General features: G+C 36.6%; 6 protein-coding genes across 10 annotated transcripts in view; 3 read left to right on the top strand and 3 right to left on the bottom strand.

The window, feature by feature from the left end:
- LOC106445187 (NAC domain-containing protein 71-like) overlaps window positions 1-710 on the top strand; it is a 1717-nt gene extending 1007 nt beyond the window's left edge. The window contains exon 3 of the mRNA XM_013886702.3: window positions 4-710. Within this exon, the coding sequence (XP_013742156.1) occupies window positions 4-501 (498 nt within the window). The 3' untranslated portion in view covers window positions 502-710. The remainder of the gene's footprint in view (window positions 1-3) is intronic.
- A 24792-nt stretch (window positions 711-25502) lies between these two features.
- LOC106387051 (glycine-rich RNA-binding protein 8-like) lies at window positions 25503-25918 on the bottom strand. Its single transcript, XM_048759643.1, has 2 exons — window positions 25786-25918; window positions 25503-25630 (listed from the first exon to the last, which is right to left on the bottom strand). The coding sequence occupies exons 1-2, from the start codon at window positions 25916-25918 to the stop codon at window positions 25503-25505; spliced, it is 261 nt and encodes an 86-aa protein (XP_048615600.1).
- A 5204-nt stretch (window positions 25919-31122) lies between these two features.
- LOC125589224 lies at window positions 31123-35813 on the bottom strand. 3 transcript variants are annotated; one of them, XM_048761727.1, is made up of 4 exons: window positions 35267-35813; window positions 34343-35171; window positions 33967-34024; window positions 31123-32849 (listed from the first exon to the last, which is right to left on the bottom strand). In XM_048761727.1, exon 4 carries the CDS (start codon window positions 32847-32849, stop codon window positions 31395-31397), a length of 1455 nt encoding a protein of 484 aa, XP_048617684.1. In that variant the 5' UTR covers window positions 33967-34024; window positions 34343-35171; window positions 35267-35813; the 3' UTR covers window positions 31123-31394. The 3 variants fall into 3 exon arrangements, with proteins under 3 accessions (XP_048617684.1, XP_048617685.1, XP_048617683.1); XM_048761728.1 differs by having other exon boundaries at window positions 33967-34098; window positions 34343-34623; window positions 34720-35340; XM_048761726.1 differs by having other exon boundaries at window positions 34343-34623; window positions 34720-35340.
- On the bottom strand, window positions 35044-35470 carry LOC106360461 (glycine-rich cell wall structural protein 1.0-like). Its single transcript, XM_048759642.1, has 2 exons — window positions 35284-35470; window positions 35044-35171 (listed from the first exon to the last, which is right to left on the bottom strand). The coding sequence occupies exons 1-2, from the start codon at window positions 35468-35470 to the stop codon at window positions 35044-35046; spliced, it is 315 nt and encodes a 104-aa protein (XP_048615599.1).
- Window positions 35814-58745: 22932 nt separating the features above from the next.
- Window positions 58746-64155, top strand: LOC106445189 (probable LRR receptor-like serine/threonine-protein kinase At1g56140). 3 transcript variants are annotated; one of them, XM_013886703.3, is made up of 23 exons: window positions 58747-58963; window positions 59168-59354; window positions 59453-59524; window positions 59629-59700; window positions 59759-59830; window positions 59908-59979; window positions 60066-60137; window positions 60224-60295; window positions 60427-60498; window positions 60579-60650; window positions 60760-60831; window positions 60940-61011; window positions 61094-61159; window positions 61240-61305; window positions 61389-61433; window positions 61562-61623; window positions 61730-62106; window positions 62200-62398; window positions 62472-62630; window positions 62719-62837; window positions 62913-63123; window positions 63218-63449; window positions 63551-64155. In XM_013886703.3, the coding sequence occupies exons 1-23, from the start codon at window positions 58768-58770 to the stop codon at window positions 64011-64013; spliced, it is 3102 nt and encodes a 1033-aa protein (XP_013742157.2). In that variant the 5' UTR covers window positions 58747-58767; the 3' UTR covers window positions 64014-64155. The 3 variants fall into 3 exon arrangements, with proteins under 3 accessions (XP_013742158.2, XP_013742157.2, XP_048617681.1); XM_013886704.3 differs by lacking the exon at window positions 63551-64155 and having other exon boundaries at window positions 58746-58963; window positions 62913-63136; XM_048761724.1 differs by lacking the exon at window positions 59629-59700.
- A 437-nt stretch (window positions 64156-64592) lies between these two features.
- LOC106436725 (nucleolar protein 56) lies at window positions 64593-67074 on the top strand. Its single transcript, XM_013877680.3, has 8 exons — window positions 64593-64875; window positions 65051-65265; window positions 65365-65522; window positions 65585-65772; window positions 65861-66113; window positions 66206-66354; window positions 66430-66564; window positions 66640-67074. The coding sequence occupies exons 1-8, from the start codon at window positions 64671-64673 to the stop codon at window positions 66882-66884; spliced, it is 1548 nt and encodes a 515-aa protein (XP_013733134.2). The 5' UTR covers window positions 64593-64670; the 3' UTR covers window positions 66885-67074.
- The last annotated feature ends 5015 nt before the right edge of the window (window positions 67075-72089 follow it).

The raw sequence follows: 72089 nt of genomic DNA, 5'->3' as shown, positions 1-72089 counted from the left end.
CAGGAGTCATATGCATTGTGCCGTGTGTTTAAGAAGCATATACAAATTCCAAAGAGAAAGGACGAAGAGATGATGATGGGTACTAGCGTTGGAAAAGAGAAAAATGAAGAAGAGGAGGAGAACATGTGGAGAAAATGCAATAAGGTAATGATGGAAAGAGAAAGCGACGAAGATGAGAGCTTAAAAATTGCATCTGCGGAGACATCCTCATCAGAGCTCACCCAAGGGATCCTTTTAGACGAAGCAAACAACTCATCCAATTTCCCCCTTCATTTCTCATCTTCTCTTCTCGACGATCATGATCAGTTTTTTGCAAACTACTCTCACCTTCCCTACTATCCTCCTCTCCAACTCCAAGATTTTCCTCAGATCTCTATTAACGAAGCACAGATTATGTCAACGGAGTACTCCAACCAACAAGACTTTCAATGCAGAGACTCAATGAATGGGACACTTGACGAGATCTTCTCTTTCTCTTCTTCCGCCACCTTGCCCCTATAACACTAATACACATAATCTTTATTTTTCATATTCAAACTTATTTTCTCAACGTTCTGATATATCACATATATATATACATCGTTTTTCTTTCTTTCTGGCTTCTCAGTTGGTTTAACTCATGACAAAGCGTTTGTGGCTATTGCGTTTTTTTCTGCCACACAGAAGAAAAAAATTGAAACATTATATTGGATTATTCTGTTTTTACCTTACGAATGTGGATACATATTTAGTAGATGCTGCTTAGATCGTTGATTGGGTTTTGTCGTGTAGAAAGAAAACGGAATTCACACATTTTGTAATCGACACTGTTCATTGTTTTGTCTGTAATCTATATATTTGACGGAAATGGATTCTGTCAGGCCGAGAAGAAGAAGGATATATCATATATGGAGGGATTATATACATTATACATCTTATTATATAAAGTAAACAATTCCCTTCTTCTCATACAGCCACATCGTCAAATAAGTTACCCAAAGCATGACACCTGTAATGTATATCAATCCGTATCGTTTCATTTAATTTAGTTTACGTACACGTTGGGTTTCGTTTTCTATTTGGCCCATTATTTCTGCACACTTGACCAAACCCATCTCGAGTAACGTGTAAGTGTGGTGTTTTGATATTAGGGGCCGTTTTCATCTACTCCGTTCCAGATCGAAGAACAACTTGAGTTTTAATAGCGTTGTTTCATCGTCTTCCAAATAATCTAAAGAGTCACCAGTTAAAAATTCATCCTCTTAAAGTTTCTTAAAATCTATCACCACGATCAACCTTCATCGTTTATTTTCGGTTCGGATTTTCGGTTATTTACGGTTAATTTCGGTTATTTTCGGTTTTTCCCAACAAAAAAAAAAAAACAAAAACCGAACCGAACCGAACCGAAAACCGAATTATTTTTTAAAATCATACCGAACCAAACCGAACTCGAAAACATAACTGAACCGAAAACCGAAAATGTCGGTTCGGTTCGGTTCGGCTGGTTCGGTTCGGGGCAAAGTCGCAGGCCTACCCTAAAACTTCAGCTTTATCTTATACAACACCTACATTGAGGTTATTGGGGTTCTCAACCAAAATTTAAAGTGTATGTATATATAAATATTGATATTTGAATATAATAACTTTTGGGTTGGTTTTTCCATGATTTTGAAAACCCAACATAATATCTGAAAAGATCATGCCCCAAACAGTTGTTGCGTTTGTTCAAAAAAAAAAATGTTGCGTTAAACGAATATGTTTTTTTTTTTGGTAAAAGTTATACGAGTATGTTATAGCTCTCAACCTCAAATTTAACTTTACATTTTCTCGAGAAAGACTTTTGCACACTGACATATTTAAACACAGCCAATTGAGTTTCTCTGCAATGACGAATCGACCAGTATTCTATTACGAGCGAGTGAAAAGATTATAAGCTTCATTTGAAGCAAGCGGACCATGCACATAGCCAAATTCATGGTACTCAGCATTCTTTCAATCTCAAGTCGTCTTCGGAAACAATGCAAAATATAACTTCTGTTACTCAATCTGATGTGAACATTTAATCGTTATGTACGGCACTACGGCCCATCACAGTAACAAACTCTGCCTCTTCATAACTATATTTTATTATCTTACTACTGTAAAACACACAATGCAAATTCAAATTACGAGATACAAATAAATAACATAAACAAGTTGATAATCAACCGAACATCATATAATTTACCATATTAACGCTTATATAAAAATCGGTTTTACATGCAAATACACAATTACAAACGTAAATAGTGTTCAATACAAAATATATAATTACACTTTTGAAACAATTTTTTTAATAACTTACAAAAGAATATGAACTTTAATACTATTTTTAGTTAAAAGTTAATTAGACATTTAAAATAAATTTGTATTATCTATCTTTTACTGCCGGCCGTAGGGCGGGTTTTTCCTAGTATACACTAAATAGAATCGGCCCCTTGTCCTAACACAAAAGAAACTACACATGTATTTTTTTTGTAACACTAAATGTATCCCATATATATTAATCTTGGAGCATTACAACATGTTTTCCTAGCCACGAGAATGGTTCTAAGAATTGTTAGAAAAATAAATTGGTCCATATAAACATATATTATGATTTTTATTAAACTAACTATCAAATTAAATAATAGTGTACAAAAGAATATTTTTTCTTTCCTTAAATAAAAGCTACGGAATTACCTAATATGGTTAACATATATATGACCATTAATGATTATGAATAATACATATTTGATAATAAAATTTCTAACCTCTCTCTTTTTTGTTTAATGTTATACTATTAAAAGAAATTAAACAAGCATATAATAAAAAAAATTAGATTTTTTCTTATATGTTATATTTTGAATTATTAAAAATGACTATAAATTACTAAAATAGTAAAAATCCCACATTAAAATTTTTGTGATCAACGGTTTAACTTTTTTTTTGTCCAAGCAAGATACAAATGATCATATATCATAGGGGTGGGCTTTCGGATAAACGTTCGGGTTCGTATCGGATATTTCAGTATAAAGGTATAGAACCCGTTTGGGTATTTCTACACTTCGAGTCGGGTTCAGGTATTTTATGTTTGGGTTCAGATATTTTGGGTCGGGTTCAGATATTTAAATTTTGAAGAAAAAATAAATAGATTATGCATTGTTTAAGTTTTTTATTTAAAATATATTTTAACTTAACTGTTTTCTTTTAATTTTTAAAAGATTAAACTATTAATAGGTTTGGAGATAAAACTTTAAAAATAGAAAGACACTAATTTAGTTGTTGTTTTGAAATTTTAGATGCAACTTTTGTTAATGCAAGAAACAAAAACTTGATATGTATTTTAAGTGAGTAGTAAATAATTGTTTCCATAATTATATGTATATTATCTAATTTTAAGCAATAAGAATCATTAATATAAATATTTTGAATAAAATGAGAGAAATAAATTAGAAATATAGAGTTAAGTATACTTATGTTTGGTTATCTTCAGATATTCATTCGGGTTCGAATTAAGATATTACACGAACTGGTGAAATAAGTAATTTGTTTTGTTGTTTTAATTAGATGATTTTTAGACCGAGCTGGTGAATAGATACTAGACAAACATTTATATTTTGAGTCTGCATTTATATTCTATAATAGCTTGATATATTAGATTTGAACACTAACTAGTTAATATAGTTTGCCGGTGATTTTTTTCAAAATTTTGATTCTTAGATATGTATATGGAATGAAAATAATTTTTACAGATGTCCATTTTTTTTAAATTAACACTTATGTAATTCACGAATTCATAAAAGAAGTTTAAAAAGGAAACTTAACTCATATCAATGAAACAAAGACGAGAACGAAAGCACAATTCTATAGAGGTAGAAAATGAAATCACTTATGGAGAGTCAATAGTAAACAAATCGAGAGCAGAAAACCTAATCCCCTTTGGTTAGTATACAATCGATGTTGCCTATTTGGTTTTGGTGATTTGTGTCAGCCGCAAAACTTAATTTCTTTTTGTGCATATGAAGTCTTAAAAATAATTAAAATAAGATGTATTACGTTAACTCTTCAACAACGATGATATATTTAAGAGACCAACATTTGTATTCATCATTTTATAATCGATAAAGATTGTAGTGTTGCAAAATATTAAAATCATTTCATAAACAAACATTATCATAAGAACTCACCTGCGCATAAACACGGGTTATCATCTAGTATATTAATAATATATATGACATAATTCATATATAATTGATAGGATAGAGTATGTAGAGTAATATCTAGGATCTCCAACGAGCGAAGAAAAATATTGATCTTTTTTTCTTCTCAAAATCTTTGTTAAGACGTCCACCATTCGATGGTGGTAAAGACATGAGTGGGTTATATTTGTGTTGGGGGTTACTGCTTTAAATAATGTGATGAGAGGATTATAGTAGAAATAATTGTATTCACTCTCATAATCATAAAACGTACAACTAATATAGAAAGATGTTAATATAAACATTAAACCTATTTTTTTAAATTTTAATATTTTGACATTTCAATAAAAAAATATTCACAATTATGTTTGATATCTTTATAATATATTTTAGGGGAAATTACCAAACCTAAAACTTGATTTTAAATGCAAAAAAAATAAAAATAATTACAGCCATATATTAGATCAAACAAAAAATATGTATGCACTTTTATGAATATAACTCTATGAATCTTCTGTGGTTTTATAAGTTTTCTCATGTATTAGATCTAAAAATAATTTATAAATTTTATAAAGTATACTTGTTGAGGAAGGACATATATATATTATTTTTGTGAGGAATGTTAACATCATAAATATGGAAGTTGATTTACAAAAAAAAATCTAAAACTGCAAAACCTTGGCATGAATTAGAGAAAAACAAGATGATGCAAAGAGAGACCAAAAAACAGAGCTGGTCACTTACTTGATTCAAAGAGCCATAAAATTAGTCAATTGCTTCCTAACTTTTTTGGCCGTAATGCTTCCCTCTCAATGAACTTGTGTATATAGCTGATCCATTAATTTTAATAATATTATTTATACACTAGAACTTAACCCGCACAACCGTGCGGGTGATTATTTTCATATTTATACACATATATATATATATTTAGTTTACATGATTAGTGGTATGTAATTTTAATATTTACCATATTATTAACTGTTTAATATAACATTTTCAACATAACAATTTTATACTTCGCATGCAATAATTTAATTTATAGTTTCAAATTTTCAGTGGATTTTTCTTAATAAAATATGAACATCAATTAAAATTTTACCTTATGTGACATTTATGAAAATATCACTCAATTTAACATTAAATTAAATATTTTATTAAAGGTATACTTTTATTTTATGTTTTAATCATACATATATGTTAATCAAATTATTTTTATAATTAAACTCTCTGACTCAATAATCTATACTAAGTCTAATTCATAAAAAAACACACTTCATTTAAATTATTAAACCAAAAATTGTGGTACGTCGTATCTGTTTTTTCGTTTTAAACTTGCATTTTCTTTTCATTATATGTTTTTATTGAGGTTTATTATGTTGTCTATTGGTGATTTAGATTTTTACTTTTCGATTGTACTACCCCAAAACTCTTGGATAATTTAAAATGAATTTAAAATGTTGAAATAGAATATATGAAATAAGCTTGATTATATTTTTATGAATAAAGTAGTTATATATTCCTATTATTGAAATATAAAATTATATCGACTACTATATTTAATAACACAAACTGATTCCACTTTCAAAATAGCATTTGTATACCAATTGTTCATATTGATAGCATATTTTTAATCACGTGGTCCGAAATTCTAAATTAACAAATTTTATCGGTTAAGGATTAAAGATTTAATTGAAAATATTATTTTAAACTAATATCACAAATTTAGAAAAAAAATTTAAATGAGTTTAATATAATTATAAAATTAATGAGATATTTAAAATATTTGTTTTGGTGAAAAGTGAAATATACATTTTTATTAAATAAATATGAAATTAAATATTTTAAAGGTTTGTTTAAGTGAAAATAAAATATACATCTAAATTTTAAATAAATATGAAATTATTAAATATTTTAAAAGGTCTATTTTAATGAAAATTGAAATATATATTAATATTTTGAATAAAATGATATGAAAAGATTTTATTTAGATACCATTTCAGGGAAAATATGGAAATATCTATTTTATTTGTTTGTCATAGAATAATTCAAATATTTATAAAAAAATTTATTTAATTAATTTTATAAAGAATAGTCCAACTACAAAAATTTGACTTCTATTTTAATAGTATAGATTTCTGTCGATGTCCATATCTTGAGATCAATTGCTTGTCAAAAGTAAGGTGTTCCAAAGATCTTAATATGCATATTTTCATTATATCTGGAATATTTTACCAATAATATCATAATTATATTTATCTTATATTTGATTTATAATTTTAATGGCTTATAGTATAGTTAGTTTTTTCTTGTTTTATTAGAGCTATTGATACAGTTAAATATTATTACATGCTAAAGTTAAAGGGTTGAAAATTTAAAATACATGAAAAATACAAAAAGTTGTTTTCACGTTGGTAGATACTGTTGTAAATATATTATTTCATCTTTCTTTACTGATTTGCATTTTTAATACAATTGGATGTTAATCAACCGTTCTTTTAATTTATTTTTCATGATTTATGTCTCTAATGAGAAATATTTTCTTATAACTTTTTATCTAAGTTATCTTAAAGAGATGTTTTGTTTGTTTTGGGTAACTTTCAAACAATAAAATTCATTCATTGTGAAAATTTCACTATTTATTATGACTTCTGTACCTTTTAAGATAAACACTTATAAAACAGTTAAAATCACTTATTGTGATAATTTTTCAAAAGAGTTGGGAAATAGTTACTTAAAAAAAAATTTAAGAAATATTGGAACATCAGTATAAAAAAGTTATAGTTAGTGAGTTTCTAGATCATATAGTGTTTTTCATTAGTGTATCTTAATTATGTTTACTTCGTTCATCAGTTCCTTATTCTAATGTTTTGTGTATTGGTCAGGTTTTAAATCTTGGACCTTTAGAAAATCTCATTGCAAAAGAAATATCTTCGACTAAATTAGAATCAACTTCTAGTGTAAATTAGATTTTATTGAGTGTTTAATTCTATATTCTGTTTCATGTAATAAGTGATAAATTAGTTAAAGGATCATAGAAAATATACTTGTCGTAAAATATAAATTGTATACTTATATAGGACAAAACATTAAATAACATAAAAATAAATTGACAAGTAGTAAATATTATATAAGTTTAAGCTAAGAGAATACGTATGTAATGTTCTGTACTTTTTTTCGTATCACAATTTTTAAAATCTAAATGGCTGTTAATATATGATGTTTATTGACTATTATTTTTTATTTTTTTTATGAGTTGTGACTGTTTCTAAAACATTTAATGCCAGTAAGATTCTTTCAAGCCATAACTACAATTGTTTATTTTAAATCAAAGTTGCTAAATGATAATTTAATTATTACTATATAGAAGATTTTAATCCAAAATTTACACCACATAAAAAAAAAGTAAACAAAAAAATCAATACATGAAATAGCCAATATAAATACTGAACTTAGATAATATATAATAATAATTTAAAAACTGTTTCTAATTTAATAATTTAGATTTAAATAAAAATTAATATTAAAATGTGTTAATATATGTATAAGAATAAATAACTAATAATTACACATTTAAATAAGGACCAAATGGGTGTCAAACACTTTGTATTACAAGGTTGTCGCCAGAGCATATCGGCTCTTCATGCTGAGATGGAAGGACTTCTATGGGTGATCATGTTTAGGTGGGCTAAGTGTGACTACGTTGCATATGGAGACAGATTGTTCTGATTTGGTGGATATGATTGCTAACCCAACTGACTGACCGTCTTTTTCTCTTAACCTAGTATCATTTTGTCTACTACGAGATGAATTTTCTGGTTTTAGCATCTCCCATATTCCCAGAGATAGAAACAGCCGAGCAGACTCCCTTGCCAAGGAGGCAAGGATCAGTGGTACTATCATTTTGCAATAGAGATATATTCTTTAAATATGGTAATAATTTGTTGTAAATATAAAATTGCAACAAAAATGTGACAAATTTTAAATTCTTTCTGTTTGTATGTTGCAAATTCATGTTTGTCGCATATACGTAGCAAAATTAGCAACGAATTGAGTTGTTGCTAAATCTGTCTTATTTTTGCAACAATTGTTTTATAGCAACTTCGTTGTATATTGACAACATACTTTTGCAACAAAAATAGTGGCAAGCCATTGCTACTTAAAATAATAGCAAACAACGTTGCAAATTCGCAATTAATTTTTCCTTGCAATTTAGTAGTATTAATGCGACAAGACATATATAAAAAATTGGTATAATTACAACGTATAGATGCAACTTAAAATTGTTACATAATTTTCTATTTAAAATATACATTGAATGTTGTTGCAAATATTTTGTGACAACAGTTATCTTGTGGTTAACAAATAATATTTTAATACAATTAGTATATTATCAACTGTGTTGCATAAATTATTCTTGTAGTATTTTGTTATAATCATATTAGATGTATTATTTATTTTTACAGTAAATATATTTTAAATAACACAAAAACCTAATGACCAAATTTATTAAATAAACTAAAATATTAAAAAATTCAAACAATGCATTATTAATTTATTGGAGAAACACCAACAATAATTTTAAAGCTACATAAAACTAATAAAAAATTAGGAAGAAAATAATTAAAGCAACCAAATGAATTGTTGACACCCCTAAATAGAATAATTGGACAAAAAATCGCTATCATTTTTTCCAAGCCTTCAAGTTTGCTCAGCCTTTCTTTTATATCTGCATTTTCTTCAAAAGTGACTTGTACCTTTTTTGAAAATCTCATTATTTTCTAAATTGCTTTCAATGTTGGCTGGCATTTTACCATTGATTGAAACTTCACTAAGAAGATCTCCTAGACCGAACACACGACTTTGTGTGAAATCGACCAACTGTAGAATACAAAAGTATGTCAGACAAAAAAATATCTATGATGAAATATAGGAAAACAAAAAGATTTTTAAAACTATTACTTTACCTTCCAATACATTGGATAATCAGATCAAATGATTGTTTTTATTTCATTAGTGATTAGGGAATCACATATGAACCTATAAACAAAAATAAAAATATAACGTAACTAAAATTTTAATGTGCCGTTCTTTTATATATATGTTTCATACCACAATGATCCATTCACTTTGGAATGATCAAGAACACCTAAGACACTCAATGCTTGGGTTGCTCCTTGGTTATGACCCTAGTTTGCCATGTCTTTCATCTGGAAAAAAATACAAGATCAAAATTAACACTTAATAGAAAATTAGGAAAGGATAAATAAAGCACACAAAAACAAAATTTCATTTCTCAAAATAAAATAAAATACTGGAGATGAGTTGCTTTCAAAGAAGGGTCCCTTCAAAAAACTACGTGGAGAACTCAATGAATTGTTGAAGCACTGTATAAGCTGCATCTATAATGAAAACAATAAAATCTAAACTATCTCGACGTTGGATATATCCATATCTTTTTAGTTAATATTCTCTGAACAAACTAAAGTCAATCCTAAATAAAATATAAGGCGGAACAACATTTTTTTTTGCTAAAAAAGGCGGAACAACATTTAGACTAAATAAAAATTATATTCTAGTAGTTGCAAGCCCTCCCGCAATTCCTATAATAAAAAATATTAGTTCAATGGTTTATAAAAGGCATCTAAACGATTGTATTAGGAACACTGACAGTATGATTTACGGGCATGCATATTGAATTTGATTTATTTGGTAGAGTTTGTATATACGAAAGAAGACAAAAATACATTGGCCAAGATCAGGGGCGAAGGCACAACATATTTCTTGTACTATACAGAAACTATTTAACTCTTTCTATAACAAAACGTGCTTAATGAGAGGATAATGATATGATCTTATTACTTAGGGATTTAGCCTAATCTACTTTCCTATTCCTAGTTAGCTTATGCTATTCATGTTGTATATATACTTTACGTTTGGTTGATGAATAAGATAACTACTTCTGCACACTTCATTATATGGTATCAGAGCTAAGATCTACAAAACTTTTCCGCACAATATTCTAAATTGATCACAAAAATGTTGATCATCTTCATTCTACTTCTACTTCTACAAATTTACTTCCACATCCTACTACAATTCTTGTTCGTCAACCAATATGTCGGAGTCTACTACTGATTCTACTGCGACAACACAACGTGATGTCAGTTCTCCATATCATCTATACCCAAACGACAATCCGGGGGCTCTTATTACTTCGGTTCTTCTTACAAACGAGAATTATTCGGAGTGGTCTACGGAACTACGGAATTCTTTACAAGCTAAACAAAAGATCGGATTCATAGATGGGACGATCTCTAAACCAGCCGACGACAGCCCTGACCTACCTAGGTGGCTTGCTGCAAATTCTATGATCGTAGGATGGATTAGAACGTCCATTGATCCTAAGGGTCGGTCTACTGTTACACACGTTCCGGATGCTCATAAGCTGTGGGAAACCCTAAGCTTTCGATTCTCCGTAAAGAACGGTGCTCGTATACACCAGCTCCAAGAAGAGATTACAAACTGCAAGCAGGATGGCAAATCAGTCCTTGACTTCTACGGCAGACTTACAAAGCTTTGGGAAGAACTACAGAACCTCAAAACAACTCGCACATGTACGTGTGCAGCAGGTGCTGATATTGAAAAAGAAAAGGAGGATGCACGTGTTCACAAGTTTCTCTTTGGACTAGACGATTCACGTTTTATGTCTATCCGGTCTCGTATAACTGATGAAGACCCGTTGCCTGATTTCAATATTGTCTACTCTAGAGTTATCCGTGAAGAACAAAACATGGCAACAACTCGATCAAAAGAACAACGATCAGACATACTTGGCTTCTCTTTTAAAACCGATACTGCAAAAGAAGCTCCTCCACCTATAGCTGACTCTACTCCACTGAAGTCGAGAGATCCTAACCGCTCATGTACACACTGTGGTCGCAAAGGCCATGATAATACAAAGTGTTTTCTACTTCATGGTTTTTCTGATAGGTCTAATGAACAACAACGTCAAAACAACAATCAGAGAGGAGGTCGCAGAGGACGTTTCAGTGGTAATAGGGGACGTGGACGTGGTCGCGCCAATGCTGCGTATACTACTCAAAACAAGCAGATTCTAAACAACTCGGACCAGATTGCTTCTTTGATCGCATTGCTCCAAAATCAACAGATCAACCTCTCATCAGAGCGTCTGTCGGGTAAACTTAAATATACTGATGTTGTTATTGATACAGGCACCTCACATCATATGACTGGTGATCTGTCTTTACTCCACGACGTCTCTTACTTTACTTCTTCGGTCACTTTTCCTAATGGCCGAATATCAAGCGCAACAAAACGAGGACGACTACGTCTCAGCAATGACTATTTGTTGCATGATGTTCTTTTTGTGCCAGATTTTAACTGCACACTCATATCAGTTTCTAAACTATTGAAACAAACTGGTTGCATAGCAATATTCACTGATACATTGTGTGTTTTACAGGACCGTTTTTCGAGAACTCTGATTGGAGCAGGTGAAGAACGTGAGGGGGTTTACTATTTTACTGGTGTTAAAGTTGCACGAGTTCATGGAGCTGCAAAAACGAATTCGTCTCCTTCAGATTTGTGGCATCGTCGACTTGGACATCCTTCCTACAAAGTTTTATTTACTCTACCGGTTTTTGATACACTTAAGATAGATTTTTCTAATTCTAGTCAGTGTGACATTTGTTTTGGAGCAAAACAAACTTGATCAGTTTTCCCTGATAGTCTTAATAAAGCTGAAAGTCTTTTTGGTTTGATTCATTGCGATGTTTGGGGACCCTATCGTACACCAGCTTCGTGTGGGGCTGTTTACTTTCTTACTGTGGTTGATGATTATTCCCGTGCTGTATGGACTTACCTAATGCTTGAGAAATCAGAAGTTTCAATCCTGCTTAAAAACTTTTGCGCCATGAGTGAGAAACAGTTTGGTCGAAGTGTCAAAACGATTCGGACAGACAATGGCACTGAGTTTATGGTTCTAAAACCATTCTTTCAAGAGCAAGGGATCGTACATCATACGTTGTGTGTTGATACTCCTCAACAGAATGGGAGAGTAGAAAGGAAACACATGCACATTCTAAATGTAGCTCGAGCATGCTTGTTCCAAGCCCGTTTACCAGTAGATTTTTGGGGCAAAAGTATCCTAGCTGCGGCTCATATAATCAACCGGACACCAACACAATTGCTTCACGGCAAGACTCCATACGAACTCTTACATGGGAAACCATCGGTGTATGATCTTCTACGCGTCTTTGGATTCCTTTCTTATGCGCATTGGCGACCAAGGAGCAAAGATAAGTTTGCTGAACGATCTAGAAAGTGTATTTTCGTGCGATATCCATTTGGAAAGAAAGCTTGGAGGCTTTACGATCTTGAAACCAATGAATTCTTCATCAGTCGCGACGTAACATTCTTTGAGGATCAAATTCCAGGGATTGCAAATACTGGTTATGTTTCACCACCAGTTCTGCAACATAATGATCCGATCGATGACTGGTTAGAACCGACGTCTCCATCAAGGGGGAGCGGTATCGAACCTGCACAACCAGAGGTACATTCAACACCGCCACCTACTACTACGTCTGCTTCAGAACCTATAGCCTCGACTGATATGATTTCGCCTACAGAGCACTCTGTTCCTTCGACTCCATCAACATCACCAACTTCTACACCCAAACTATCAGCTACTCCAAGTACACCTGCAGTTATACCTACATCCCCGACATCGCAACAACAATCTACGCCTGCAGAATCTTCTTCTCCTGGACTCTTGGAAGTTCTCGGACGAGGTCATCGTACTAAAAAGCCGTCTGTATTACTCAAGCAATATACGACTCATGCGGCCTCTGCTACGAACCCCTCTCACGTTTCTTCTCCTGAACATAGTTTCTCTCCAACGGTCACAGGTAAAACACCGTATCCTATTGCTGATTTTTTTATCATTGTCTGTCTTTAATGAAAAGCATCAGGCATTTCTAGCAACTATTACTACGGACTACATACCTAAGTCTTACAAAGAGGCAGTCCTTGATCCTCGCTTCAACGGGGCCATGAAGATGGAGATCGATGCACTAGAAGCTAATCATACATGGGACGTAACGACTCTCCCTCCTGGTAAAAAGGCCGTAAGTAATAAGTGGATTTATACGATCAAATACAAAGCTGACGGCACTGAAGAGCGACCCAAAGCAAGATTGGTCGCTTGTGGTAACCGACAGAAAGAGGGCACAGATTATAAACATACATTCGCTCATGTTGCCAAGATGAAAACATTACGGTTTCTCCTTAAAATTGCAGCTTCAAAACGTAGGGAGATTCACCAAATGGATGTTCATAATGCATTCTCACACGGAGATCTTGAGGAAGAGATTTATATGCAACTACCTCAAGGTTTCAAATCAGATGATCCGTCTAAGGTGTGTCGTCTTCGCAAGTCCCTTTATGGTCTCAAACAATCTCCTAGATGCTGGTTTGCAAAGCTGAGTAAGACTCTCTTGGATTTCGGATTTGTTCAGAGTTATGAAGACTACTCATTGTTCTCTTTTGTTCGGGGCGATATATGCTTACACATCTTTGTGTATGTCGATGATTTTATCATTGCCGGTAATAACATTTCTACTATACAGAGGTTCAAGAACTATTTGCACAAATATTTTAAGATGAAAGATCTAGGTAAACTTAAATACTTTCTCGGTTTGGAAGTCGCAAGAGGTCCTGAGGGGATCTTTGTGTCTCAGAGAAAGTACGCCTTGGATATTATTACTGAGTGTGGTCTTCTTGGTGCAAAGCCATCGCCGGTTCCTACTGAGTTGAATCACAAGCTTGCGGTGTCTACGAGTCCACTTCTCACCGACCCTGGCAAGTATAGAAGACTGGTCGGTAGATTAATCTATCTTACGTTTACAAGACCCGAACTAAGCTATGTTGTTCATCTCCTATCTCAATTTATGCATAAGCCTCGTGACGATCATTGGACTGCTGCACTACGAGTTGTTAGATACTTAAAAGGTTGTCCTGATCAAGGTATTATGTTATCTTCAGACAGTAATCTCCAGCTTACTGCATTTTGTGACTCGGACTGGTCTTCTTGTCCACGTACACGTCGATCTTTGAGTGTGTATCTGGTGTTACTCGGTGACTCGCTAGTCTCATGGCGAACCAAGGAACAACGCACAGTCTCTCGATCATCGGCTGAAGCCGAATACAGGTCCATGGCTGATGCCACTTGTGAGCTCAAATGGCTAAAGCGTCTACTTCACCAGTTTGGTTTCTATCATCCTCAACCAATGCGTCTCTTCTGTGATAGTCAATCGGCAATTCATATAGCCAAGAATCCTGTCTTTCATGAACAAACCAAGCATGTGGAGAATGATTGTCATATGGTTTGTGATGCTGTCCAAGCTAAACTTCTTCGGACTGTTCACATCTCAACAAAGAATCAACCGGCTGATCTTCTGACGAAGCCTATTCCTGCTCCTACATTTCAATTTCTGCTGTCCAAGTTAGGCATTCAAAATATGTCATTGCCAACTTGAGGGGGAGTAATGAGAGGATAATGATATGATCCCATTACTTAGGGATTTAGCCTAATCTACTTTCCTATTCCTAGTTAGCTTATGCTATTCATGTTGTATATATATTTTACGTTTGGTTGATGAATAAGATAACTACTTCTGCATACTTCAATATATGCTCAAGGCATATGAACATGAGTAAGACCCTAACTAAAACACAAAACATAAACAAATTCTAACAACGACACTCCAAAGATACGATGAGCTCAAGAAAACCTAGATTAAAGGAGGAAGAATCTTAAACTCCAACTAGGGATAAACCAAAGAGAGAGAACTAACAAGCCTTGTACATGGATACTCACAAACAAGCCTCAAAGCAAGAACCATTATTCCATCGAGATATATCCTACCAAGACAATTCAACTAGTCTCACACCCTAACAATAGCACTATCCAAAATTAAAGTAAACAAATTCTAACTGAAGAAGATGACAAATCCCTATAACTGGAATTTGTCAATCTATTTCAATAATCTCCAAGACAAGGGCATCGAAGAGATAAATCACATGAGTTTTAATACTAGCCAATCAAGATCAAAAACGATTATGACCTACCCTTTTCACTAGGCGAAATTGATACCATCACAGCAAACCACATCGATGTCATGAAATATATTAGCGGCTACCAACACCACTCTTAGATATACATCATCCATACCTGAAAGCCATTAGATCTGAGAAAACAACAAAACAAGGCTGTAAGCCAAAAGATTGAGAAACATACGAACTATTAAGGAAATAAAATTATAAAAGGGCATTTCCCTAAAAGTAAAATGATAATAACACTACAAGAAATATGAGTATTGGTAGCAGTTCGCGGTAGCACAAATTCACCAACTGTTATTAAAAGTGTCAAAATCGGATCGTAACTCTATTATAGCATTAAAATTGCGTTACGAAAAAATTTCATTAAAGGGAAACACAAAAATCATTACAATAGCTAAAAAATAATTTTAGAGCCAAAACACTTGGCCAATTTTTGGTTTTCAGCCATTCTCACTCCAGGCATCTGTTTATTTTTTTTTTTGATCAAACATCCCCTTTATTTCTGGCACAATCACCTTGAATTAAAAACTGAAAATCTAGAACCTCTTCTTCTCCATTGTTTGCTTACGATCTCTCATCACCCAAGCATAGGATTGGTCAAATGAAAAATTATCCTGTGTGGTTTAGGTCTAGTCCTATGGATGAGGAATTGATAAACTTTTATCTGAAGAACAAAATTATGGGTAATAGTTGGCTCCTTGACGATTCGATCAGCGAGATCAACATCTATAACTACGAACCAGCGTTTCTGCGTGGTAAGTTTCTCAATCTCAATTCACCTTGAAATCAATCGTGTTGTCTGATTTAGGTTTTCTTTTTGTTTGCACCGTTATCGAAGATCGAATCGAATGATCTTGTGTGGTACTTCTTCTCTCCATATGAATCCACGAAGAAGAGGCCAAGGAGGACTACACGTTCTGGGTTTTGGAAAGTTACTGGTGTTGATAGGAAAATCAAGGATAAGGGAACACTGGATCTGCTCTTTCCGAGAGAAAGTTCACCAGTTCGGGTGAGACTCTTCATCTTGCTCCTCCTGTAACCTCTCTCTTCCGCCATCACTCATCACTGTGCAACACAGGTCTCGCCGAACTTTATACCGTCCAATCCTCCTCCCCCTCTCGGTCGTCACTCCTCACTTCCTCGCCTCGCCGTCAGATCTGCCGTCACATCCGTTCGATCATTTAATCCTTTTCCAACTCTTAGAAACACCAAAGTCTTTCTCTTTGCTCTGTTCTTGGCTAAAGTTTGTTTTTTTCCCTGTTCTTGTTTCACCTCTATGCTCTATGTTACAATTTAAAGTCTTTACTTGCCTATAGTTTATGTATTTACTCCGTTTCTTCTCTGTTTTGGTCATGAAGAACACTTGACTAAATTTTTTGTCTTGACTAAAGTATGGTGCTTTGATTGTTGGAACCATGATGAATGCATTTTTGGGGGTTGATACACTTAAGCGATGAAGAGAGTTGTTGTCTGCTCTAATAAATTGATTCTGTTTGATACTCAAGATAATATATTGATATGGTATCAGTTGAACTCCAGAAGCAAAGCCATTGTGACCAAAGGTTTGGCTTTTAAAAACTTTTAGTTGTAGGGGAAGTTCAGAGCTTGAGATGTCTCGTTTTCGAAAATTGATTTGTGGTTCTTGTTGTCTCTGTGCGTTTTCAATCATTATAGGACTTACACTTCAAAATCGATTATGGGTTAAGTCTCTGACTGTTTTTTCATGTCTGTTGCAGATGAGTGAATCCATCTTAAAGACTGCTAGGTATTGATTCAGTAGGAATGGTGTAGAGCCTGTTGGTTCCTATATACACACGATTGTTAGGTTTTCAGAGCTCAGGCTGTGTGTGTGAGAAGAAGCCACTAAGGGCGAAATGAGAGCTTGAACTGAAGAGAGAAAGGTCTGATGAAAAGAGTATGAACTTGGACAGAAACAAGAGATTTAGAGAGATTAAGAGATTTAAGTATAAGAAAGGGAGAGATTAAGGGATTCTTATCCAAGAACACACTTTGTATTATGAAGGAGGAGGGGAAATCCCCCTCTCTCTCTTAAGAGAGTTACAAAACGTTCATGATAGCCTTTATATAGGCTTTACACTTTGTAAAATCATAAACCCTTAATCTAATGGATATAAATGACTTGAGATGAATGGATGGCTAGGATGGAGTTTTCTTGTTTGCAATCTGAGTGAATTGATCTGATTGGAGTAGAGAATGCTGGCTGGTGATTGGTTGATTCAAACTGGTCAAGGCAAGGGCTGGCTCCTGATTGGTTCCCTTAAGGCTCCCATGAACCTTTTTCATAAAGATGGCTAGATACATGGTCAAGGCTGCTTTTCCTTTACAGCTCAAAGACAGCCTGTCATTGACCACACCCTAGCTCTCCCTTATCCACAAACAGTCACAAGATAACTCAGGTTGTCTTCTCTTGCGCCCTAAGTTTGCACAGCTTCATTTCAGGTTGATCCGGAAAAGTACGGTCGATGGTACGGACCGCCCGTCCGTACCTCGCCCTATTTTTGTACCAACTCCCAATCTTCTCAAATGGTTAAGTCTGAACATGATCTTGGTCGCCCTAAGTTTGTACGGTCTGTACGGTCCGTACCGATGCTCGACCCTATTTCTCCACCATCACCCAACTGACTCCAAATGGTGTCTAAGTCCCTCCTGAACTTGACCCTAACCTTGCACACCTCATTTTGGATACTTCTGGACACTCTTGAACACTCCTACAGCCTTGATAGACAATCTCCGGAGGTCTTGCCCTATTCTTGCTCAAGACCCAAACTCAACTCAACTCCTCTTTTGGCTCCATTTCTTTCTTCAAGTCAACACTCCCCCTCAAGCTTGACTCTAGGTGATCCTAAGTCAAGCTTGGAACCTTGAAGAACTCCCTCATTAAAAACCTCACCAAGGAAAACCCTTTGGGACAAAACCTTGATGAGGGAAAAAGAGTAGAGCCTCCAAGGCCTAGGGATTGGCCAGTGAGCCTATGTGCCTTAGTATAACTGAGGTTTAGGCACATAGGCTCTGGATCACGGCCTCTTCACTTCACCACTCTTCTTGGACTTCTTCTTGAACTCGGTTTGTGTCTTCCCTTCTCTCATGGCTTCTCGCCATCTCCATCAGGTAAGATCACGCCCTCTTCATTGAGAATCCAAGTAAGGTACCTGATACATCATTCCACAAGTGTATCAGTTCTCAAGAGATAAACCTATCATGAATGTATATTAAGAGATAAAGATCAGGTTTACTCCCTTGTATAAATAGTGAGGAGTGGCCGCTCTTCACATGCCACTTGAATCCCTCACTTGCTGAGCTTAACAGCTCCTTTTCTTATCATGCAAGCTCATCCATACTCCCCCTCAAGCTTGAGACCGAGTATAAGGAAGTTCCAAGCTTGATGGTGAGCGCATGATAGCTCCATGATAAGCCCTGTGGAAAGCACCTCCATCTCCTTTGGACTTGATGCTTGAACCTCCACTACATCATCATTGCACTGAGGAGACACCTCAGCCCACTCTCCAAGCACCTCACACGCCTTGTTGAGTGACCTTCTTCATCCCTCTACTTCGGCTGAATCACTCAATGATCAGCTTGCAATGACCTTGAATAACACAGGTCATTGAAAAACAGGGTCATCAGGTGGCTCACTTTGCTCCCCTCCTCAAGCTTGGATTGAGTATGGGTCCAAGCTTGAAGTGAGCCTCAATGAGCCTTAAGATCAGGAGCGCAACATCTCATAGAGTGCGCTTCAACCACTGATCAACCCTTCCCTTTATCTCCTATGCCTTCTGGTCACCGGTCTCCTCCAGACTTAGGTGATGACCACTCGCCTTGTGTATCCACACATACACCACAGTGACCATTCCCAATGGGTAAAGTCTTCCTCTTCTGCTCGGATTGGTGATGGACAGAGAGCACATCTTGTGAACCTGAAACATCACTCAAACTCCAGCAAAGATAAGACACAAGCATTGGGATCAATCCTTGACTAATCATCAAGTTTGATCTCCAATGTCACAAGCTATGCAACAGATTGAAACAAGCATTATCAAGTTCACATCTTTGCAAGCAATCTCTCTAAGTACAAGCAAGATCAAATCAGATTCAAGACAAGCTACTTAGGCAATCAACCCTGCCTTAATCCGCAATCATAGACATCCATCTATGTGCTCAATGTTAAGGCAACAACAAGATGACAATATGCTGTGACCTTAATCAGTTTCTAGCTCATGTATGCAACAAGATCAGCCAATGCTTTCTATTATCCTAACACACATCACTTATAACTGAGGCAAAGCAATATTAATCATCAATCAACATCAGACAATGCAAAACCTTAAGTGATTTCAGTTTAATGAAAGCTAATAGGATTTAGACAGTTTCTAACATCCTAGCACAATCATAACCAAACCGGGTAAGCATTTTATTTCTCAACATCAAACAAGACTCTTAAAGCATCCTGGGACTGAACTAGACAATACAATATAGCATTTCATATCAAGAACCCACGGATTGCAACACTACGCAACACTACACACAACCAGTTTCAATCACATGCTCATATCAAGAAGGTTTAGGATTAGCTTACAACCAAGGAACCTGAGCTGGTTCCTTGAGCCTCCTTGGTAATAGGTCACGAATCTGATGGGTAAGAGAGCTGGATCGTCACCCAACACCCTCTCCTTGTGTTCATAACCTTCTCCTTGAAACCACAACTCAAAAGGCTCCACCTTTCTTCACAGCTCCAAGTCACCAACTTCAGGAACAAGGGGAAAGCTTTCTTCTTGAATGGTTTCAGCTTGGACCAGAGTTGAGACACACCTTTAATGGACTGGAGAGAGGAGGCACGACCATGATAAACCTCCTTGGCTTCATACACCTTCTTCTTGAAGAGAGAGAACCAAAAGGACAGATCTTCAATGGCTTGGATTTGAGATGAGACTAGGCTTGTGATGTATATGCGGAAGCTGGAACCAAGTTCTGATGAACCTGGCTCTGATACCATGTTAGGTTTTCAGAGCTCAGGCTGTGTGTGTGAGAAGAAGCCACTAAGGGCGAAATGAGAGCTTGAACTGAAGAGAGAAAGGTCTGATGAAAAGAGTATGAACTTGGACAGAAACAAGAGATTTAGAGAGATTAAGAGATTTAAGTATAAGAAAGGGAGAGATTAAGGGATTCTTATCCAAGAACACACTTTGTATTATGGAGGAGGGGAAATCCCCCTCTCTCTCTTAAGAGAGTTACAAAACGTCCATGATAGCCTTTATATAGGCTTTACACTTTGTAAAATCATAAACCCTTAATCTAATGGATAGAAATGACTTGAGATGAATGGATGGCTAGGATGGAGCTTTCTTGTTTGCAATCTGAGTGAATTGATCTGATTGGAGTACAGAATGCTGGCTGGTGATTGTTTGATTCAAACTGGTCAAGGCAAGGGCTGGCCCCTGATTGGTTCCCTTAAGGCTCCCATGAACCTTTTTCATAAAGATGGCTAGATACATGGTCAAGGCTGCTTTTCCTTTACAGCTCAAAGACAACCTGTCATTGACCACGCCCTAGCTCTCCCTTATCCACAAACAGTCACAAGATAACTCAGGTTTGTCTTCTCTTGCGCCCTAAGTTTGCACAGCTTCATTTCAGGTTGATCCGGAACAAGTACGGTCGATGGTACGGACCGCCCGTCCGTACCTCGCCCTATTTTTGTACCAACTCCCAATCTTCTCAAATGGTTAAGTCTGAACATGATCTTGGTCGCCCTAAGTTTGTACGGTCTGTACGGTCCGTACCGATGCTCGACCCTATTTCTGCACCATCACCCAACTAACTCCAAATGGTGTCTAAGTCCCTCCTGAACTTGACTCTAACCTTGCACACCTCATTTTGGATACTTCTGGACACTCTTGAACACTCCTACAGCCTTGATAGACAATCTCCGGAGGTCTTGCCCTATTCTTGCTCAAGACCCAAACTCAACCCAACTCCTCCTTTGGCTCCATTTCTTTCTTCAAGTCAACAACGATCACACTGAAGTTATGTTAAGGAGAGGTGGCAATGAAGAGTATGCTTGGAATAAGTTTACTGGCTTATTATTTATCAGATCTCTGTATCAAACTACCGTTATAATCATGTCAAATATATATTTGCTGGTTTTAGTCGATTTGGTTTTGATTTTATTACCATTGTTTATGTGTTGCTCTATTCGTAAAACTACACTGCAAAAATGCCATAATTTTTATGAAAATGACTATTGTAACTACTTTTTACACATAAAAAAAAAGAGTTTAAAGTTTAAATTTATGATTTAGGGTTGAGGTTTAGGGTTTAGGTATAGGGTTCAAAATTCTTATCTTTTCACACTGTAACTTCAAATCATAAATTTAAACTCAAAATTTCGTTTTCTCAAAACTTAATCTCAAATCTTAAATTCTAAACTCCAAACACTGTACCTAACCCCTAAATCATAAACAATAAACCCTTAACTTTGTAAAAGTTATATATAAGTCTAATTTATGGAATATAAATGTTATATAACTTCAAACCACATATAATACTTCAAACCCTATCACCACAAATCCAAACACTCAAATTCTATATCTACTAATAATAGCAATCCCAATTAATTTCAAAGGTTGTGAATCCACTTATGTTGAAAGATTGTGTCTTTTGAAAAAGAAGTGTAAGGGGTTGTGTCTTTTACAAAAGTTCTAAGTTGTAAGGTTGTGTCTTTTCCGATTAATCTATAAGGTTGTGAATCCACTTATGTTGAAAGGTTGTGTCTTTTGAAAAAGAAGTGTAAAGAGTTGTGTCTTTTCTAAAAGTTTTATGGGGTTGTGTCTTTTCTAAAAGTTCTAAGTTGTAAGGTTGTGTCTTTTCCGATTAATCTATAAGGTTGTGAATCCATTTATGTTGAAAGGTTGTGTCTTTTGAAAAAGAAGTGTAAAGAGTTGTGTCTTTTCTAAAAGTTTTTTTGGGGTTGTGTCTTTTCTAAAAGTTCTAAGTTGTAAGGTTGTGTCTTTTCCAATTAATTTCTAAGGTTGTGAACTTCAGTTATATTGAAAGGTTGTGCCTTTTGATAAATATGTGTAGAGGGTTGTGTCTTTTTCTAATAGTTCTATGTTGTAAGGTTGTGTCCTTCTAAAAATTGTCTAAAAGTTGTGACTATTCATAAGTATCTTTTAAAAAGTGAGAAGTTGTGAGTATTAGAAGAATGCGACCATTCAGATTAAAGGGTTGTGACTATTCAAATAGGCTTTAAAAAATCTATAAATAGTCTCTTCCATGCATTTTTCAATTTAAATTTTCACTAATCTACTAATAATAAAATGGTGGAAAAAAAAAGTTCTAAGCAGTTGCATGGCTACAGATTTTTAAAAGACATTCAAATGAAGCGCTATAAACAAAAAATATTAGGAAGAGTTTTACGTGTTTGGATAGCTAAAAATCCAAAACGAAATAATGAAATTATTAGTCTTAACTTTCTTATACTTGATGAAAAGGTTTGTGTTCACACATACAAATTTGTTTATTTACATTCATGATATTGCGATATTTTCCTGATGTAATTGGTAATGTTAATCCAATCACAATTTGATATTATTTGTTTTTGGCTGCAGAATGAAACAATTGTTGGTTCTATAAATAATAAATATATTCAACAATTTGAAGAATATTTTGTTGAGGGAAACATTATATTAATCACTGATTTTGAAGTTTGGAAAACAATAGAAAATTATAAAATTTCAAACCATCGGTTTCAATTGCGTATTAATGATCAGTCAACAATAGAGATTATTAATGATGCTGAAGTTTCAATTGAAAATGAGAAATTTGAATTTTTCAACTATGACCAATTTCGATTGATAGCCAATTCAAATAAACAATTTCATGGTTGGTTTTTACACATAAGTAACAAAATAGAGACATATATTAACCCTATATGTTTAGTTAATGGTTTATTGTATTACAGATGTAATAGGTGTCATAGAAGAAGGAGGAATGTTGAATTTAGAAAACATTGATATGAATTCAAAAATAGTTATTGATATAATAATAGAATGGTGAGAATATGGTTTTTTTAATAATATATATTTTACAATAAAGACATATAAATTTAAAATTTTGTTATTTTTAAAATACAGTGGGAGTAAAGTACGTTTGACAATTTGGGGTGATCAAGTTAGTAATTATATAAATGGAATAGGCAAAAAAAATCCGAAAGGTTTAATTATTGTAATAACGAGTGTTAATCCAAAACTATACTCAGGTAAATTAAATTAAATTTCATGAAATTTAAGTTTATTCAATTGGAAAGATTACTAATTACAATGCAGGGTATTTATATTTGAATACAACGTCTGCTTCCAAAATACTCTTTGATGACCCAATAAATGCAATTAATGATTTCAAACAAAGGTAAATTTTATAAGTTCTCAAACAATTACAGATTAATTAATTGTTTTTTCTAGAACTAATACATGTATTCAAATTTAAAAAAGAACCCTCCCGAGAATAGAAGGCAATATTCTTAATGGAAATGGTTCTGTTAATTTAAGTCAACATACATTTATTACAATCTCCAAACTTCTTGATATTCTTTCAGAAGAATTCGAGCAGGTATTTATATGTATAGTATTTAATTTTTTTCTTCACAAAAATACTACTTGTCTTTACATTTTTGCCAACAACAAGTTCACAAATTATTTAAATTCTAGGATAAGGTCTTTAGGTGTGAAGCCAAAATTATTGAAGTATGTTCTAGAAGTGGCTGGAATTACATTTCATGTGATAAGTGTAAAAAGAAACTAAAGAAAGATGGAGACACACTTGTTTGTGAAACCTGTCCTCATCAAGATATTACCGGTTCATTAAGGTTAACATTTATATATATATTTCAAATATTCATATTGGTTATTTTTTTATTTTTTAATAATATACAAAAGTTATGTTATTGAAAAGGTATCGGGTAGAGTTAATTGTTGATGATGGTTCAGATACAGCCTCTTTTATAATATTCAACAAAGATTTAACCAAGATTCTAAAAAAATCACCAGTGGAATTAATAAATTATATTGTAAGTTATTTCATGTCAAATAATCAGTTTATTGTTTTAACAATTTTAAGTTAATGAATCAATTTAATATATAGGAAACCATCAATGATGTTGAAACGGAAGAGAATGCTGTAGTGTCTTTTCTAAATGAAAATCTTGTTGGTGAAGAATTTATTTTCACTATAAGAATAAATTCATATAATTTTAGATCCACTTCTTCTGGTATAACAATCATCGAGACTCATAAAAAAGACTCTGCTACCAACAATGTAATTGTAAAATATTTTTAATTATTAAATCTCTGTTTTTTTAGACCTTTAAATTTACCATTTTTGTATATATAGGAAAATATAAATAAGAGTGACAGTCATATTAATTATAACTGTAAAAAAGAAGAGGATTCTAATGAGTATGTGGGGAAGACGAAGAGTGGACAGAAGAATGAAGGATCAAGTAAAAACTTTGGTAGAAGTCATTTGAAAACAAAGGAAACTAAAACAAAAAAAACTAATTTAGTGAAATCTGGGAAACAAAAAGTTAACTCAAGTAGTGATCGACCAACAAGAAACAAAAGAATGAAAGTTGATTCTTACACATGGATATAAAAGAATTTGTAATTTAGACATACATTGTATTAATAATTTTTTTCACAATATTACCTGTTAAATATTATTTTTAAATTAAATTTTATTATGTTACCGTTTTTAAATTCAATTCCTGCAAAAGAAGTAGTGACATGTACAAATTAGTTTATAGTTTCAATTTCCTTTTTACAAGTCTCCGTGTAAAGAATTAGTGAGAAAAGTGAGTAAAGAAGAAGAATAATTACAATTTATAAAATCTCAAAGGTAATAATTTCATTCCAGGGTTAAAAGGAGATGATGTAATAGTGGTTAAAAGTCATGAAGCATTGCACTTTATAGTTGCAGTATGTTTATCAAATACGGAAATAGCACAAACCAGAACCATACAACAGAACTAAACATCATAACACATAGAGAGAACCATAAACCCGAACCAGAAACGGAACGGTCTCAAACCTAATCTAATTACCAACCACCACCGCCGCCTCCTCCGTGACCTCCACCATCACCACCTCCTTATCCCCCACCCTCACGTTTGCCACCTTCACCGTATCCTCCGCCACCACCTCCTCTCGAGGAGTAGCCACCTCCACCACCACCATTGTATCCACCCTCGCGTCTTCCACCACCGAAACCACCACCACCTTTGTAACCGATCATACATTAAAAGAGAAAGGGAATTCATCATAACACATAGAGAGAACCATAAACCCGAACAGCAGAACTAAACATCATAACACATAGAGAGAACCATAAACCCGAACCAGAAACGGAACGGTCTCAAACCTAATCTAATTACCAACCACCACCGCCGCCTCCTCCGTGACCTCCACCATCACCACCTCCTTATCCCCCACCCTCACGTTTGCCACCTTCACCGTATCCTCCGCCACCACCTCCTCTCGAGGAGTAGCCACCTCCACCACCACCATTGTATTCACCCTCGCGTCTTCCACCACCGAAACCACCACCACCTTTGTAACCGATCATACATTAAAAGAGAAAGGGAATTTATCATAACACATAGAGAGAACCATAAACCCGAACTAGAAACGGAACGGTCTCAAACTGTGACACCCGCCACTTTCAAAATATAATAAATTGATAAAAGCGGAAATAAAATAATAATACAACTCAAATAATAATAATCTTCATATAATATAAAAGTCAATACGGTAACAAAAGGCCTAAAAGCCCAACATCGATAACATCCGAAATATAAAATACGATATAAACCGAAAGTCTGAAATAGGAATAACATAGACGATAAAAGTCCAAAGGCCTAAAGGCCCGATAAAGATAAAAGCGGTAAAAGCGATAGAAGCCCAAAAGCCCAATAGCACCGGTCCGATAATCACTCCTGCTCATCGGTCTCACCTAAAAGGGGGAAAGAATGAGGGGTGAGCGACAGGGGAATCGCTCAGCGAGGTATGGGATGCTACCCCGAAGTCCATGGACCCGGACATAGCACTCCGAATAAATATAATTTAATTCTAATGCATGTCAAACACAGTACCTAAAGTACTCAAGCAACAAACAATGGTCCTAGCGAGGTGCGCACTCGCCGCCCACTAACAGGCCAAAACACTACCGAAAAGGTGCTCGGTTCATACACACACCGAAAAAGTGCTCGGTAACACACGCCCGTAGACGATTTATCGACACTTCCAGTCTACGGCTCAACCGGTCGACTAAAGTTGGCCGTGACCTCCATACAATCCGGCATACAGCAGTCCGACTCTGTATCCGTCTCCAAACAAAAACAATCCTAGCTAAGAATTTACATTAAGTGAAACAATCAATGTTGAATCCTCTAACCCCCTAGTTCCGGTTTATGCAAAGAACCTAAAACTAAACAAGCAATGACAGACTCGATTTCACACAGACGGAACACATTAGAAATAAATTATACTTATTCGAGGTCCTAAGCCGAATAAGAGGAGTTCGGGAATAGACCCTCACCTTAGCAACAATAAGAGGTGGTATCTATGAACTCCAGCTGCTCAAATGGACTCCAAATCTGAAATCAGATCGAAATTTCGAGTCAGAACGCCTTTCGAACGGTTTAAAACGGGTATTTACGGGAAAGTCAACCTGCTGGTCAAAGATTAATAATTTAATTAATTAATTAATTAATTAATTAATCCGGTTTTCCCTAACCGATTTCCAATTGATTTTAACCGACCGGTTTAATCAAACCGAATCGAAATCGATTTAAACCGGTCAAACCACCGGTTGACCGAGTCACCGAGTTGACTCACCGGGTTGACTCGGCCGAGTTGGCGAGTCACCGGCGAGTCACCGGTGTCGGTCGCCGGCGGCGACGGCGGCGGCTTACCGGAAAATCAACGGCGGCGACGGCGGCGAGGCGGCGACGCGGCGGCGGCTTCTCGGCGGCGGACGGACGGTGGTCGGTCACGGCGGCTCCGGCGAACGTTGGTCGGAGACGGCGGCGCGTGGCCGGAACTCGCGGTGGCTCCGGCGGACGGCGGTGGCGCGTGTGTTTCACGCGCGCGCCGAGGCGAATCTTCGGGAGGCGCGTGCGGCTTCGTCCGGGCTCCGTTTGAGGCGTGGTTGGTGTCTACGGCTTCGTCTCGACGAGAGGAACACGATGATGGCCTTGGATGTACGAGATGATCAATGGTTAGGAAGTTATGGGTGATTTACTAAACGGAAACGAAAATGAGCTTAAGGAATGCGGTTTCCGGCGGTTACCTAGGGCGTTTATGGGTGGTGGCAAGCTGAACGTGATCACGGCACACGGTTGCTCCGGCGACGAGCTCAGGTGAGCTTTCTCTCTCTTTCTCTCTCTCTTTCTCTCTCTCTCCCTCCCTCTCTCTCTCTTTCTCTTTAAAGAAGTTGGGGATGGTGGAGATGGTGGGTGTGGTGGGGATGGTGGAGATGGTGGGGTGTGGTGGGGATGGTGGAGATAGTGGAGATAGTGGGGATAGTGGAGGTGGGTCATTACAATTCTCCCCCACTAACAAGGAATTCGACCCCGAATTCACGTCACCAAACTCTCCAATGACACCCCGAAACAGCTCTGGATAATCAATCCTCATTTGGGGCTCGGACTCCCAGGTATCCTCCTGAATTCCGTCTCCCTCCCAACGAACCTTGATCAACATGGTCATCATTCCACGATCTGCTTTCACTTGGCGATCCAATATCTCTACTGGTTGGCACAACCCACGTAACCCTTTGCCAAGGTTTCTAGGTGGTTGCTGCAAAATGAGCTCTGGCTCTCTCACTACTTTCCTCAAAACGGAAACATGAAACACGTCATGGAAATCTGATAACTCTCCTGATAAATCTAGTCGGTAAGCAACTGCTCCAATCCGCTCCAAAATAGGATATGGTCCCATATATCTCGGTTTAAGCTTCTTTAGCTTCCGAGTCTTAGATCCTCCCTGAAATGTCCTCATTTTTAGGTATACCAGGTCGCCAACCTGAAACTCCAAATCTCTTCGCCGTTTATCTGCATAACTCTTCTGACGGTCATGGGCTTCCTTAAGCCGCATCTTGAGCATCTCAACCTGTTCGACTGTCTCTTGAACCATGGCTGGTTCTATCTCACGTCGCTCTCCCACTTCCGTCCAACAAAGTGGTGTGCGACAAGGCCTACCATATAGAGCCTCATATGGTGCCATCCCAATACTCGAATGATAGCTGTTGTTGTAGGCAAACTCGGCTAGAGGTAGATACTTCACCCAACTACCTTCCCAATCTAAAACACAAGCTCTGAGCATATCCTCCAAAGTCTGAATAGTCCTCTCTGACTGACCATCTGTTTGCGGGTGATAAGCCGTACTCATATGAACTTTCGTCCCAAGCGCCTTCTGGAAGGCTCTCCAAAACTCAGACGTGAACTTTGTATCCCGATCCGATACAATGCTGACCGGAACTCCATGCAATCTTACAATCTCGCTGATGTAAGTCTGTGCTAGCTGATCAGCTCTGTCTGTCTTCTTAACTGCTAGAAAATGGGCTGACTTCGTAAGTCTATCCACGATTACCCATATGGCATTCTTCCCTCCTGATGTAGTCGGCAAACCCGTCACGAAATCCATAGTTACCATGTCCCATTTCCACTCAGGTAATGGCAGGTTTTGTAATAACCCGCTAGGAACCTGATGCTCGGCTTTAACCATCTGACACGTCTGACATTGCGATACAGTTGAAGCAACATCTCTCTTCATACCAGGCCAATGGTAATATCGCTTCAGATCCCTATACATCTTGGTATTTCCTGGATGAATCGAGAAACTCGAGTGGTGTGCTTGCCGTAATATCTCCTTTCTTAACAACTCATCATTGGGCACACAAATCCTGTTTCGATACATGAACATCCCGTTGGTGGCTGTATGAAAACCAATACTCTCCATCTCGATCTGCTTACGCAAAGCTTCATCACTATCCTGAGCTTTGCGTATCCTCCATAGTAAGTCTGCCCGCTCTACAGCCTCAGCGCCAACTGACTCTCCCTCTACAGTAACTGCACATAATCTTAGACTAGCAAGTGTCCCAGTAAGCTCCTGGACCTCTTTGGTTCCCGATATATCGCTTCTGCGCCTACTCAAGGCATCCGCCACATGATTGGCTTTTCCCGGGTGATATGTGATCTCCAAATTGTAGTCTGCTAACAACTCCATCCATCTACGCTGCCTCAAATTCAAGTCCGTTTGCGTAAATATGTACTTCAGACTCTGGTGGTCCGTGAAAATCTTCACCTTCTCTCCATACAAGTATGACCTCCAGATCTTTAATGCAAATACAACTGCTGCCAACTCCAAATCATGAGTAGGATAATTGGTCTCGTGAGGCCTCAACTGTCGTGATGCATAGGCAATGACCTGACCTTCCTGCATCAGTACACATCCCAATCCGGTGCCTGACGCATCAGTGTAAACATCATATGGTACCCCTGGCCTCGGGAGTACCAAAACTGGCGCATGGGTCAGCTGTCGCTTCAACTCAGTGAAACTCCCCGAACATTCCTCTGTCCAATCAAACTCGGTGTCTTTTCCTGTTAGCCGTGTCATTGGCTTTGCAATGCTAGCAAAATTTTTGACATACTTTCTGTAGTATCCTGCCAAACCGAGAAAACTGCGGATCTCCGTCGCATTCTTAGGTGTCGGCCACTCTGAAATGGCGCTAATCTTCTCCTGATCTACGGCAACTCCTGCTTCTGAAACCACGTGACCCAAAAATCCAATCTTCTTCTGCCAAAAGCTACACTTACTCAGCTTGGCAAATAACTGATGTTCCCGAAGCTTACCCAACACAATTCGCAAATGTTCAGCATGCTCCTCTCTACTCCGAGAATAAACCAAGATGTCATCTATGAAAACGATCACACACTTATCTAAGTGCTCACGGAATACATCATTCATAAGCTTCATGAACGCGGCTGGTGCGTTCGTCAACCCAAATGGCATCACCACAAATTCGTAATGTCCATAACGGGTACGGAATGCCGTCTTCCGCACATCTCCCTCAGCTATCGCAATCTGGTGGTATCCCGATGCCAAGTCAATCTTAGAGAACCATGAAGCTCCCTGCAACTGGTCCAACAACTCGTCGATACGCGGGAGCGGGTACTTATTCTTGATGGTCACTTTGTTCAAACCTCTGTAATCTATACAAAGTCTGAAACTCCCATCTTTCTTCTTCACAAACAACACTGGTGCTCCCCACGGTGACGTACTCGGCCTGATAAACCCCTTATCAGATAGCTCCTCCAATTGTTTCTTTAACTCTGCCATCTCAGTTGGTGCGAGACGGTATGGAGCTCGTGAAATTGGTGCTGCTCCTGGCTCTACTTCTATTGTAAGAACGTCCGCTCTAGCTGGTGGTGGCCCTTTTAAAGGCTCAAAAACATCCTCGTACTCGGCGACCACTGGTATATCATGCAGCTTCTGTTGACCGTCCTCCTTAACCATCGAAATGGTTGCCAAGAATCCCTCTGCTCCACTTTCCAATAACTCTTCTGCACGCAACATGGAGACGATAGAAATTTCCCGGTGTGTCTGAATTCCCTCGCAAATGATCTTTCCTTCTTCTCTAGGGATATTAACTCTTGCCTTCGGACAATCCAAGACTACTCGATGTCGCGACAGCCAATCCATCCCAAGTATAACATCGTAGGAGCTCATCTCCATCTCCGTCAAATCTCCGAGCAACTCGACTCCTCCAAGTAGAACTGGTACATCGTGATGAATGCCAACTGCACCCAACTTCTCCGTGCCGGCAGTCTGGATCTGCTTAGCCTTCGGTTCAAAGACTCCACGAAAAGACCAAGACTGGACTAAGCGCGGACTCACAAAACTATGAGAGGCTCCCGTGTCGAATAAGGTATAAGCTGACTCTCCTCCAACTAAAACCGATCCTACACGAGATTTTTACTAACTACACATGACAACCACGAGCCAAAATACCCAAACACAAACAAGTATGGAAAAGACTCATACCTGCTATCGGCTCAGCTCCCTGAGGATCTCCAACCGCAAACACACGTGGAGCGATGGCTAGACGCTTCGGTGGTGGTGGAAGTGCCGCATTGTCCTTCCTCGGGCAATCTCTGATGAAGTGACCTGGCTGACCACAGCCAAAGCAAACATGTGCCGCTGCTGGTGCTGCTGGTGCTGCAATCTGTCTGACTGGTGGCGTATCCAATGGCCTAGCTCGACAAAACTTCGCAATGTGTCCAATCCTACCGCAAGTAAGACACCTCATACACTGCCCACTGTGACTGCGATGGCAACGAGGACATATCGGTAATCCCGACGGGTCCCCTGCTCTCCTTTGAGACTCTGGAGCTTTTCCAGACTTAACATGAACTGCTTTGGCGAGTTCCTTCTCCTCCGCCAAGCCTGCCTCCTGCTCGGCAGCTTTCTCCACCAAATCTCCCAACCGGTGGTAAGTGACTACGCGACACCTGTTACGAATCTCCACTCGCATCCCACTCAAAAACTTTCTAATCAAGTCTTCTTCTGAAATGCCCACTCCTGCAAATCTGCGAAGTTGGTTGAACACAACCTCATACTCCCTGATAGACATCTCTCCCTGGCTTACATGCTCGAACTCGCACTTCTTCCTATCCATCGCTTCCTTCGGAAAGTATTTCCTATCGAACTCTCGAATGAAATCAGCGAAAGTAAGTCTCTCTGGCCCAAAATGGCTCAATCGTATTCCCTCCCACCATATAAGAGCATCTCCACGAAGGTACTGCATAGTCAATCTGAGCGACAACTCTGGTGGACACTCAATAATCTCCAGCTTCCGCTGCAAGGCTAACTTCCAATCGTGTGCAGCTACAGCATCCACTGTCCCGCTAAAATGCTCCATCTCCATGTTTCTCATCTGACATGTCAGCCTGTAGAACCTCTCATTATAAACCGGGTAAACATGAGGTCGCGGTGGTGGTGGCGGTAGATCCTGAACACCATGAGCAAACTGCTGAACTGGACCCTGCTGCAGAGGAACCTGTGGAAGGGGAACCTGCTGAACGGGATCCTGATGATCATGCTGAGCTGGAATCTGCTGATCTTGTTGGACATGAACCAGTGGAACTTGCTGAACCTGAATCTGCGGTCCCTGCTGAACGGCAGCCATCTGACGAGCAACCTCCTGAGCAGCTACTCGGGCGGCCTCCTGAGCGGCCTGCCTGGCTGCCTCCTGGGCAATCTGCTGAAGTGCTTCCTGAGCGGCCTGTCTAGCGGCATCCTGAACCATCTGTCTCAATGCATCCTGATCAACTGGTGGAGCCGCGGGTGGTGGAACTGCGGGCTGCTCATGCTCATCTACATTGTCTCTAACGGCTCTGGCGGTCTGGGCACGGGTGGTTCTTCTCCTTGGCGGCATCTAAAAGGAAAGCGAAAAGTTAACTTACGCTGAACTTTGGATACCAACATTTTAAGGAGCAGTGATATCGAACGAAAAGGTGCTATTTATTTTTATTTTCAAAATTCCCAAATCCCCGAAAATATTTTGAAATCGTGTAAAACCGTCAAAACCGAATAAAACCAGGTCTCCAAAAATCGCCATCCCGGGTCGGAGCCGGGACGGAACCCGCTCTGATACCAAATTGTGACACCCGCCACTTTCAAAATATAATAAATTGATAAAAGCGGAAATAAAATAATAATACAACTCAAATAATAATAATCTTCATATAATATAAAAGTCAATACGGTAACAAAAGGCCTAAAAGCCCAACATCGATAACATCCGAAATATAAAATACGATATAAACCGAAAGTCTGAAATAGGAATAACATAGACGATAAAAGTCCAAAGGCCTAAAGGCCCGATAAAGATAAAAGCGGTAAAAGCGATAGAAGCCCAAAAGCCCAATAGCACCGGTCCGATAATCACTCCTGCTCATCGGTCTCACCTAAAAGGGGGAAAGAATGAGGGGTGAGCGACAGGGGAATCGCTCAGCGAGGTATGGGATGCTACCCCGAAGTCCATGGACCCGGACATAGCACTCCGAATAAATATAATTTAATTCTAATGCATGTCAAACACAGTACCTAAAGTACTCAAGCAACAAACAATGGTCCTAGCGAGGTGCGCACTCGCCGCCCACTAACAGGCCAAAACACTACCGAAAAGGTGCTCGGTTCATACACACACCGAAAAAGTGCTCGGTAACACACGCCCGTAGACGATTTATCGACACTTCCAGTCTACGGCTCAACCGGTCGACTAAAGTTGGCCGTGACCTCCATACAATCCGGCATACAGCAGTCCGACTCTGTATCCGTCTCCAAACAAAAACAATCCTAGCTAAGAATTTACATTAAGTGAAACAATCAATGTTGAATCCTCTAACCCCCTAGTTCCGGTTTATGCAAAGAACCTAAAACTAAACAAGCAATGACAGACTCGATTTCACACAGACGGAACACATTAGAAATAAATTATACTTATTCGAGGTCCTAAGCCGAATAAGAGGAGTTCGGGAATAGACCCTCACCTTAGCAACAATAAGAGGTGGTATCTATGAACTCCAGCTGCTCAAATGGACTCCAAATCTGAAATCAGATCGAAATTTCGAGTCAGAACGCCTTTCGAACGGTTTAAAACGGGTATTTACGGGAAAGTCAACCTGCTGGTCAAAGATTAATAATTTAATTAATTAATTAATTAATTAATTAATCCGGTTTTCCCTAACCGATTTCCAATTGATTTTAACCGACCGGTTTAATCAAACCGAATCGAAATCGATTTAAACCGGTCAAACCACCGGTTGACCGAGTCACCGAGTTGACTCACCGGGTTGACTCGGCCGAGTTGGCGAGTCACCGGCGAGTCACCGGTGTCGGTCGCCGGCGGCGACGGCGGCGGCTTACCGGAAAATCAACGGCGGCGACGGCGGCGAGGCGGCGACGCGGCGGCGGCTTCTCGGCGGCGGACGGACGGTGGTCGGTCACGGCGGCTCCGGCGAACGTTGGTCGGAGACGGCGGCGCGTGGCCGGAACTCGCGGTGGCTCCGGCGGACGGCGGTGGCGCGTGTGTTTCACGCGCGCGCCGAGGCGAATCTTCGGGAGGCGCGTGCGGCTTCGTCCGGGCTCCGTTTGAGGCGTGGTTGGTGTCTACGGCTTCGTCTCGACGAGAGGAACACGATGATGGCCTTGGATGTACGAGATGATCAATGGTTAGGAAGTTATGGGTGATTTACTAAACGGAAACGAAAATGAGCTTAAGGAATGCGGTTTCCGGCGGTTACCTAGGGCGTTTATCGGTGGTGGCAAGCTGAACGTGATCACGGCACACGGTTGCTCCGGCGACGAGCTCAGGTGAGCTTTCTCTCTCTTTCTCTCTCTCTTTCTCTCTCTCTCTCTCTCCCTCCCTCTCTCTCTCTTTCTCTTTAAAGAAGTTGGGGATGGTGGAGATGGTGGGTGTGGTGGGGATGGTGGAGATGGTGGGTGTGGTGGGGATGGTGGAGATAGTGGAGATAGTGGGGATAGTGGAGGTGGGTCATTACACAAACCTAATCTAATTACCAACCACCACCGCCGCCTCCTCCGTAACCTCCATCATCACCACCTCCTTATCCCCCACCCTCACGTTTGCCACCTCCACCGTATCCTCCGCCACCACCTCCTCTCGAGGAGTAGCCACCTCCACCACCATCATTGTATCCACCCTCGCGTCTTCCACCACCGAAACCACCACCACCTTTGTAACCGATCATACATTAAAAGAGAAAGAGAATTCATCATAACTCATAGAGAGAACCATAAACACGAACCAGAAACGGAACGGTATCAAACCTAATCTAATTACCAACCACCACCATTGCCGCCTCCGTAACATCCACCATCACCACCTCCGTATCCCCCACCCTCACGTCTGCCACCCCTAACGTATCCTCCGCCACCACCTCCTCTCGAGGAGTAGCCACCTCCACCACCACCATTGTATCCACCCTCGCGTCTTCCACCTCCGTAACCACCACCACATTCGTAACCTTCCATACATCAAAAGAGAAAGAGAACATGTCTTTTCGTTTTGTTGTAAGCTACTGCTTGTATAGACACGAATAGAAACAGTTATGAGCATCTTATTTAAAAAGTCCAAATGAAAGGAATAGTTGTAATTTGAAGGGTCATGTCTTTTCACCCACTGATTAGTTCCTCTATAAATACAGTTTGACACTTTATTTTAAACTCAACAATAAATCTTATTGAGTTAGGCAAAATGGACATAGTTCCAGGTAATTTCCACTTAATGTATAAACTATCTTTGTTAAAACAAAACAATCAGTTTTATAAAAAGTTATTATTGAAGTATCTTCACGTTTGGTAATAAAAATGAAACAATAATGATAATTATAATACACTAATGTATTATATTTGTTATAATCGTGAGAAAGCAATAGTTATCAGAAAACTTAATTTTTTAAAAATTACATTATTTGTTTATACTGTAAGTAAGTATTAATCTCTATATTTGTTTTTGTGGTAAAGTTTCCAGCGTGGACTATGTGTCTCCAACCTACAATTATTATGTGGAAGAATATATAAATAATGAATACGAAGGAAAGATCATAGTAGAAGCTGATATTATCCAAGAAAGGAACAGAGAACCTGTTTCATTTTCATATATTTTCACAATTGAAGAATTCATTTGTGATGGGCAATCTGCAATAAAGGATTATTTATTTAATTCCTTCGTTTCTGGTGGAGTGCACATTGATACATCTTTATCAATCATAAATAATGCAATTACTATTGCTAGGAACGTTACATCATCATTAGATTATGGCCCAAGGAAAGTACTTCGATTTGTTTATTTTCTTCAAAGTGTTCCTCGAGAAGTCTCTGTTATTGAAAGTTTTCTGCGAGAAACGTCTTTCCTTAATGAAGAAAACAATCAACTAGAAGCAGCCATTCAGCAGTCACTAGAAGATGTGGTGGTTAATTTCACTCCAGCAAGTAGTTCTACAATTAATTCTTTAATTGTTGAAGAATATACAGGATGCATTTGTGGCTGTATTAGTTGTAAGAATGAACAATGTGTTATTTGTTTGGAAGATTATGCTATTGGGGCTAAAGTGACAAAACTAGATTGTGGTCACAAATTTGGTTATGAATGTATTAGAAAATGGCTAAAAACTAGTCATTATTGTCCAATTTGTAGGTACGATTTACCAATGTAAATATAACATTTGTGTAGTTAAATACAATTTTTTATGTAAATATGTGTAGTTAAATACATTGACATTAAAATGTTGCATCTTTCGTTTTTTTATATCTATCATAAGTGATTGTAAATAAATATCTATATATATAATAAAAAAGCGCATTACAAGTTTATTTTTCTCTCTGAATCATTACCAGTTTATTATCCGTTGATGGGAAGATAATTCACTAACGAAAGCTTTGATTGTGTTAAGAAAGAACAAGTTTATTCAAAGTAACTTTTACAATGTAACTGCCTGATGATGTTGTTTGTAATATTTTAATGAAGGTCTTCGAACAGTTTAGTAAAGATTTTTGTACTCTGTAGGTTAGTGAATAACTATATTGAAAGAGTTTCACAATCATCTTTTGTTTTAAGAAATGTACAAATAAGTAATATGTTCAAACCGCCGTATAATGGAGAATGGTTTTAGTATGGAAAACTTTTTGAAGATTGTGCGTGTAATATCTATCTTGAAGCGTTGTTTTTACCAGGCATCAATGAATTTTATTTTAATAGAGACAAAAAAGGGTCTCAGTAGATTCAAACATGCTACAACTAATATGCATTCATAGTCGATGTATATATTAGGTTTTATTCTTATTGGAGGAGGAGTTTTTTTTTGTAACTGTTGGAGAAGGAGAGTATGAGCAAGGATCGGCATTAATTAAATAGACAAAGAATAGGAGATACTTGTTGAATTGTAAAATGTTATGAATGTCTTTCGTAAATCCTTGGAGCTGACAGCTTAGGTATATAAGAGTTGTGTCTTACTGAAATGTATTAGTTTAAGAGTTGTGTTTTACATTATTACTAAAATTGCAATTGTTCATGAAAAACTGAGCTCTATTAGTTTTAAAATTTGTGTTTCTTCAGTAGAAAAAAAATTGTGTATTTTGATACCAAAAAAACTGAACTCTATTAATATTAAGAGTGGTGTCATCTCAATATAAAAATAAATTAATAATATAAATATTTTAATATTTATATTTCTACAATTATTAAGTTTTAAAGAGTTTATAAGTTAAACATTAATATAGTTTTCCTGATTATTATTTAACATATATAAGTAAAGGAGCTAAAAAAACAACAATGATACTGAAGAAAAACAAAGTAACTATTGCAAAAAAAAAATGATGAAAATATTGCATATGAGATTATGCAACGGTTCTTTAAATTAAAATTCCCTGTCATAATAAAAGCAAAAACAGACAATCAGGATAACATGTTTACTTTTTGGTTTAATGAAAATAGACATGATTTTGTGGCGTGAGCCAAGTTTCGTGCAAATTCCGTCATAATGCTATTGAAGGGAAGACAAAAAATTTGTAGAAAGTGGGAAAATGGTTTCGTGAAGATGTTAATATCACAGTCGTGTTCTTCCCTCCACTAACTAAGTCCGATGTGTGCGTATATATTTTACTTGATGACCGCTGATTACAGAGTCTATTGCCATACAATTGACCGAAGATTCTTTACGTATTGATTTTGTTGTAAATGTTCTTGTATGCAACTTTGGAGATTGACATTTTAAATTGAATTGTTATACTTTTATTAGCCTTATTTTATATTTTAAATATTACCAGATAAGGATATTGGTTATATTTAATTGCATAATTGGAAAACTGTGAAGAAAATGCTTGCAAATACGTTGTGCTGGAACTGCTAATTACAATTGGATCTATTGGTTAAAGCATCTTCTACGTAACATCAGATTAATTCTTTATATAAACCGTGCCCTTTTACTTCTCTTCGGAATAGGTTTTGTTGTAACCGTATTTTTTTTAGATCACTTATTATCCCCCTTTCAAAAATTTGTAACACCATAACATCATCTCCTTTCTTCTTCAAAGAAACCATAACAGTTATTTCTTCTACTTCACAGACTCAATTCTTCTACCCCACGGTATTGGCATTTTTGGTATGGAATTGTTCTTTTTCTTTACGCACATTTCTCATTAATAATCTTAATTAATATATAAAAATTTCTTAATCTGGGTTTCTTTTTGAATTTTTCAGATTCACTCCTCCTTATAAATGAGTCAAACGATTTCCTCATTTGAGATTACGTATAGCCTATCATCTAGTGAAAGTAGTGGTTTGGTAAACGTACAATCCAAGATTTACAAAAATTACTCAACATCACCATCTATGCATTCATTTCATTTTAAGCAGGGAGACTTAATATTTGGAGAAGCTTCTGTTGACAAAGCAAACTTTTATGTGTCACTATTAAATGAGGGGGTTGAAATAGTAGATGCTAGTCATACATAAATCTTCAACTTAAAATTAATCATAAAACTAAATTATAAATCATTAGTATTTATAAAGTACCTATTTAAATCAATTTTAGATTTATATATAATTATAGGGTTTAAACCCCTAAACATACACTATTAAACTTCAATCTTTTCATAATATAACTTCAATCTTAAACTTTAACTCAAAATTTAATCATTTTAAAAATCTAATATCAAATTTTAAATTTAACCCTCAAACACTAAATTTTAAATCTACACCCTAAATATAATATCCTAAACCCTAAACTTAAAACACTACATACAAAGTCATAAATGTGATCTTTTCAAATAATATAATTACTAAACTAAAACCTATTGAAATTAAATCATAATCATAAATCCAAAATATAACAATTGTTTATATATACAAATATTAGAAATCATTTTGTTTTTTAAGTCAAAATAAGATCATATATATTTTTAAAAATAAGCAAGAAGGGTGGATTGTGGCGTGTAGAAAAAAATAATAAGAAAGGTGAATTGTTGCTAGCCAATGAAATAAGAAGGCGAGGATTGCTAAATATTTAATCTGAACCGTTGATAGAAGTTGATCTAACGATCCAGATCTCATTCGTATCTCTTCATTTCTATTTCCCCTCTTTCTCCAGATCTAACGATCCAGATCTTGTGAAAAAAAAAACAATCCAGATCTAACTCATATCCTCTTTCTTCTCCGCTGGTGTAAGACTGGTCTCTTCTCCGGTTCAGTCTCCTCTAACGAATCTGAGATCGAGGAGTAGAGAATTATAAAGGAATTGCATCTCAGGTTTTGGTTTCTTTAAGATATATGTCCATTGAGTATCCCTTTCTCTCCTTGCTGTTGGTTTTGATAAAGAATGTGTTTTTCTGGTTGTTTCCAGGTCAGTGAAAGAGCTCAAGATCGACTCCTGAAACGTATAACATGATGAAGCAGCTGACACTTTAGTGGTGGTGGAGCCGAGCAAGAAGAAGAAGAAGAAGAAGAAGAAGAATAGAAAGGCGGAGTAGAAGATGACGAAGGCGTAGATTAGTTTTAGGTTTTGGTTTAATCTGTTCTAATTAGTTTTTGGTTTAATGTGTTTTGGTTTATTTAATCTTTTAATTCTGGTTTAGCTTTACATTTATTTGTAATCTAATTTTAATTAATAAATAAAATTTAATTTTTGGTTACAAATTAATTTTCGATTAATTCTAAATTATGTTATTTTTAGTTAATTAATTTTAATCAATTTATATTTAATTAATTAATTATAATTATTTTATTTTCAATTATGACATTATGTCATTATAAAATATTTCACAACACTAAAAGAAAGCTATGCAAAATTATATAATAGCACGAATCAAATGCTAGAAAAAACTATCCTATAGCTGATGATTAACGCTATAATATATCTACTTATAATAGCACATGAAAATACCCTATGATAGAAGGGGGGGGGGGGAGGGGGGTCTATTATAGCTGCGGCTGTCAGAGCGTTTACAAAAACGCTATGAAAACCCTATAATAGCTTTTTTGGGTGCTACCAATACCAATATTTCTTGTAGTCACTACAAGAAAACAGGGGGATTCTGATGGCCGAAATCGTCGGAAATTCGTCGGAATAGCCCGATTCCGACGAATTTCCGACGAACCCGTCCGTCGGTATCGTTTCGTCGGAAAAAAAAAATTCGTCGGAATTTCATCAGTACTTCCGACGACTTTCTGACGAATACCGAGAAACGTCATTCTGACGAACTTCCGACGATATTACGATGCGGACACACGAGACCAGAGTTCATCGGAAAAACTACGTACCGACGGACAACGTTCCTCGGACAATTCCGATGTAGGGTGTTCCTCGGTGTATTCCGACGAACACTGGTCGTCGGAATATACCGACGGACAATTGTCGTCGGAATATACCGACGAACCTAGTTCGTCGGTATATTCCGACGAAATGTGGTTCGTCGGTACATTCCGACGGATATATATCCGTCGGTATATTCCGACGACCCTGTCCGTCGGTATATACCAATTTTAAAAACGAATTGATTTTGCATTTTTATATATTTTTTTATATTAATAAATTAAAAAAATCAGAAATTTAAAACTAATAATATTATATAATTTAAATTCATACAAACTGAAATAGGAAAAAAACATTCAGAAAGTTTAAAATTCATACAAACCGAAATAGAAAAAAAAACATTCCGAAAGTTTTAAAAAGCCGAAATAAACTAAGATGAACTCGAAGACATCAAACGATCTAGCTTCTGCATAATCTCGGTGTTGAACTTCTTCTGGGATGCCAACTCAGCAAGGATAGTGGCATTCTCCGAACGGATAGTGGCATTCTCCGAAATGATAGTGGTGTTCTGCTCCTCCAATGCCCCAATCCGTTCATCTTTGTCATGTAGCTCCTCGAGAATCATGGGATCGGCATACGACGGGCCAACCCAACTAAACGGCCTCCTTTCCTTTTAGGAACCGCCTACAAAAATATTTAAAGTAAGTAAATAGGGACAAGTAAGTAATCGACATTATAAAAAAAATATATTAATAAAAAAAATTACCTTTTCAACCATCTCATTTATTTGCAATAGAGACATGTTGTTTGAAGCTCCCATAGAGTCGCCGTCATCAGAGAGAGACTGAGATTGAAAAACTATTTCAGCTTCCACCAAATCAACTACACCTTTGATCACGGGGTCCTGAATTTGACCCGTCGTCTTGTTAGTGTGAGCCACCTTAATGAGTTGGAGACGATCAACGGGATTACCGTCATTTGCTTCGATCTAAAAAAACCGCCATTATTAGCCAAGAAATATATAAAATATTTATTTAAAAATATAAAGATAAATAATAATAAAAAACTTACAAGTTCATCCTCCTTAATAGACATAGAGCAAGCGCCGAGGTTGTGCACATACATACCTTTCCCGCCACGATCGCTCTTCCGGTTCCTGGAGTTCCGGGAAGAATTCTCTGCAGTTTCTTCCTTCTCCCAATGAGCTATCAACTGCTCCCACACCGTCCCGTTGATGAACCGTGGCTTCTTGTTCTTCTGCCAAACTGTCTTCCACGCGTTTATCTGCTTTGTGTAAGAGTCCATGGCCTTTTCGTTGAATTTCTTACGGACTGTTTCCGTAAGATCGGAGTGCCAGTTGAACTCTTGCTACAAAACAAACACAATTTAATAAGTAAATATATTTAAAAAAATGTAAAAACTTTAAAAAAATGAAGAGTTACTATACCGCAAATTGACGAAACCACAACTCTCGTTCGTCGGAAGGGATCACACTCCACTTTGGATATCCAAAACGGAGCATGGAGTACATCATCTGGTTGATGCTCCGGCTAATGCCATTTTTCGACTTGGTGAACCTTTAAAAAAATACAAGTTAGCAAGTTAATTAAAGGAAAAAATATAACGGTACAAATAAAAAAATACTAACCAAGTGCTATGGCCTCGTCGTGGGTTGGGTTGGAGAAACGGGAGATGCTCTCGACCTGGTTGTTGAACCAATAGATGAACCGGCATGACCCCCGGATCCTGTTGAGCAGCAGCGTGAGGGGCAGCGTGAGGGGCAGAGGGAGCTGGAGCGGGAATATATGCGGGAACCGAGTCATGAGACAATCCCGATGCACGGGAACTGCTCACCGAACTACGTCGAAGACGGGCTGCGGGGCGGGCTTCATCCTCGGCCCTAAAAAAAAAATTAATACATCAAACATATTTTCAAATCATTTCTATTTTTAATGTTTTCATTTATATATTTACAAAAGGTTTTATAAACGTTTTAAAAAAACTATTAAACCTTTTATATATATATATATATATATATATATATGTATACAAAATTATAAAAAAATTATAAATATAGAAAACTGTTGTTAAAAATTTATAAATGAAGAAAAATGTTGTTAAATATTTATATTTTTTTTAAAAGAACGTTTTATTATACATAGTTTATTAGTGGAAACTTATAAAAAATTATAAAAAATTTTAAAATTTTTATTATACATGATTTACATATATATATATATGTATACAAAATTATAAAAAATTTATAAATATAGAAAAATGTTGTTAAATATTTTTAAAAAATTTTAAAAACGTTTTATTATATATATTTCATTACTGGAAACTTGAAAAACGTTTTTAAAAATAAAAAAAAAAACATTTTAAAAAATCAAAAAACGTTTTTAAAAATAAAAAAATGTTCCAAAAAAAAACTAAAACAACAATCCAAACAACAATCCTAACTTATATATCCTAAACTATCAATCAAACAACCTAAAATCCGAGATCTAACATCCAAAACCCTAAACAATTGAGATTAAAGAAGGTTTGGGATGATTCTTACATGATTTAGGGTTTGGGGGAGGAATCGCCGGTGTAGAGGGAGGAATCGCCGGTGTAGAGAGAGGAATCGCCGGTGAATCGCCGGTGGAGAGAGGAATTTAGAGAGAGAGATGCGGAGATAACGAAGAAAGAAGAAGGAGGAGGGTTATTATATCAGACGATTCCGACGGACACGGGTTCGTCGGTATTTCGTCGGTATAATTAAAATATACCAAGTGCCAATTCGCGAAAATTTTCAAGCGGTTTGGTTCTCCCGGGCAAATTGAAATTCCGACGGAATGTGTCCGTCAGTATATTCCGACGGACACATTCCGTCGGTATATTCCGACGGAATTCCGACGACTTAGTGTTTAGGGTGTTGATTTCAAGTTTCTAAATGCAAAATCCAAATCTTTGATAATATATATAGTATTTGCATAAAGATTTAACAATAAAAATGTTTTATAACACGATTTTACACAATAACATTTTTTGTAGTGTAAGCTTATATAAATATGATTGTATAAGTATATAATGTTAAGATGAGATGTTATGAAAACAATGATATGCATACATAAATATTTTAATGAGTTGTTATATTTGAACGGTTGCGATCTAATACTATACTAAACACTTATTATGTGTTATTTTCATAGTTTTGGCATCTAAATTTATAGATTTTTATGATTGAAACTTTATAGAAACACATGTCGTCGGTATTTTCCGACGAAATACCGACGACCTTTCCAATTTTCAATGAAACCCATTGTCGTCGCTATGTCGTCGGTATATTGCGAGGGATTTCCGACGGACCAATAAAAAAAAAAAAAAAAAAAAAAAATAATGAATCTTCTGAATCTTCATCAAACTCCCCAACCTCGGCTTCCGGCTCTGAATGTACGACAGCATCATGTCCAAACACAGTCAAATTCTCAACGAGTTGAACATTTTCCAAATCTTCAACTGCCTGGGCGTTGCTGGTAGACTCTGGTTGCAATGGTTCATCATCATCAGAAGTTCCATCCACTCGTCCTCTTGGGTTGATTTGCGTTACAGTAACCCATGGATCGTCTCTGTACGTCACCTGAGGGTAACTGATGTAGCACACCTATACATATCAATTATACAAGTATTATTAAAATATATAACATTAATTAATTATATTGGTAAAAAATTATGAATAGATTGACATACCTGATCAGCTTGCGAACCAAGAATGAAGGGATCATAATATTGAAGTTTCCGCCGCGAATGAACTGATGTAACACCAAACGCATCAATCTTCACTCCTCTATCTGGGGTGGTGTCATACCAATCACAATAGAATACTACACAACGCAATCCAACCATTCCAGGAAATTGGATTTCCAATATTTCTTTTATGTTGCCGTAGTAGACATCGTCACCAGAAGAAGATGAAACACCAGCATCATATGTTGTCTTAGAATGACCTTTCCTTGTGAATGCATATCCTCGCGTACAAAATTTAGGATATGATTTGACCACATAGTTTGGTCCCTGCACAAATTCGCGTATCCAATCATCGAACACAAGACCTCTGGCCAAACCATCATTCACCTATAAATTAAAAACATATATGATTGAAAAGTTAATTAGTTTATATATATTAAATTTAAACTAATCATTTGCATAGGGTAATATGATATATGACTCACATAACTACGAAGCCACGCAGCAAATCCGTTATCTCTAAGTTGTCGAAGCTCATCTTCTGTTGCATGCCTGTGAGTCATACGCAACTCCGCCATATATACACTATATACAAAAATATTATCAATATGAAATAAATTTATTGAATATTAATCTAACAATAAATGAATAAATATTTTTACCTCTCATATTGTAGAACATCTTCACAGTTGGTGAGCAAATATGTTTGCAAATGAGCGTGCTCAGTGTCCGTAAGTCTCCGCTTCGTGAATTTTCCACTAAGTCGTCCTATTTCCTTGAACATGCTTGGGACAGTAACATGATATGTTGCTCTCTCCCCTCTATCATCATGCCGAGCAGGTCTTCGGTGTTTTGTATGCACTTCTGGTGGAAAATAATTTTCAGCAAAGATTGCAGTTTCTTCATTGATCACCTGTGCCACTATAGATCCTTCCACCCTGCTTTGATTTTTGACCATCTTCTTCAGATGATGCATATAACGCTCAAAAATATACATCCATCTGTACTGCACAGGACCACCAAGTTCCAATTCTCTTGCGAGATGAATAGCAAGATGTTCCATTACATCAAAGAATGATGGAGGAAATATCTTCTCAAGGTTGCACATGCTGACTGGTGCGTTTGTCTTCAAATTATTAATACCCTCTTCAGTCACTACTCTGCTGCATAAGTCGCGGAAGAAAACACTAATCCCTACATAGATAAAAGACATAATTTTCGTAAGTATTAACTTTTTATAAGCATAATTGTTAAATATAAAAATAAATTAAATTGTAAAAATATAATATACCTGCAATTGCTTCATGAACATTACGTGGCAATAATGCTGAAAAAGCAAACGGAAGGAGGCGCTGCATAATTACATGACAATCATGACTCTTCAAGCCAGTAAACTTTCCTTCGCTTCTATCAACGCAGTTCCCCAAATTTGATGCATATCCGTCAGGAAATTTCACTTTATCTGTAATCCAATCAAAGAACTCTTCTTTTCTAGCACCATCTAGCCGATAAATGGGAAAAGGGGCCGTACCGTTCTCATCAACGTGAAGTTCAGAACGATCACAAATATCGACTAAATCCAACCTTGACTTCAAATTATCCTTCGTTTTACCTTGGATGTTAAGGACTGTGTTCATCAGATTATCGAAGAAGTTCTTCTCAATATGCATGACATCTAAATTATGCCGCAATAGATGACTCTCTCAATATGGCAGATCCCAGAAAATACTCTTTTTGTGCCAGTTATGTAGCTCTCCAACCGCATTGACTCGAATGTTTTCATGTCCACCTACATCTGGCGTCCTTTCTGCATCAAAATACCTAAACTGCTTCAACAAATCTTTCCCACTAACTTCCTCAGGTGGACCATCAAACACCTGCTTGTTCTTCGTAAACGAAGTCTTACTCCTGCGGTATGGATGATCAGGTGGTAGAAATCGTCTGTGACAGTCAAACCAACACGTTTTCCTTCCGTTCTTTAGTTGGAAAGCATCTGTGTCATCTTGACAATATGGACATGATAGCTTCCCATGTGTTGTCCATCCAGATAACATACCATATGCTGGAAAGTCACTTATTGTCCACATAAGTACTGCCCGCATCTGAAAGTTTTCTTTGCGCGAAACATCGTATGTCTCAAAACCATGCGCCCATAGTTGTTGCAACTCATATATTAGTGGTTGAAGAAACACATCTAGTGATCTTTTAGGATGATCTGGCCCGGGGACGAGAATTGAGAGAAACAAAAACTCTCGTCGCATGCACAAGCTCGGCCGTAAGTTGTACGGTGTCACAATAACTGGCCATAGAGAATACTGTCTTCCATGCTTTCCAAATGGGCTGAAACCATCAGTAGATAATCCAAGATAAACATTTCTTCTCTCTTCCGCAAATTCTGGATATGTTGACTGGAAATGTTTCCAAGCCTTTGCATCTGAAGGATGTCTAATCTCACCATTTGTGGAATGCTCTGCATGCCATCTCATTGCTTTTGTTGTGCGCTCACACTGATACAACCTCTTCAATCTTTCCGTCAAAGGCAAATACCACATTCTTTTGAATGGGATCGGAACTCTTCCCCTCGTCTCCTGATAACGAGGTTTCCCACAAAATTTGCATACATTTCGTGTCTCATCCGCTCTCCAGTAGATCATGCAGTTGTCAATACATACATCTATCACTTCATACGGTAGTTGAAGACCTGCAACAAGTTTCTGAACCTCGTAGTATGAACCCGGTGCAAGGTTATCCTCAGGTAGAATACCTTTGACAAAATCAGTAATCGCATCCATACATTCTTCAGCCAAATTATAGTCTGTCTTAATACCCATTAATCTAGTTGCAGATGATAAGACTGAATGACCATCTCTACAATTTTGATACAAAGGTTGTTTTCCTGCATCCAACATGTCAAAAAATCTCCTAGATTCGGGGTTTGGTTCTTCTCCTCTATAATGATCATGTACCATCTGCTCAGTACCTACACCATAATCTATATCCGTTCTAGATTCTTCTAACCTAATATCAGGCTGAGGTTCACTAACAGGCTGAGGTTCGCTAGTACTACCATATTCATAACCAGTTTCCCCATGAAGGTACCAAACTTTATAATTACGTGAAAACCCTTTCATATACAAATGAGTCCAAACATCAAATTCTTTTATAACCTTATTATTATTGCAAGAAGAGCAGACATCTTAACATACCACTTTTTGCATCCGGTTGCTGTTGAACAAGCCTCATGAATTCTCCAATCCCTTGAACGTATTATTCCGTACGCAAATTGGTGTTCGGATCCAAATGAGGTTTATCCATCCACGAACGATAATAAACTTCTGAAGACATGATTTTCACGGAATTTTATGACTAAAGAGAATGAAGAGAGAATGAAGTGTGAATGAGTTGAATGAGGAGGGGTTGTATTTATAGGAAATTGCTTACGGACCTCCGACGACTTTCCGACGAAATTCCGACGGATGTAAAGCAGTCCGTCGGAATTCCGTCGGTATTGTCCAATCTCAAACGGCTATACAACGGTCATATATATTTGTCGGCAACGGTCACATGGTTCGTCGGAATTCCGTCGGAAAATACCGACGAAATTCCGACGACTTTGCTGTTAATCGGAATGTCGTCGGAAATTCGTCGGAATATACCGACGAACTTCCGACGACTACAACGGTTACATTTTTTATCGGAATGTCGTCGGAAAATTCTGACGAACCATGTTTCGTCGGAATTCCGTCGGAAATGGCCGACGGAATTCCGACGACTTAATTTTTTTGGATTTGGTCGGAAATTTGTCAGTATTCCGTCACAAATGTCCGACGACATTGATGTCCGTCGGAACCTCCGTCGGAATTCGGTGTGTTTTCTTGTAGTGAGTGTAAATTGTAGTGATTGAAAAACATACTCACTATTAAGGAAATAAAATTATAAAGGACATTTCCCTAAGAGCAAAATGATAATAAACTGTAGCGTAGTACACATGACAAGAGATCATGTAGAGCAGAAAAATATATTGGAAACTTGTTTGAACAGACAGACCAATATATCTGATCCATGCAAAAACGATAATTACGCCCAAACAATTATAAGGACTTTCGTGAAGCTAAGCAAGAAAAACAATTTTAATCCGGCCCACTCCACAGATGACCTTCGAGGGTACTTTAGCATCGATGATTACCATCATCGTCCTTCCAAAAAAAAAAAAAAAAAAAAAAAAATAAATAAATAACTCACTGCCATGTCATGCAGATATATACTGTATACTAGTATAGAGATTGCTTTTTTTTTTTTTTTTTTTTTGAAATTTAGTATAGAGATTGCTTTCGTGGAAATAAACAACCAAGGAAGCATTGATTTGGATTTGACGTCCTAATCCCCAATTGTAATTCTATATCCTTTATGATGGTCGTTAAAGTTTTTTTTTTTTGAACACCCGTCGTTAAAGTCCAATTTCCCTATAATATAAGCGATTTGATTGCATCATTATGTGGATATATACCCTATCTACGAAACGAATTCGACGTTGGAATAAACACGTACAGACAAGACAGGTTTCAAAAAGAAGCAGCTTGCTAAGCAGCTTGCTAATAAGTAGTACACGCCAAAAATGGGTGAGTGTGACCCATAACATTAGTCAACGGTTCAAGTAAATTTAACATTATATAAATCGGTTTGAACCCGGTTCCGGTACAAATTAGGAATTTTTGAACTTTTGACATACATACACCTACTAATTAATTAATGTTCCATGCATTAGTTTAATGAATAATGATTAACGACTAATGAAATGAATGGCGCAGCCGCGTGATCCAAACGTTCAGACAGCTTTTCTCTAATTATTTATAAAAAAAATTTGGATAAGTAAAGACCAAATACAGAAAAGCTTACCCCACCACATGGTCATAATAATATTATTATTTTGATTATTTATAGGAAAAAAAACACAAACGGATGCTGTTAGAGCATATTTCTTACATATCTCTTAGGTTGAGGTTTTTAGCGTAATATAAGATACGGTTTTTTAACTTTTAACTAAAAAAACTAAGAAACGTCTTTTAAATAAGAGTTATAAGAAACGTTTCTTAATTTTTTTAATTAAAAGGTAAGAGATCGTATTTTATATTAAGCTAAGAACCTAAGACCACCATTACCGCAGGTGCTTAGGCCATTGCTTAGGGTTAATTTTAATTAAAAAAATAATAAAAAAGGAGAAGACACGGCGCTTAATTAAGCCCGTGAAACAACACCGCTTAGTGTGCACGTGTCAAGACATGGGAGGGGGGAGCTTCGGTTACGCGTGAAACAAATCAAACTTGGTTCTCTCTCTCTCTCTCTCTCTCTCTCTCTCTCTCTCTCTCTCTCTCTCTCTCTCTCCCCCGAAAGGCGATTCGTAATCGTCTCGGTGGCTCTGCTATCGCCGGTGACGTCTCCCTCGGTGGCTCTGCGTCGACGATCTCGATGGTGGTTCTCCTCGACGGGGACGGAACTCTCGCGACGCTGGCTCTCCTCAAATCGAAAGGTAAGCATTTCTTGTGTTCTTCGATTTTGCATGTGTTTAGATTATGAATCTTATTGTTCTGATCGGCTGTTTTGTGTTTGTTATTTGTTGGTTAGGTGTATTGCTGGTGACGGAGCTCTCTCTCGGTGGAGACAAAGCCTTTCTTCTTTCTCGTCGAATCGGTGTATCGACGGCGACGGAGCTCTCCTCGACGGCGACGGAGCTCTCCTCGACGGCGACATAGGTGGCATTCGGCGAAGGTAAAGCTTCCTTCTTTCTCGTTGATTTGTTTGATGCGGTTTGTCCTGTATTGAGATGGTTTCATCAAATATGATTGGGTTGCAAGTTTGTTTCAATCAATATAGATGGATGAAAATAGATTTGTTTGTAAGTTTGTTTCAACTTGGATTTGTTTCAATTAAGATGGAAGGATCAAATTTGATGTTCTTTCTTCGATAAAGTCGTTTAGATATGTTCTGACTTAGTAATTTGGTTGCAAGTTTGTTTCAATTAAGATGGGTGGATCAAAATCCTTTTTGATTAGTTTCTGTGTGTTTCAGATATGAATCAATGTTTATTTTTAAGAGTTTTTGCTATTTTTTTTATTACTTTCTGTGTGTTTGTGTCCTAACATGCGGAGTACATTTGGTCGACGGTACAAGACGAAGGAAGCTCAAAGCATATGAGTACATTTGGTCTTCGCAATACAGGTAAATGTCTTCTTCTAATGAATTGATTGAAAGCTTTACAGTTGAGTTAGATAGTTAATGTTTTTACTTAGTGAACTAGATTATGGTTGTGTGATAAATAGAAGTGATGTTAGCTAGAAACCGAGATTCTTGTCTTGCTTTAACTCTGTAATTAATATGGTTGTGTGATAAATAGAAGTGATGGTTAGCTAGAATATTGGTTGTGTGAGTGATGAATGCGTTTATCTTTATCTCCTCTATTAAAATGAATGCGTTTAACTTCATCTCGTCCATCTATCAAACTCGCCTTCCATCTCTCTTATCTTCCATCTCTCTTTTCTATTACGTAAGACATATTCAAAAATGGATTCTAATCCATTTTTGAATTTAAATTTTGTTGATCTTCTCCAAAGTCAACAACATAGTGGCATAGGTTTAGAATCTTCTCTCATTCCTTTATTTGGCACGCAAGCCACAGAAGATTCAAACTTCGAGCAAGACAGTCCACTGCAGCGTAAAGAACGGAGGTCTTGGTCGCAAACAGATGATGAGGTCCTCATCAGCTCTTGGCTTAACACCAGAAAAGATGCGGTAGTTGGGACCGAGCAAAAGTCTGGGGCCTTCTGGAAGAGAATAGCAGACTACTTTGCTGCTAGCCCGAAGCTTGCAGGCCTTGAAAAAAGAGAGCCATTGCACTGCAAGAATTGGTGGCACAAGATCAATGATCTTGTCTGCAAGTTCTGCGGAGCATATGAAGCCGCAGCAAGACAGAAAACTTCAGGCCAAAATGAGAATGATATTCTCAAACAAGCTCACCTTATCTTCTTGAACAACTATAAAAAAAATTCACTCTGGAACATGCGTGGAAGGAGCTTCGCCATGACCAGAAGTGGTGTGATCTATCTACACAGAGAACCTCAAAAAAGAGAAAAGGAGAGGACGGTGCTCAATCCTCAACATCTCACGCAACTGAGGATGTGGCTGGTGAAACGGTTGAGCGGCCCCCTGGTGTTAAGGCTGCCAAGCGTAGTGGTAAGAAGCCAATGGAAGAGGGGAAGGGGCGAGAGGAGTTTGAGCGGATTTGGTACTTTAAGCAAGAGGATTTGTGTAGGAGAGAAAGGCTCTCCAAGATAGGTCTACTTGACCGTCTACTTGCTAAAACAGGGCCACTCCATGAGTATGAAGAAACGCTAAAGAAGAAACTCATCACTGAGTTGTTCTCCAGTTAGTCTAAAGAAGAGCTCTTCTGTTTGTTATCTGTTTCATGCTAGTGTCATATGTTTGTTATCTGTTTCATGCTAGTGTCGTTGCTGTTTCATGTTCGTGTTTGTTGTTTGTTTCAGATTCATGTACTTGTTATGTTTAAGTAATGAAAATGTTCTTGTTTGTTGTTCTGTTCTTGTGTTTCATGTTATTGTTCTTATGTTTCATATTCTTGTTACTTTCAGGAGCAATGGGAGTGGAATAATCAGAGACGAAGAAGCTCTATTATGCTTGTGTCACGGGCGAAGAAGCTCTACTATGCTTGTGTCACAGGCGAAGAAGCTTTGGTATACTTGTGTCACGGAGTGAAGTAGTGTATAGTTGTGTCTAGTCATGTCTTTTGTACTCTAGTGTAGTCTTGTCTTTTGTACTCTTGTCTAGTGTTTTTTAGTCTTCTGTATGTTTTTTAGTCTTCTGTATGCTTGTGTCACAGACTGACTGCTTCTGTCACGGACTGAAGAAGCTTTGGTATGGTTGTGTAGTCTATATAAATGTTTCACCCATTTGTAACAAGAGTATTCAACCTGCTTTCTCACCTCTCTCTCTCTTTATCATCGATATCTTCTCTTGTATTACCAAACCAATTCACTTACCAAATCACAACCAATATCTTCTCTTACCAAACCAAATCACTTCCCAACCAATTCACTTGTCTACGATCATTGCCAAAACGCGTCTTACCAAACCAAATTCAAAGCCATATCTTTTTTCCTCTTTTTACCAAACCAAATTCAAAGCCTTTTCAATCATAAAAATGGCATCGTCTTCTCAAAAAAATTTCGAAGAATCAAGTGATCAAACATTTGATCAATATTTTGATCAATATTGTAATCAATATTTTGATCAAACCTTAGCAAATTTAACCATCGGTCATGAAGAAGAACCAAGGAAACAAAGAAAAAAAAAGAGCTTATATCGAAAGAAATCGTGAAGAAGAGCACATTCGATTATGGAATGATTATTTCAGTGAAACTCCAACGTATCCGGAAAATTTCTTCCGACGACGTTTTCGAATGAACAAGCCGTTGTTCATGCACATTGTTGATCGACTCTCCACCGAAGTTGACTTCTTTCGGCAAAAGAAAGATGGTCTCGGAAGGTTGGGTCTATCAGCACTCCAAAAGTGTACAGCATCTATTCGTCTATTGGCATATGGTACTGCGGCGGATACGGTCGACGAATACCTCCGGCTCGGTGAAACTACAAGTCGGCCATGTTTGGAGAATTTTGTGGAAGGAATTATACATTTATTCGGCGATGAGTACCTAAGAAGACCAACACCGGCTGACCTTCAACGTCTACTTGATATTGGAGAGTACCGTGGATTTCCCGGGATGATAGGAAGCATCGATTGTATGCACCGGGAGTGGAAGAATTGTCCCACCGCTTGGAAAGGGCAATATTCTCGTGGTTCGGGTAAACCAACAATCGTTTTAGAGGCGGTTGCTTCATATGATCTCTGGATATGACATGTGTTTTTTGGACCTTCAGGTACCTTAAATGATATAAATGTTCTTGATCGCTCAAGTGTTTTTGATGACATAATAAATGGTCAAGCTCCGCAAGTGACTTACTCTGTCAATGGAAGAGAGTATCACTTGGCTTACTATCTCACTGATGGTATTTATCCGAAATGGGCAACTTTTATCCAATCTATTTCACTACCACAAGGGCCGAAAGTAATTTTATTTGCTCAACAGCAGGAAGCTGTCCGAAAAGATGTCGAGCGTACTTTTGGAGTCTTGCAAGCTCGGTTTGCCATCGTTAAAAATCCAGCACTTTTTTGGGATAAAGTCAAAATTGGGAAGATTATGAGAGCATGTATCATACTCCATAATATGATAGTAGAAGACGAACGAGATGGATATACGCAATTTAATCTTTCCGAGTTCCAACAAGCAGAAGACAACGGAAGTTCACATGTGGATCTCAACTTTTCAACAGATATCCCTTCAAATATCGCCAATATGATGGGTGTTCGAACTAGAATTCGTGATAGACAAATGCATAAACAACTGAAAGCTGATTTGATTGAATATTTGTGGAGTAAATTTGGACGTGATGAATAAAACAATTGAACTCGAATGTTTCTTTCAAATTACTGTACTAATCTTTGTTTTTATGTTTTTATTTTAAAATCTATGTTCTAAATGTTATGATTAAATATGTTTTATATAATAAATAGATTTAATCTTATATAAAACAATGTTTAATAAAATTTTTTTAAGCACTCCAAAATAAGCAACTTCTATTGGAGGTCAAAAAATTAGAAATTGCTTAAAAAAGTGCTTAACATCTATTTAATACTAAAAAATTGTTTAAGCCCCCCAATAGAGTTGGATCTGACGTCCTAATTAATCCCCAACTAGGTGACCGGCCCGCACCCTGTGCGGACATAACAAAATTTAAAATATAGAATAAATAGTGTATAGTTTTAGAAGTAACGGATTTTACATCTTACTACCACCGTCTTTGCGAGAAAGCATCAGCCATGGAGAAAAACTGGTACTCAATATTTGACATGGAAGAGAGGGAACAAAGTAACTTCGGTATCAAAACGCAGTTATTGTGTATATGTATAATTGCAACGTCCCAAAATAATTTGTGTGTTTAAGAAGAAAATTTCAAGAGGGATTTTATAGTGTAATAAGGTAAGTCATTACAAACGAATTAAGAATTTAGAAACATTAAGGTAAATTGGCATTTAAAATTTCAATAAATGTGATAATAACTTGGGAAAAAAATGTTTAAAATAAATAAGATAATTTACATTTAAACTATTCATAAGTTACTTTGCAACTTGCACATGTCAAATCAGAAAATACATGTGCAATAGGAAAAGAGCTGAAAAAAAATGGTGATATAGCTCACCTTCCCAAATAACATATAGAACCTCTTATTATAATTTAAAACATATGATAAGCAAATATAAATTTTTTTATAAATTTATTTATAATTTAATAAATGATTTATAAAGCATGCATGCAATTTATTAGACATTAATAGTTATTATGTATACTTTATATACAAATATACTTTATATAAAATCATTATATCAATTCAAATAACCATTTTTCTTTCTTATTTTATGTAATTTATAAATATATAAAAAAATTTGATCACATTATTACTCTCTCGTAGTTTCAACAATTAGTTACCATAAATAATTATTTCTGAAATTATGTTGATTATTTGGAAAGTGGTAATTGAATTATCCTTTCCTTTTAGATATAATTATCAAAATAAAATCTTCAAATCATCGGCCAATCAAATTATAACAATTTGAAGAGTTTATTTATGATCGACACGTAATAAAAAAATCACTTATATGACTTCTCAATCAATATGTAGTAGGTTTATATTTTTATAAATAATTTATAACATTTCATAAATTATATTAAAATTCTGATAAATTTATTCTTTAAACAACGATAAATAATTTAAAAATAATATTAATAAACATGTTTGGATTTTGTTATATTTAAAATAGTTATTATATAACTATATCCAAAACAATTCATCAAGTAGAATATAAAACTATTATAATTATCTTATATAAAATTTCGTTCATTATATTTTATAGTTTATAAATATTGAAAGTAATAACTAAAACATTATTAATCTTTCTATAATTTAGAGAATTAGTTTCCATAAATTATTATTTGTAATATTCTTTAGATTATATGGCACGTGATGTTAAATGATTTTAGACTTACCTTAAATTTGTAGATCTAAATTAAATAAATAAAAATTAAGAACAATCGACCAATCAAATTATAACAATTTCTTGAAACTTCACCTATGAGCGACACGTCACCAGAAATCACTAAAGTGACTTCTCTTACAAAATATGGAATAAATAGTGCATAGTTTTAGAAGTAACAGATTTTATATTATCATTAATTAGAATTGTATTGTATATGTGTTGTAATTCTTTATTTTAGGTGAATAATATTACTTTTTCATAAATAATATCAAAAAATTTATGTAGACATATTAAAATAAAATATAATAAAATTGAAAATATTATCCATAAATAATATAAATTATGAAGTACAATTCTCGATAAAGAAAACAAAATCCATTAGAAACCTGCAAAAAATTTCTTAAATTTTGTAAGCAATTGGACGGGTTAACATTAGTTGATAGATCTATAAGTTTCTAAGTTTTATTGAACAGAAAATAATATTAAATTGACATACCGTCATCGAAATAGTCGAAATACTTGATTCGTAAGCTGTGAAGGTATACCGCGCATCCGCAAAATAGTCGAAATATTAAATTGAAATAGTCAAAATATTAAATTGACATACCACACATCCGCAAAATACTTCTCCGGAACTTCACTCGGAAATTCATCAGCTGTTCCAACAAAATTTGTTTGAAAGAAACCAATTTTGTACGGATGCGGGGTTGTCCGATAATCACCAATAGCATAGTACAATTTGAATAACTGGACGACCTTCGCATCGTCCTCGGTTAGTTTCCCTTCAAATTGTTTGATGAGCTGTTCACAAACTGAAGCATGAATTCTTGTCCCCTACACGAAGATGAAATAAAGTTATATGAGTTGGATTGAGAACAAAAGACTAAAGGCGATTATGAGTTGTAAAAAATGTAGTAATCTACTTACTTCTTTATCAACGAAAACCATTTCGATGGTGTTTCTGGAATCTTTGTTGTAATTTCTCCACAAGTGAAGAATCCTAACCTCAATACGTCATGTATCTTTATATGGTTTTAATTGCCTGATAAAAGACACTCGGTTTTTGGAATCTTGAACTATTACCATACTGTTTTTAAAAAATTTGATATCTTCACAACACTGTATTGTATTGTATGTAAGACTTTGGGAGTATCTTTATATATAGTCGACTTTTCATAATAAATGACGTTTGAATATATATTTTCTGCAATAAATATTGAAATAGATTAAAGAAAGATATTAACTCTACATTGTCATAAGCTGGTTTGCATTTAATATATTTATAAGAACTTGTACAAGTAATGCATATTTAAAACAAGGTAAGTCATTAAAAATGAATTAACAATTTAGAAAGATTTAAAAGTCGAATTAATGTGATACTAACTTGCGCAAGAAATGCTTATTCTCAATAAGGCAACTTTATATTGCCTACCTTTCAAAAATAAATGACTTTGCTATATTTATTTTTCACAATAAATATTGAAATAGATTAAAGAAAGTTATCCCCCTATTAACTATTTCACCGAGAATTTTATATTGTAATAAGGTAAGTCATTACAAACGAATTAAGAATTTAGAAACATTAAGGTAAATTGGCATTTAAAATTTTAATAAATATGATAATAACTTGGGCAAGAAATGTTTAAAATAAATAAGGTAACTTACATTTAAACTATTCATAAGTTACTTTGCAACTTGCGCAAGAAAAAAAAATTATTCATAAGTTACTTTGCAAAATAAATAAGGTAACTTACATCTAAACTATTCATAAGTTACTTTACAACTTGCGCAAGAAAAAAAAATTATTCATAAGTTACTTTGCAAAATAAATAAGGTAACTTACATTTAAACTATTCAAAATTTATTTTAAAATTCTGATAAATTTATTCTTTAAACAACGATAAATAATTTAAAAATAATATTAATAAACATGTTTGGATTTTGTTATATTTAAAATAGTTATTATATAATTATATTCGAATACAATTCATCAAGTAGAGTATAAAACTATTATAATTATCTTATATAAAATTTCGTTCATTATATTTTATAGTTTATAAATATTGAAAGTGATAAATAGAACATTATTAATCTTTCTATAATTTCGAGAATTAGTTTTCATAAATTGTTATTTGTAATATTTTTTATATTATATGGCAAGTAGTGTTAAATGATTTTAGACTTACCTTAAATTTTTAGATCTAAATTAAATAAATAAAAATTAAGAACAATCGACCAATCAAATTATAACAATTAAATTGAAACTTCACCTATGAGCGATACGTCAGCAGAAATCACTAAAGTAAATTCTGTTTTAATATATAGGGGGATTTTTTGAACACCCGTCGTCAAAGTCCAATTTCCCTATAATATAAGCGATTTGATTGCATCATTATGTGGATATATACCCTATCTACGAAACGAATTCAACGTTGGAATAAACACGTACAGACAAGACAGGTTTCAAAAAGAAGCAGCTTGCTAAGCAGCTTGCTAATAAGTAGTACACGCCAAAAATGGGTGAGTGTGACCCATAATATTAGTCAACGGTTCAAGTAAATTTAACATTATATAAATCGGTTTGAACCCGGTTCCGGTACAAATTAGGAATTTTTGAACTTTTGACATACATACACCTACTAATTAATTAATGTTCCATGCATTAGTTTAATGAATAATGATTAACGACTAATGAAATGAATGGCGCAGCCGCGTGATCCAAACGTTCAGACAGCTTTTCTCTAATTATTTATAAAAAAAAATTGGATAAGTAAAGACCAAATACAGAAAAGCTTACCCCACATGGTCATAATAATATTATTATTTTGATTATTTATAGGAAAAAAACACAAACGGATGCTGTTAGAACATATTTCTTACATATCTCTTAGGTTGAGGTTTTTAGCGTAATATAAGATACGGTTTTTTAACTTTTAACTAAAAAAACTAAGAAACGTTTTTTAAATAAGAGATATAAAAAACGTTTATTAACTTTTTTTTTTAGTTAAAAGGTAAGAAATAGTATTTTATATTAAGTTAAAGAACTAAGAGAACTACGGTAAATATGCTTTAGTTTATAAAAAGTTAAAATTAGAGTATAATAATATTACAACCGTATAATAAGAGAGATGTGGAATTTGAGTCAAGTTGGTCTGCTAAGGATCCATCCTCTGTATCTCTTCTCTCGTACACATCGCATATCTGTGGAACCGAAGATGGGGAGGATGTATATCGCAGTCGCAGTTTGGTTGGTGTCCATGACTTGTTTATTTAATGCGGTTCGAGCACAGAACGGAACCAAAGCTACTACTGATCCCGACGAAGGTATTAATTTGATTAGACATATATACTTTTTGATATAATAAAGTTTTCAAATATCAGAATCATGATCTACGTTTTTTGTCCGTCTTTTATTCTTTTTGATAAATATGATGATGATAATAATTGCTGCTTCTGCTTCTTCTTATGTATTTATTTATCTGATGATATTGACATGAAATTAAAAAAAAAAAAAAAACGAAATCCCAGCTCGGGCTCTGAACAAGATCTTCGAGACGTGGAAGATAACGGCGACGGATGCATGGAACATCAGCGGCGAACTCTGCAGCGGAGCAGCCATCGACGACAGCGTCAGCATCGACAACTTGTTCTTCAACCCTCTCATAAAATGCGACTGTTCCTTTGTCGACTCCACCATCTGCCGCATCATCGCTCTGTACGTTTCTATATCTCTCTGTTTCTTTCTTTCAGCTACTAATGCCTTCCACCTGTTCGACGCATTGCCTCTCTCAAATTAAATTATACTTTATACAGGAGGGCACGTGGGATGAATGTTACCGGACCTATTCCTCAAGAGCTTTGGAGTCTCGTTTACATCTCTAATCTGTACGCCGCTTTTGCTATCTCAACCCATTCCTTTTGCTTTTGCATTGGAAGTAGTTCGTTCACTCACTCACTCACTCACTTTGAATTCTAATATACATATGAAGGAACCTTAATCAGAATTTCTTGAGTGGCTCCTTGTCTCCTGGCATTGGTAATCTGACTCGCATGCAGTGGATGTAAGTCACTCACTCACCCCCTTTTGATTCTTCTTCTTCTTATTGGTCGGTCGTGCAGGACTTTTGGGGCCAATGCTTTGTCCGGTCCACTCCCCAAGGAAATAGGACTGCTCACTGATTTAAGATCTCTGTAAGGACTCTTCTATTTGATCACCTTCATTTTCAACCTCAGCTAGATTCTTTACGATTCTTCTTTCTTTTGAGCAGCGCTGTTGATATGAATAATTTCTCCGGCTCTCTACCGCCTGAGATTGGAAATTGCACCAGGCTTGTCAAAATGTATGTTTACGTCTTCTTTTTTAGTATATCTTGCATCAACATTCCTATCACAAGTAAACTCGTGATTATGCTTGTTTTTATGACAGATACATTGGAAGTTCAGGACTTACTGGTGAACTTCCTTCATCATTTGTTAATCTTGTCAACTTGGAAGAAGCGTAAGATTTGTATCTGGCACCTCATTTAGAAACATTTGCATACTCCCTACGTTTTGGATTGACTTTCTTTCTTCATGTCGTTTCAGTTGGATTAATGATATCCAACTTACAGGTCCGATACCTGCCTTCTTAGGAAATTGGACCAGTCTTACTACTCTGTGAGCATTTTTCAATCTTATTTCTTTGTTTGAGGCTTCTCTATCAACTGATAGAGTTTAATTTTAACTATCAAACACTTGATGGTTTACCACTCGCAATACTCAACATTACATTGCTTTGCTCCCTGCAGGAGAATTCTGGGGACTAATTTGAGTGGTCCAATTCCATCTACATTTGCCAACTTAGCTTCGTTGACAGAACTGTATATATATATGCTCTTTTCTCCTTCACTTTTCAGCCTTGCTTTTTTTCTCTCCATACTGATGGAATTCCAAATTTCAGGAGACTAGGTGAAATATCCAACAGCCGTTCTTCTCTTCAATTTATCCGGAACATGAAATCTCTAAGTGTTCTGTAAGGACTTCCATTCAGCTTTGGCCTAATCTTGATGAACTTCTTAACTCCTTTTGCTCTTCCATTTCTTCTGTATTTTTGACATTTTTTTTTTATTAAAATCGTGCAGAGTATTACGGAACAATAATCTTACGGGCACAATACCTTCAAATATTGCAGATTACTTGCAGCTGCGACAACTGTAAGTATGAGAAAAGATGACACAAAATGTTGTTCCTATGTTTTCTTTATTACTAAACTGAGAACATTAGACCCTACTTAATTACAAGCTCTTTACGTTTTTCTCCAGTGATTTGAGTTTCAACAACCTAACTGGGCAGATTCCATCTTCGCTTTTCAACTCAAGCCAACTTACTCACTTGTAAGAACATTCGCTTTCCCATCACATGCTCTTAGTCGAATTCGCTGACAAACTGAGAATAAACCTTGTTACCTTTATTTAGGTTTCTGGGAAATAACAAGTTGAGCGGTTCCTTACCCATTAAAAAGAGTTCCTCTCTTAGTAATCTGTGAGTAACAAAATCTGTAGAGGAACGTATCTTCTCTCTGGGTACCATCTACTGAAAATTCAAAGCTTTTTTATGTGCAGAGATGTTTCATACAATGATTTGACAGGAAATCTTCCTTCTTGGGTTCGCCTACCAAACTTGCAACTGTATGTTCAGGAATTAGATGCTTAATTTTCATGGCGCATAGTACATTATTGTGCTGAAAGGAAACATTTTTTTTACTCTGCAGTAACCTGATTGCGAACCACTTTACAGTAGGAGGGTCTGACAGAAGGTGACTTTGTCAATCTTGTGCTTTGCTTGAAGCCTAAAGCTCTACTCTGTTTATATTTCGCAAGCATAGAAATGTTAATCTACATGCTAGATTTCTCATCTTAGTACTTTTTTCTTTCTTTCGAAAAGGGTTTTCCCCGGACTGGACTGCCTCCAGAAGAATTTCCCCTGCAATCGAGGAAAAGGCGTATGTAAGTGCATTTAAATAGTGTTCCGAAACTTATTTCAGTTTTGACATTGACAGTGTTAGGATGCATATATGTTGGTTAAGATGTTTCTCTCTTGATGGGTGTCTAGATTTCAACTTTTCTGTCAACTGTGGAGGCCCGGATATCAGGTCCAGTAGTGGAGCTTTGTATGAGAAAGACGAGGGGGAGCTTGGACCAGCTTCATCTTTCGTAAGTAAAACGCAGAGATGGGCAGTCAGCAATGTAGGACTATTTACTGGGAGTAACAGTAATCAATATAGAGCTCTTTCAGACACACCATTTGCAAACACTTCTGACTCAGAGCTTTTCCAATCAGCGAGGCTCTCTGCATCTTCTCTAAGGTATTACGGACTGGGGCTAGAAAACGGAGGCTATAGTGTAACACTTCAGTTTGGTGAAATACAAATACAAGGTTCTGGTACCTGGACAAGTCTTGGAAGGCGACTTTTCGATATATATGTCCAGGTCTCAATTCTACACTGAGCTTCCTCTCATATTCTCTCAAACGTTAGCTTATTCTTCTTGACTGTGAATTGCCTTTTTAATTTTTTTTTGTAGGGAAAACTTGTTGAAAAGGATTTTGATGTGCATAGAACAGCTAACGGTTCTACTTCCCGGGTGATTCAAAGAGTTTATAAAGCAAATGTATCTGAAAATTACGTTGAAATTCATCTTTTCTGGGCTGGAAAAGGGACATGTTGTATTCCTGCTCAAGGGACATATGGGCCGTTAGTCTCAGCTATCAGTGCAACGCCAGGTAACAACAAAGAATTTCATCATCTTTCTGGAGTTCAATGTCTCTTCTCACAACCGGCTTTTCTTCACTGCAGATTTCATACCTACTGTAGCTAATAAGTTGCCCCCGGAATCCAAGAAAAAAATTGGTATAATTGCAGGGGCCATTGTAGGGGCAGGAATGATAAGTATCTTGGTGATTGCTATCATCTTAATCATCCGTCGGAAAAGAAAAACGGCGGCTGATGAAGAAGGTAAGTATAGTCTTAAACCCTTTTGGGATTATTATTAAAGTCGAATTGCCAACAACTGTAACTTTCAACTGCATTTACTGTTATGCAGTGCTACACAGCCTGGACATAAGACCCTACACCTTTAGTTACTCAGAACTCAGAGCTGCAACTCAAGATTTTAATCCTTCCAACAAGCTTGGGGAGGGAGGATTTGGACCTGTTTTTAAGGTAACACCCTTAGCAGATAATGGATTGTAGTTTCTCCATTGACTCTATATATTCTAAAGATATCTAGTGGTACAGGGGAAACTGAACGATGGAAGAGAGATAGCCGTGAAGCAGTTATCAGTTGCATCGAGGCAAGGCAAGGGTCAATTTGTTGCGGAGATTGCCACTATATCAGCTGTTCAGCATCGCAACCTTGTAAAACTGTACGGATGCTGCATCGAGGGAAATCAGCGTATGCTTGTGTATGAATACCTCTCAAACCACAGTCTAGATCAAGCTCTGTTCGGTATGCAAATAAGGTTAAAACAGTTTTTTTATAGTTTTTGCATAAAAAAGAAGTAGGGCTGCTGTTGGCTTACACGTTGCTGTGATTTTCGTAGAGGAAAATAGCTTGCAACTTGGTTGGTCAGACCGTTTCGAGATATGCTTAGGAGTAGCAAAAGGTTTGGCATATATGCATGAGGAGTCAAGTCCTCGTATAGTGCACAGGGATGTGAAGGCAAGCAATATTCTGCTGGACTCGGACCTGATACCAAAACTCTCCGACTTTGGATTGGCGAAACTATATGATGATAAGAAGACGCACATAAGCACCCGAGTTGCAGGGACCATGTAAATATCCTGGAAACCCCAATCACATAGGAAAAAGATTTTAAGTTTTGTTAAATATCCTCACAACGATTGTTGATTGTTCATTACATACAATGCTGCAGAGGATATCTGTCACCGGAATACGTGATGCTTGGACATCTTACGGAGAAGACGGATGTGTTTGCCTTTGGTATAGTGGCTCTGGAAATTGTAAGCGGAAGGCCCAACTCCTCTCCAGAAATGGATGACGAGAAACAATACCTTCTCGAATGGGCATGGAGCCTACACCAAGAGAATCGTGATATGGAAGTAGTAGATGCGGGTCTAACAGGATATGACGAGGAAGAAGTGAAACGTGTAATAGGGGTAGCCTTCTTGTGCACACAGACAGATCACGCAGTACGGCCAGCAATGTCCCGAGTGGTAGGCATGTTGACGGGGCATGTGGAGATAAGGGAAGCCAATGCGAAGCCAGGGTACGTCTCTGAGAGAACATTCGAGAACGCAATGAGCTTCATGAGTGGTGGTTCAACGAGCTCGAGCTTGGTATTGCCCCCCGACACTCCAAAGAATTCTTCCAAGTAGAAGATGGACTTGAACAAACTTGAATGAAACACGTTTTGAGGATTTCTTATTGTATAAATTCAAGAAGCGTGGTTTGTACGAAACTGCTTGTCTGACCAAACTACAAAAAAGTCCCTTTGACTAATTATTGTCTTCTCCTGAATGCTTTTGGCCCCATTTTTAACATTGTAAGTATCCCTAAACCACCAACGCTAATCCAAAAGGTGGTGATGGTTGCCACCATTAATTGGATTCCAATGGGTTTTTAAGCAAAATATTTAAGCTATTTCAATCTTTCTTTAATCAATATGTTGAGAGAAAAGAAAAGAAAATTGTTAGGATTGCGCATATTTGCCTTGAGGAGAATAGCTTTATTTTCCTCTTTTTGTTGGAGAAACAACATATTTCAGTTATATAGATTTGTTTCACTTTGATTAAGAGAACCAGAGACACCTTTGTTTGGGGGCAAAGTGTGAGAGCTGCATCCTCTTTCCTCATGATGGGCCTGCCTCTCTATCAAACGTTGAAGGGAGTTAGGAGAGTTAAAAAGGCCCGGCCCATTGAATGAGTGTGAAGCCGCAGCAATGGTATTAAACCCTGAAACCCTAAGTTATTTCTCTTACTTATTAGCTCGTAGTCAGTCGTATTAGGGTTTTAGTGTCTCTCCTCCTCGAAAGAATGGCTATGTACCTTCTCTACGAGTCTTCTTCTGGCTATGGCCTCTTCGAGGCGCACGGTCTTGATGAGATTGGGCAGAACACTGAGGCGGTCCGTAGCTCAGTCTCCGACCTCAGTCGCTTTGGCCGTGTTGTCCAGCTCACAGCATTTCACCCCTTTGAGTCTGCTCTCGATGCCCTAAACCAAGTTAACGCCGTCTCTGAAGGTATATTTTTATATACAATTTATTGTGGATTCGAACCATCACTCTGCCTTCCTATTGATGTTGAACTTTGTCCTTTGTCTTTATGTTGTTTTACAATTTTACATAGAAAAAGCTTCAGTTTTTTAATGGTTGATTGGTGTTGAGCTTGTCTCTACCTTTTTTTTTTTAATGGCAGGTGTTATGACTGACGAGCTTAGAAGTTTCCTGGAGTTGAATCTTCCTAAGGTCAGAGAAGGCAAGAAACCCAAGTTCAGCTTAGGAACCTCTGAGCCTAAACTCGGTTCCCACATTTTGGAAGCCACCAAAATCCCCTGCCAGAGCAATGAGTTCGTTCTTGAGCTTCTCCGTGGTGTGCGTCTCCATTTTGACAGGTTCATCAAGGACCTTAAGGTGTCTACTCTTTTTTTTTTTTTTTTCTTCTCTTTACCTTGTATGCGTTGTGTGTACTAATGAAATGAATGAATCTGTGTTTTAATTTATTGAATGTAGCCTGGCGATCTTGAAAAATCTCAACTTGGGTTAGCTCACAGCTACAGCAGAGCCAAGGTCAAGTTCAATGTTAACCGAGTGGATAACATGGTTATTCAGGCCATTTTCCTCCTTGACACCCTTGATAAGGATATCAATTCCTTTGCCATGAGAGTCAGGTTTGTTTTCATTCAACCTTTCCCTTTCATATAGTCAACGAGTGCTTATAATGTTGTTACAGGGAATGGTATTCGTGGCACTTCCCCGAGCTAGTGAAGATTGTTAATGACAATTATCTTTACGCTCGTGTTTCAAAGATGATTGATGACAAGTCAAAGTTGACTGAAGACCACATCCCTATGCTTACTGAAGTCCTAGGGGATGAAGATAAAGCCAAGGAGGTCGTCGAAGCTGGGAAAGCATCCATGGGTAAGTGACCAAGCTCTACGGATTAATTGGTTTTTGTAATCTCTCTATTGTTCTAAGACCTTTTTTTTTTTTTCTTCCATATGCACAGGCCAGGATTTATCACCGCTTGACTTGATCAACGTACAGACCTTTGCTCAGAAAGTTATGGACCTCGCTGACTACAGAAAGAAGCTCTACGATTACCTTGTTTCTAAGATGAGCGACATTGCCCCTAATCTGGCGGCCTTGATTGGAGATATGGTCGGTGCCCGTCTGATTTCACATGCTGGAAGTCTCACTAACCTTGCCAAATGCCCATCTTCCACCCTCCAGATTCTTGGAGCGGAGAAGGCGCTTTTCAGGTGCAATATCACAGAGCTGTTTTTTCTTTTAGTCTTCTCCATAAGTTATTTTATTGCTGCTTGTGATATTGGAACCGCCTGTGGTGTTTCAGGGCTCTTAAAACACGAGGCAACACACCCAAGTATGGGTTGATTTTCCACTCGTCCTTCATTGGCCGAGCATCTGCTAAGAACAAGGGCCGTATCGCTCGTTATCTTGCAAACAAGTGCTCTATAGCGTCCCGTATTGATTGTTTCGCTGGTAAGAATCAGAAACTCGAGCTCTTAGTATTTTGAGAAATGTTGTAACCTGATTGGTGTTGATGTCCTGATGCAGATGGTGCAACAACCGCATTTGGTGAGAAGCTTCGGGAACAAGTAGAGGAAAGGCTGGACTTTTATGACAAGGGTGTTGCCCCACGTAAGAACGTGGATGTAATGAAGGAGGTGATTGAGAATCTCCAAAACAAAGGTATATTATCTTTGAAAATATACATATTCATATTTCGATAGTGGAGTTAGTGTTTAATCGGTGCTCCTCCTTTAGATGAGGAAAACAAGGAGACAGTGGATGCCTCAGCAAAGAAGAGCAAGAAGAAGAAGGCAAAGGGTGAAAAAGAAGAGGAGGTGGAGAAGTCAGAGAAAAAGAAGAAGAGGAAGATGGAGACAGAAGAGGAGAAGAAGAAAAAGAAGAGTAAGTCTGCTGGAGGAGACGAGGAGACTGATGATGGTCAGAGCAAGAAGAAATCGAAGAAGAAGAAGAAGTCAAAGAGTGAGGATGACGACGAATAGGGGATGATGCAACATAAAAAGACACCCTGCATTCTGTTTTTTTTTTAGTTAAATGTTTTTTCTTTTTGCTGTGTTTCTTTTTCTTAGTAAACTCTGCCGCTAGAGAATCTGTGTTCTATTCTGAAAACGATTTGATAACATCTCAAGTTTGTCCATCATTTTAAGATTATTTTAATTTATGTTCTCTGCATGTTTGAATCCCCGCTTTCACATGAGAATCAATTGTGATTTTGTTTTTCTCATACGAAAGAACGGAAAGATATTGTCCAACTTGCTTTTCAAAATGATTCTACTTTATTATTCGAAAAGTAATCAGTGTATATGATGACCAACTGCATTAGCTTATTGTATATAACAAATTTAGAAAAGGAAACTTAACAAAATATATATATATATATATATATATATATATATATATATATATATATATATATATATATAACCCAGAAGATATAAAAACTAATTAAATCTTGTTTTATAATATAACTTCGATCAACTTATTAGAAAAATACAAAATCTTGTAAATAACACAAATCGATAGCATGATAACATATTTTTGAAAAATGATTTACAGTAACTTAAAAACGATTTGACAATGTAAACAATAAGAGTTTTATTATACCATAATTCTAATAAAAATAATTGTCGTTTAATTCTAAAATATTACAATCCAGTATATCTAGAATATGGGTAATTAGGCCTGAGCATAAAATCCGGAACCCGAAATCCGAACCGAACCCGACCCGTTATCCGATCCGAAATGTAAAAATACCCGAAAGGGTCATGTAGGGTGGTACAAAAAATATCTGAACCCGAAGTGTTATTAACCGAATCCGAACGGGTAACCCGAAAAATCCGAAATTAATAGTTAATATAAATATTTTGAAATATATATAAGTATTTCAATTATTAAATTCAATATTTGTGGTAGTATGATATATAATAATAAATATTAAAATTTTAATAAATAATTTAAGTACACAATTAGTTATAAATAAGTATTTTATAATTTGCTCATTGAAATAAAAAGTCTACTCTCTATAAGGCAATACATATTGTTTACAAAGTGTTTTCCTGCACCATGTGCAGTAAGGAATTTTTTAAATCTAATGTATATTTAAAAATAAATTTATTAAATATTATATATTTTATTATTTTCTTACTAATATTTAATATAGATTTGATATATATTAAATCAATTTGCATAAAACTAATAAAAATTGTATAATTATAAAATTTAGCCTAAACAATATTTATAAAATTTGTAGATATATAAGAAACTAATGATTTTACGGTTAGATATTTAATTTTTTTAAAAATTGTAGAAATTTTTGAAAGCTTTAGTAATACAAATTGTATAATTATACAAAAATAATAACATTTCGAAATTTGAAATGTTATATATGAATATATTTATTTTATAGATGATGTATAAGCTATTACCATATTTAAAAAAAGTTTACCAAAAAGAAATATCAATATTAAATGTAATATATGAATTATTATCATATTCTAATAAGTTTGCCAAAAATATAAATCAACATTAAATGAAATTATCCATGTCATATTTTTCCGGAAGCCATGTCATCAATTTCAATAGCATGTCATATTTGTTTTGTGAAATTGATTGTAAAGAGGACATGTGGCAAAATCACTTCGCAAATATAGTCTAGGAGATTTTATCAATTTATGTGTGATAGATTAATTTTTATTTAATTTAGATGTTTTCCTTTATGTTTTGCTTCAATTTTTTTGTATTTTACTTCGGTTATATCCGAACCGAACCGATATAACCCGAATACGTACGATATATGATTACTTTATGGGTTTTAAGACGCAATACAATTTTGAACCGAACCCGAAGTGTTATTATCTGAACCCGACCCGTATTAATAAAATTTTAGTTTGGGACCTATGAGCGTAAACCCGAAAACCCGAAAAACCCGATCCGAACACCAACGGGTACCCGAACGCCCACGCCTATGGGTAATTAACAGAAGAATCGGAGGATTTGAGAAGACAATTGATTTTGGCGTTCAGAAAGGAAAACACTTTCTGGAAACAAAAAAGTAGAGACTAGTGGCATATAAACGGGGACAGAAACACAAATTTTACCAAGCCATTACGAAACAACGAAGAGCTTTAAATCGATTAATCAGTATAAAGGACAAACATGGGAAGTTAGTAGAGAGTGCAATCGAAGTAGAGAATGTTGTTATTCAATACTTCCGAGATCTCTTCTCCACTTCTTCACCTTATGCTGCTCTTTGCTTTCTTTCTAGAAAAGTAACTCCCGGTGACAACATGCTGCTTCTAGAGAAACCATCAGAACTGGAGATAAAGAGAGCTTTATTTAATATCAATCCAGAAAAAGCTCCAGAACCAAATGGCCTAACTAATAAATTGTACCAAAAAATTTGGAGGGAGATGTGGCTTGATATTATTAGATTTGTGAAAGATTTCTTCATCACGGGAAGTTTTGATCCACACCTACACCAGATAAATATTTGCCTCATTCCTAAGAAAAATAAACCTAGAGAGATGACGGAGTTCGGACCTATTAGCCTCTGCAATGTGAGCTACAAGATTATCTCCAAATTATTATGCAAGAGACTCAAGAGGGTCATTTCGAGATTGATATCAGAGACACAATCGGCCTTTGTGGCGAAACGCTTAATTATAGACAACATTCTTCTGGCACAAGAAAATATTCATGCCCTACGGACAAACACGAGATGTAGGGAAGAATTTATGGCTATTAAAACAAATATGAGAAAAGCTTATGATAGAGTGGAGTGAAGTTCTATTTCAGCTTTGATGCTAAAGATGGGCTTTGATGAGAGACTAGTTGACCTCATTATGTGTTGTGTCACGTCGGTCACATATCAAGTCCTAGTAAATGGAGAACCAAGAGGGCGAATCATTCCAAGGAGGGACTTAAGACAAGGAGATCCGCTTTCTCCATTCATGTTCATCATGTGTACGAAAGCCTTGATCTCGCTCCTAAACGGAGCGGAAGCTGAGAAGAAAATACTAGGCTTCCGCGTTGCTAGAGCGAGCCCAAGGATCTCTCACCTCCTTTTTGCGGACGATAGTCTTTTCTTCTGCCAGGCCATATTAAGCCAATGTAGAGAGATCATGGACATTTTAGACATATATGGGAGAGCATTAGGACAAAGGCTAAATACGGCAAAATCGTCGATGGTTTTTGGAAACCGAGTGGACCCCTCCTTAAAACAAGATATTAAAATGTTTTCGGCTTTTCTTCGGAATGAGGCATGGAGATGTACCTAGGACTACCTGAGCAAATTTGTGGGTCAAAGATGAAAGTATTCTCCTGTGTACACGATCGTCTCAATGGGCGAGTCAACACATGGTCATCAAGACTCCTATCAAAAGGAGGAAGAGAAGTCCAAATAAAATCTGTGGCTCAAGTGGTTCCAACATTTGTGATGTCGTGCTTCTTACTCCTACAAGACATTATTGACAAATTATGAAGCACAACTTCTAACTTTTGGTAGAGCTCAAAACAAAACAACAGAGGCTTACATTGAATTGCATGGGACGAAAAATGTACCCCTAAAGATATGGGGGGACTAGGATTTCGAGATCTCCATGACTTTAATATTGCACTTCTTGCAAAACAATTGTGGATACTAATTAATTTCCCAAACTCTTTGTTGGCACGGGTTCTGAAAGGAAGATACTACAACCATACCTCCCCTTTGGAGGATCAGAGGATTGATATACCATGAATTTGACCCATTTTCATCCATGGTATATAAGTATTTTACTATCTATATATTATATATTCTATCATATTAGGTATGTTTTCAGGTTCAGGAGTATCTTGGAGTAAAGTGATAATTATGGAGCATTTAGAAGCTTAAAAGAGATTTCATCCGAGCTGACCATTAGAGGTCGATACGAAGAAGAAGCAATAGTTCGACGCACATCCAGTGCCGTCGATCGATACAGAAGAGAAGCCTCGACGATTGAAGATTATGATCGATCGATGTACATCCTGTACCATTGATCGATGTCGAGACGCGAGATGCGCTACTTGGTTCCAGCCGACTTTAAACCCAAGGCTTCACCAAATTACAAGATTACCCCTGACGAGTTTTTAACCTAATAGTTATATACTTGCCTAAGTGTTAGGAGGCAAAAGAGCTTTTGGCCACCATTGTATTCTTATTTTCAGCAGAGAGTTTTAGGAGAGAAAATCATAGAAAGATTTGTGATTGGAACTTCATTGATTCATCCATTCTATTCTATGCAGTTTTTATCTATATTTTGTATCATGAATTGCTTAACTATGTCTGAGTAGTTCACTTGTTAGATTCAGGGTTCAAATAGGTTAGAGAGATTAGCCCCAACTATAGATTTGCTAAGTTGTGACATTCATTGATTGATTGTTCATTAATGCTTCTTTTAGTCTTGCTAACTAGAACATGAACCTAGGAATTAGCATGAGTCAAGCATCCTTGACCATCCTGTCCTAATCTAATTTGTCATGCTAGGACTGCTAGAGAGATGCTAACCGCTGATCTAGGAGACTAGTGAGCATTATCAACCTGCGCCAGGGCTTAGCTAGAAGCATCGATCGATATGGTCTTCTGACAATCGATCGATATTGCGAAAGGTGTATCGATCGATATCCCTATAGGATCATCGATCGACACTTTCTTGTGATCAAAAGACGACAGTTGAGATCCAAGATCTAGTTAGTTAACCAGTGAAACATTGCCATCGCTGATCACTGTGATTAAGGAGTTGAGCTCTAATATATCATGCATGCAACTGTTAGGCATCTATAGGATTATAATCTCCAACACCTGAATAGAAACTCTGCATCTAATATCTTCCAATAAGTTACACCCCCAATCATCTTGTTAGTCGAGCAATAGATTGCTTAATTAGGATTGCTATTTACTTTTAAACCATAAAACAACAAACACTTAGAATTAATAATTTGACTAGATTTAATAGGTTCCCTAGCTCCTTGTGGATTTGATCCCTAAGTACTGCAACTGAACCTCTTATTTGAGAGAGTAATTCACTCCTTAGGGTAATTTGAGTTGTATCAAATTTGGCGCCGTTGCCGGGGAGCTTTGATCGCCATTAGATTTAGTGTTATTAATTCTTATTCTTTTCTCTACCCCCATTCTGACACAAAATTTTTTCTTGTCTTTTCAGGTGCAT

Source organism: Brassica napus, chromosome C6 (assembly GCF_020379485.1).
Source record: "Brassica napus cultivar Da-Ae chromosome C6, Da-Ae, whole genome shotgun sequence".
In the NCBI taxonomy this organism is placed as follows: domain Eukaryota; kingdom Viridiplantae; phylum Streptophyta; class Magnoliopsida; order Brassicales; family Brassicaceae; genus Brassica; species Brassica napus.
This window is presented reverse-complemented; position numbering and strand designations above follow the sequence as displayed.

What these genes read in the sequence shown, in the direction of transcription:
- LOC106387051 (XM_048759643.1), bottom strand. Translation starts at nt 25,918, where the DNA reads ATGGTGGTGGTGGAGGTGGCTACTCCTCGAGAGGAGGTGGTGGCGGAG. An exon ending in GGAGGCGGCGGTGGTGGTTG is followed by an intron (nt 25,631 to 25,785) that starts GTAATTAGATTA and finishes TCGGTTACAAAG; the next exon opens with GTGGTGGTGGTTTCGGTGGT.
- LOC125589224 (XM_048761727.1), bottom strand. Translation starts at nt 32,849, where the DNA reads ATGCCGCCAAGGAGAAGAACCACCCGTGCCCAGACCGCCAGAGCCGTT.
- LOC106360461 (XM_048759642.1), bottom strand. Translation starts at nt 35,470, where the DNA reads ATGGAAGGTTACGAATGTGGTGGTGGTTACGGAGGTGGAAGACGCGAG. An exon ending in CGGAGGCGGCAATGGTGGTG is followed by an intron (nt 35,172 to 35,283) that starts GTTGGTAATTAG and finishes TCGGTTACAAAG; the next exon opens with GTGGTGGTGGTTTCGGTGGT.
- LOC106445189 (XM_013886703.3), top strand. Translation starts at nt 58,768, where the DNA reads ATGTGGAATTTGAGTCAAGTTGGTCTGCTAAGGATCCATCCTCTGTAT. An exon ending in CTCGTTTACATCTCTAATCT is followed by an intron (nt 59,525 to 59,628) that starts GTACGCCGCTTT and finishes ATACATATGAAG; the next exon opens with GAACCTTAATCAGAATTTCT. An exon ending in TTTTCGATATATATGTCCAG is followed by an intron (nt 62,107 to 62,199) that starts GTCTCAATTCTA and finishes TTTTTTTTGTAG; the next exon opens with GGAAAACTTGTTGAAAAGGA.
- LOC106436725 (XM_013877680.3), top strand. Translation starts at nt 64,671, where the DNA reads ATGGCTATGTACCTTCTCTACGAGTCTTCTTCTGGCTATGGCCTCTTC. An exon ending in TCCTTTGCCATGAGAGTCAG is followed by an intron (nt 65,523 to 65,584) that starts GTTTGTTTTCAT and finishes ATGTTGTTACAG; the next exon opens with GGAATGGTATTCGTGGCACT. An exon ending in TGAGAATCTCCAAAACAAAG is followed by an intron (nt 66,565 to 66,639) that starts GTATATTATCTT and finishes CTCCTCCTTTAG; the next exon opens with ATGAGGAAAACAAGGAGACA.